At 44.3% G+C, this 54,438-nt stretch overlaps 1 protein-coding gene across 1 annotated transcript; it reads left to right on the top strand.

Moving 5' to 3' along the window:
• Positions 1-1,137: 1,137 nt before the first annotated feature.
• On the top strand, positions 1,138-54,029 carry GRHL1 (grainyhead like transcription factor 1). The gene is made up of 17 exons (XM_087863206.1): positions 1,138-1,155; positions 1,632-2,335; positions 5,400-5,586; positions 9,227-9,297; positions 11,437-11,827; positions 12,869-12,945; positions 14,370-14,526; positions 14,715-14,826; positions 15,783-15,877; positions 35,592-35,750; positions 43,005-43,092; positions 44,337-44,476; positions 45,797-45,834; positions 47,967-48,058; positions 48,397-48,482; positions 51,236-51,300; positions 52,373-54,029. Exons 1-17 carry the CDS (start codon positions 1,138-1,140, stop codon positions 52,485-52,487), a joined length of 2,595 nt encoding a protein of 864 aa, XP_087719332.1. The 3' UTR covers positions 52,488-54,029.
• The last annotated feature ends 409 nt before the right edge of the window (positions 54,030-54,438 follow it).

The raw sequence follows: 54,438 nt of genomic DNA, 5'->3' as shown, positions 1-54,438 counted from the left end.
ATCTTACGTGACCTCCAGGCAGCGTGTGCCCCAGCTGACCATGCCTTCCTCCTGTTTCACTTTCTCTACTCAGCTCCCGTGCCTCCATTCTCCTCCGACCTCAGTGGTCTTCCCTCTTCTGTCTCTTCTGGATCCTCTTCTCCCCAGCCTTCCTATGTTGGGGGCTCCAGAATCCCATGCTGGTCCCCTTCTTCCCTCCCTCACCACAGAGGAGATCAATCTTATCCCCAGGCTTTCAAGACCATCTCTGTGCTGATTGGTGACTCCCCAATGTCCATTCAGCACCTTCCTCCCTGGACTCCATATTCACATCCAACCTTCTGATGTATCTACTTGGATCTCTAATAAAAATAAAAATGAATTTACGTTCAAAATGGGACTCCAGCCGTCTTCCCCATCTCAGTGATGGCAAAAACATTCCTTCCAGCTTTTACCTTTTATAGCTGTCTTTGAATCTCTTTTTCTCATACTTTATATCTAATTTTCAGGAAATCCTGCTGGCTTTACCTTCAGAATAGATCCAACCGCATGTCACTACTCCACTCCACCACCCGAGGCCACACTACTGTTATCTTTGGTCTGGGCTCACTGCTCCCATATTTACGCCCCTACCCCCCAAATTATTTAAAGACAGGGGTGAGATCAGGTCACTGCTCCACTCCAAACCTTCCATCTTACTCAGTAAAAACCAAAGTGGACACAAAATCCTACATCTCCCCGTCCTCCCACTTTGTCCCCCTCTGGTCATACGGGTCTCCTGATGTTCACTGTTCACAACTTATGCAAAGGTGTGCCTCTGTCTGTACCCTCCACCCCCACTTCCTTGAAGGCCTTTCCTCCTCAAACCTTCCAACCGGGGCTCCACCCCATGCTCTCCGGCTGCCTGCTCTGCTTTTTCTCCTGCAGAACTTGCCACTCTCCAACACACCGTATAATTTACTCATTGTGTTTATTGCCTGTTACCCCCTAGGATGCTGAAGGCAAGCAGGGAAACTTGCTCACTATCTCCAGCATCTAGAACAATGCCTGGCATATAGGAGTTCTCTCAATATATATTTGTTGAACCAGCGAGCAGACCCCAGAGAAGAAGAGCGCTTCAGCTCAGAAGGACAATTTGGGCCACGGGTAGGGGTGGAAATGAATGACATCCGGGTGGTAAGCACAGAGACACTGCAATAGGCTGCTGGAAGGCTCAGCAGTAGGTTAGAGATGGAGCCTGAGGAAGGAGGTCTGGGGTGAGGGGAGTGAAGGATAAGGGGGTTGAAACCCCGATGGGGGTCCTGATAAAGGGGTGCCCCGGGATTAGAGGTGGGAGACGCGGGGGCCAGCAGTGAGGTGCGGCGCAGAGGAGGGGGACAGGCAGGCCCTTTGGGACCAGGCGGCTGGGGCTGGAGGTTGATGCCACCGCTCGGCAGGTCCTCACCCCGGCCGCAGGAGGGGAAACAACGGTTGCCCAGTGACTGTCACATAGCGGCCAATGTAAGATGGATGCGCAGGAGGTTCCAAAGCCGGACAGCTGCCGTGGGCTCGGCGAGGAAGGAGACATCTGAGCTTTCTCAGGTAAAAGCCAGAAGCCTCGTAAATAAGCGGACTCGGACCAAGAGGCGGCACGAGGACTGGGCGCTTCACAGACCCGGGGAGGGAAGGTACCCAAGGCAGCCGAGCGGCGGACCCCGGGCTGCGAGGCCCCGTTACTGGAGCGCGGAGGGCTTCGGTGGGCTGGCGGGGCGGGACGGACCTGCAAGGCCCGAGAAGGGGGCGCCAAGGCACGGCCTGTCCCTCAGGTGAGCCGCCAAGGGCTGCGGGCGCGCGGAGGCCCGCGAAGGGGCGGGAGGTGCGCGCAGGAGCCGCGCGGCCACGCCAGTCCCGGCGGGAGGCAGGCCGAGAGCGCGGGGCGCGCCTCACGGACGCGGCCACGCGGAGCGGCGGCCCCCGCCCCGGCGCCCCAGGTACCGGCCAATCAGGTGGCGCCGCCGGCCGCCCGGTCCCGAGGCCCCGCCCCGGGCCGGCGAGCCGCCAGCCAATGGGCGGTCGAGCCCGGGCGCCCAGAGCGCGCAGCCCGCGCGGAGCCGGCTCAGAGCGAGAAAAGCGAACCCAACCCGTCGGGGCCGCCGCTCCGGACCCGCTGCCGCCGCCGCCGCCGCCGCCTCCTCCCCCCGGATCGGGTGTACTGTCCCAACCCGAAAGTCCAGTTCTGCGGCCCGGCAGCGGCGAGCAAGCGCGATGACACAGGAGTACGACAAGTGAGTGAGGCGCCGGCGCGCGAGTCCAGCCGTGCGGCTTCAGGCCGCCGCTGCACACCGGGCTGGCCGCACCTGCCGCGAGGCCGGGAGAGGCGAGGGCGGGCGGGGGTGCGACGCCGGGCGCCGGGCGCGGGGCGAGGCCTGGCGGGCGGGGAAGCGAAGAGGGCCGGGAGGGAGGGGGGCTCGTCTCGCCGTCCACTTTCATCCCCGCCGCGGCCTCTGCCCTCGGCACCCCCTCCCCCGCGCCTTTGTTCCACCGAAGTCCCCGGGGGAGACCCTTGCCTTGGGGACTCAATTTAGGAGGGGAGACTTCCCTCCTTGACCCCCACCCCCGTCTCAGCGGCCTCTTCAGGGGGACCACCCCGCGGGTGCGCCCCCATCTCCGTTCTGCTGCTGTCAAGGATGCGGGGAGGGAGATTCGGGGCGCCGCGCGGGACCCCCGCCAGGGTCGCTTTTTGCTCAGGGTCGCTTTTTGGGACCCGGTCCCCCGCTGGGAAGGTAGACGTCTCGGGTAATCAGCCCCTGTCGTCCAGCCATCTCCTTCAGTCCGCCTGCTAGAACTTCCGAAAGGAGAAATTAGGGAAAAGTTGAAGTGCTCTGATGTCCTGGCATTTTCCCCCCTCTGGCTGGCAGTGTGAGTGAGAAAATTGTTGTAGGAGTTATTTTGCCACTTGCATCATTGATGGTAATTACAGATTACTGTAATTAAAAATCTTCGGAAAATATCAAGAGGATGAAATCTGCTTCGAAATCTGGGTGATAAACAGAACGTACTGTACTAATACACCTTTTGAAGTTCGTGATTGAAGAAATACTTTTGACAAATGCAAGGTGATAATGTAAGATATTAACATTGAGGGACACTGGGTGAGGGATATTTCTATGTTTTCTTTGCAACTTTTCTGTAATTGTAAAATTGTTGCGAAATAAAACACTTATTAGTAAAAAAGTATATTGCACCAAACCAATCTGTATACTTCAGATGGGTAAATCCCTATCAGAGCTGTTCCTTCCAGTTTTATAATTATTTGTTAAGGATCATTTTATTTAAGTGTGCTCTTTTTCCGATTGGGAAGGTTAGATACTGTGTATGGGGTATCTTCAATGGATTAATCTTGTGTTGTAGAATGTGCAGTTAAATTATCACTTGAAATATGTTTCAGAAGTCTTGAGAGATCACCGATGAAGGGTTTGAGACTTACCAAAGGCAGTGATGGGCCTTTAGGGACTAGCAACTGCCTGACTGTCATATGAGGAAGTAGACTAAGACAGGCAACTGGTTACTGTTTATTTCTTGACTTATGGTTTAGATAAGGCAAATTTCCAAAGCTACAATTTTGGCCTTAGGCACACTTTGGAAATGGAAGACACCTCCAGGGTGATCACAAACAAAACCATTTGCAAAAAATATTTTCTGTTGCCTGTACAAATTTGGGATGGGGGTGGGAGAAGAAGGTAAGCTGAAAAACTAGCATTACGGGAATTGAATGAGCCAAGCGCTGTCATAATCTCCTGGAAGTAGCTATTACACTATTAATAATAGCTTAGCCGCACACCAGTAAATCACCCCAAGATACCACTGTTATACTCTGCTCCTAATGGTGTAGGGAATGCCCTTTTGTGTGTTTATTTATTTATTGTGAATTTGAGGTTTGTACACATAGCCTTCATTTTAAATAAACTGCTTCTTTGTGTTTCTTTTGTGTTAGCACAGTACACCCCCTGAAGACCGCTTTTCCTACTAAATGTAATTAGCATTTGGATTTTATGCTTTGGATTTTATGCCTAGACATGAGTTTAAAACACCGACTTCCAACTAAGACCTGATTTTGAGGATAAATTAAGTTGTTGGTCCGCGTTCCCACCCCTTTTCAAAGATGTTCTCCTTTTTAAAAATCTGTATCTGTTTTTAAAGGGCCTGGGTGACTGCCAAAAACCTAACCTTTGTTGATTACTTGAAAAGATAGTCAATCTTTCTACATTCACTTTTAGAGTAGGTAGGTCACCTTTAGGCCATTTACATATTTCATTTGTGTGTTGCAATGAGAGCTGAGCCTTAAATTTGCTTGTTAGAATACTGATAATTCAGAGTAGTTTTGAACATTAACAATTTTTTTTCCCTTAAAAAAAACCCTGCTTCATTTTGCTGGAGTTTGTGTTTTACTTTTTCTCCTTATTGACTTATTAAATAGTACCAGCTGAACGGTTGTTGAGACTGTTGACATTTCAAGTTTTTGGAATCAGTAATGTTTGTTTTAATCCTTAAAATTAAATCTTCTGTAAGACTTTACTAAGATCTCCGTTGATTTTCTGGATTTTTCCCATCAAACTACAATGTTAAAATGAAACCGTTCTTGCCCAGTGTGAAAATCTAGTAAAGATTTTTAAAAGCAGATTTCCCACCTACTTTCTTTAAAAGCTCTTTTTGTTCAGTGGCTTTATTTATTGTTGTAGATTCTTAAGTGTTTATCTCTAAGATAAACAGTTAACTCCCATGCCAGAAAATTATGGCTCCTTATTGATTTACAGTCCCCTTTGGCCACATTCCATGCTCAATCTGCTGGTAATCAGTAGACTATTCTAACTTTCTCATATACCCCCGAGGATTAACCGAAGTCGCTCTTTTTCTTTCCGCCCCCTCCTCCTCTCTCCCTGGTTTGTGGGTAGGAAAGTTTTTAAGGCATGGTATCAACAGGAGAAAGAGGGAAGTAACATGTAGCAGCATGATGAGTGAACAGTGTACACTCTCTTTAAGAGGGTACAGTCCTAACTGTAGATGTCTGAGGAGAATGTTCTATTTTGCCTTGCATTGTCCTTGTGTTTGTTTACTGAAGTATTTGAATAGCCTGGCATTTTCTTGGAGTGTTTTGTTTTGTTTTGTTTTGCCAAATAGTATATCCTGGGTCACATGTGTAGGTTAACTGCAGGTTTCCTGGCTGCCTCAATGCCGTATATCTTACTGGGGGACCCGTCGGTGTGCGTTCCAGTGGGTTGTCTCCTGGTCTTGTCTTAATCTACTTTGCTGGGGGGGGGGTCATTAGGCTATTTTATTGGCATATCAAGGAATTGGTTGTTTGGGTCTTTAAAAGTTTGCTTATGGTTCCTTGCGGTAAAGTATGAGGTGTATCTATATGTGTGTTTTTAATTTCTCTGAAGCAAACGGCCAGTCTTGGTTCTTCAGAATGAAGCCCTTTATCCACAGCGGCGCTCCTATACTAGTGAGGATGAAGCCTGGAAATCCTTCCTGGAAAACCCTCTCACTGCGGCAACCAAAGCGATGATGAGCATCAATGGCGATGAAGACAGTGCCGCCGCGCTGGGCTTGCTCTACGACTATTACAAGGTACACGCGCCTCCGCTGCTGAAACTTCACGACAGGCCGAGATGCACTTGATTCAGCAGCATGTAAAACAGTAATTTGCTGGGAGAATGTAATGCAAGTTGCTTCTCCAGTGACTATAAATAGTTTAATGAGTGCTTTGACTTACTGCGGTTCAAAGCTGAACATCTGCAATCATAGAATCAAAGGGTTGTTTTTAAAATGGGTGAAGCAGCCAGCTGTTCTAGCTCGATCTGACAGGTGAAGCTACCATAAAAGAAGCTGGTAGATGTGTCTTACTGCGATGGAACGTTTTACCAGAGGCACTTGTGCGTGCCCCGAGGAGTAGACAGTGGTTCGTTTACCTGCGCTCTAACCTTTATTCCGATGTAGTCAGAGTGATTTGCTTTTCCTTACATGATCTCACAGATCCTTTGATTTGATTGTGGGATTCATGAAGGAAAAAAAGCTATTTTTCTAGCCTTGGACTTTCTAGTTCTAAGATCGGGATATATTTTCTTGCCTATTTCTATAGATTAGTCTTAATTAAATAGACTCTGTCCTCTGCCTGGAGTTTTATGTGACGTTCCTAACCGGAGATCTGTGTCCTCATCGCCATCCTAATAACACCGGCTGCCACTTACTGATTACCTCTATCATGCTACACATGTTGCCGGCATGCATGCTATTTCCGATTCCTCCAGAAAGCCTGCAAAATATGTGGTATGATCCCTGTTCCGCAGATGGGAAAAAATGAAGTTCTCAGGTCACGTAACTGGTATGTGTGGCGGTTAGGATCTCAGGCCTGGTGTGGATTGTGCCAGAGTTATCCTCTTCAGCCTGCCACGCTGTCTCCTGTGGAACGTCCTTTGCTTGCTCTATTCTTTGGCATTCTTCTTTCTTTTTTTTTTTTTTTTTAAAGATTTTATTTTTATTTATTTGACAGAGATAGAGACAGCCAGCGAGAGAGGGAACACAAGCAGGGGGAGTGGGAGAGGAAGAAGCAGGCCCATAGAGGAAGAGCCTGATGTGGGGCTCGATCCCAGAACGCCGGGATCACGCCCTGAGCCGAAGGCAGACGCTTAACTGCTGTGCCACCCAGGCGCCCCTGGCATTCTTCTTTCTGCTCAGTAATAGTATGTGGTGATGGCTATATATCACAGTTTGTTTTTGCCATATTTTTGTTTTTTGAAACTTCCAGACCTATAGAAAATTTTGATTTAATCGGACGATTAACTCCCAGATACTTTCACTTAGATTCACCAGTTGCTTACATTTTGTTACATTCTGGCACTGTATTCTTTCCTGAATATAAGAAATACAGAGGGTGGAGGCACCTGGGTGGCTCAGTCAGTTAAGCGGCTGCCTTCAGCTCAAGTCATGATCCCGGGATCATGGGATCAAGCCCCGCTGTTGGGCTCCCTGCTCATGGGAAGTCTGCTTCTCCCTGTCCCTCTGCCTGCAGCTCCCCCTGCTTGTGCTCTCACGCTCTAGCTCCCTTCGCGCACATGCGCTCGCTCGCGCGCGCTCTCTCTCTCTCTGTCTTAAATAAATAAATAAACTCTTAGAAAGAAAGAAAGAAAGAAAAAGAAAGAAAGAAAGAAAGAAAGAAAGAAAGAAAGAAAGAAAGAAAGAAAGAAAGAAAGAAAAATGCAGAGGGGGAAAAAACAGAGAAGATAGCTTGATTATGATTACCAAATTTGGCTGGGACCTAAAGAAAAGATTTCATTATTTTCTGGTATGAGGCCATGTATCCAGTTTGTTGTGTTTGAGAGACTGAGGTAAGTTTTGTTTTATTCTGTTTTGTTTCTTTGAATATGAAGGGAAACTTGTGTGGTAACTGATGACGCTAGAAGAAATCTTTGCCTGGGAAGTTGAGCCGAAGAATTCCTTCGAAGTGGAACTTACAATATATCGATTCTTCTTACATCTTGTTTTCTTTTTTTTTTTTTTTAAAGATTTTATTTATTTATTTGACAGAGATAGAGACAGCCAGCGAGAGAGGGAACACAAGCAGGAACACAAGCAGGGGGAGTGGGAGAGGAAGAAGCAGGCTCATAGCAGAGGAGCCTGATGTGGGGCTCGATCCCATAACACCGGGATCACGCCCTGAGCCGAAGGCAGATACTTAACCGCTGTGCCACCCAGGCGCCCCTACATCTTGTTTTCTTGACTCAATCAGTGTAAAAATCATAAGTTCCTAAGTATTGATTACGAAGTTTGAAGTTATGTATTTTTAACTGAAACTTTTGAGAATGGAAATGGGAGAAAACCAGCAAGTTTAGTACCAGAAAGACTGATGTAATAATAGTGATTGCAAGGGTTATGTGCATATGCGTTTTAAATAAAGGGTCCTAAAAGTATTTTACATCTTAGGAGGAGATAAACCATCTGTCCATTAAGGGTGACAATCTTAGTACTAATATGTTGGCTTCTTATGACAGGTGTAACATTGTTTTCTTTTTTAAATGAACTGATTTGTTTCAGTTCTTTGGATATAGTCATCTGTCGTTTTTACATAATAACTTTTTAAGTAGGCTCCATCCACGCCCAGCATGGATTCCGACCCGGGGCTTGAAGTCACCACCCTGACATCAAGACCTGAGCTGAGGGGCGCCTGGGTGGCTCAGTCGTTGAGCATCCGCCTTCGACTCCGGGCGTGATCCCAGGGTTCTGGGATCGAGCTCCGCATCAGGCTCCCTGCTCCACTGGGAAGCCTGCTTCTTCCTCTCCCACTCCCCCTGCTTGTGTTCCCTCTCTCGCTGGCTGTCTCTCTCTCTGTCAAATAAATAAATAAAAATCTTAAAAAAAAAAAAAAAAAAAGACCCGAGCTGAGATCAAGAGTGGACACTTAACCAACTGAGCCACCCAGGTGCCCCTATGTAATAACTTTGATAAAGCTTTAAAAGCACATTGTTAACACATGAAACAATTTATTTTGTGTTTAAAGGTAATTGTATTCATACATTCACATTGAAAACAGTTTCAAACATTTAGCAACTTTGGAGTACATGTTGGGAACTAGTCTCGAGTGGGTTGATGTCTGCGGTACACCTGTAATGTTAGCCTGCTTTCACCTCCTATGTAAAGAATAGCAGAATCAATCAAAAAAGGTATAGAACAAACCTAGTTCAGTTTGTCCTTCGGGTACCAGATAATGTGAATTGCACGGTATCTGAAGAAATTTATCACTTGAAGCCGGCACTGGGATCTTGGAAATGAACTGTTAGCATGGCTGATCCTTTTGATTGTGCATTTGATCTGTAAGGAGGGGTCGTGAAAAGGAGCAGCAAGAATACTGAGAGTCCAGTTGTGTTCTCAGCAGCTTCTGGTTTATTCCATAGCGTGGATAAATGGGTAAAACCAAGCCAGAGGTGTTTTTTTTTAAGAGAAGAAACCCAAACTCAATGACGAAGTAAATCTGTGATGCCCTGAGTTTATTTGGCAACTAAAGAATCGTCAGTTTTTACATATTAACCTTGTGACAAGATTTGTAAGCTCTTGAAGGCAGACACTGTCTTATTCGTTGTGTATCCCCACTGCCTGGCATTTGGTGGGCGATCAAGTGGACATGTGAGTGATTGAACTTAACTGAAAAATAAGAGGCTGTATCTATACTCCACTAAGTGAGAACTAAATTGTGTCGTGTTTGTTAATGTCTAAGGTTCCAAGAGAGAGGAGGTCATCAACAGCAAAGCCAGATGGTGAGCACCCAGAGCCAGATCACAGCAAAAGGTAACGTCTAATAGCATAAAATAGTACTGTTGTATTGTCACAGGTGTCTGTGACAATAAAGCAGGAGTTTAAATGAAAAAGCTTTAGTGGAACAGGTAAGTGATAATTATGATTCTGTTGCTCTGAGAAGTTGCCAGTTTCTTTAGACATAGTTGCCTTTTTTGCAAAACAAAGCATTAACTTTCTTTTTCTGTGGAGGGATGTTTTTAGCAATAATGTAAGCAAACTGTTCCCTTATTTGTCTTTGAGTTTCTCTTAAGAAGGGTGTGGCATTTAATGCAAAGGTGGGGTCCTTTAAAAAAAATTAAGTACCAGTGATCTTGAATAATGGCCTAAGTAAAACGTAATGAAGCAGCTGTATTCCAAACTCCTGTTGAAGTTATTTTAGGTTATTTAGGTTAAAACTTTCAGAAATTAAGGCTTGACTTTATAGCCCTGAAAAATAATTTAAGCATACCTTGTAAATTTCCCTATGTTCTATTAGTAATAGAAATAAATGGATATATTTATATTATATTATATTATATTATATTATATTATATTATATTATATTATATTATATTATATTATATTATATTATATTATTTATTTGGAGAGTGCAAGAAAGGGGGGGGCAGAGGGAGAGAGATAATCATAAGCAGGCTCCAGGCCTAGCTTGGAGCCCGACACAGGGCTCGATCTCATAATTCTGAGATCATGACCTGAACTGAAATCAAGAGTCAGATGCATCACCGACTAAGCCTCCTAGGCACCCCAGGAGTAAAATATTTTTAAAGAAAGAATGGTCACTCAGAATCCCACTATCTCAATGATTTATTTATTCATATTTGGGTGTGCCTGCACATTTTATGTGGTTGTGGTTGTATTCACAGATAGCATTTGATAGTTTGTGTTCTTCTAGTTAATCCCTTCCATGAGTGTTTTCCATGTTGCTGTTTTCATCTTCATAATTACCCTTTGGAGAAGGACTTACGGCTTTTATTATGTTACTTTTTATTATGGGTATTTTCAAACAACAAAAGTAGAGAAATAATGTAAGCCTGTGTGTATCATTACTAGCCTCAACAGTTACTAAGGTAATTCCTCCTGTTTAATCTATTCTTCCCTCTTCTCCAACTTTTAATGCTTATTTTTGCTATGGTTTTTAAGCAAAACTTAGTTATCCTAACATTAAGGCTCTAATTTTTTTCTACCACTACAGAGCCTTGACAAATAACTTTCTGGATAGCTTTTCCTTTTGTTCTTTCGTTAGGATAAATTCTTGGGAGTGAATTTATGGTGCAAGGTTTGTACATTTCATTGATCTGAAATGTACAAAACTGCCAAGTTGCTTTTTTCCTTAAAGGTATGAGCCTATATTGTTTGAGGGGGCTTTGAAAATTCACTGATTTTACCCTGGACTAGAAATCATCTTCTGTTGCCCAGGATATTTATTAAACCAAAAGCAATTTTATGCAAACATATCTACCTGTGCAATGTAACCATCGGTTTTCTTTTGGTGGTAGAGAAAGCCAAATAAGCGTAGGTAGTAGGGAAAGTCGTGGCCAAGGGATGACCGTTCATACTTCTCGAGCCCTTGTGCGCCAGGCATCATCATACACATTTCAGCACCTCGTCCCATTTCGTCCTCGTCACAACCTTGTGAGGATAGACAGATAGCATTATTACCCCCATTTTATAGATGAGCATGTGCTTACTAAGAGATGAAATAGCTCAGCAAAGGTCACAGAACTTGAGCCAAGGCAGAATGACTCTAGTCTGTGCTTGAAGCACGGTGCTGTTCCAGCCAGTTCCGTTTGTAGCTTCAGGCTTCTAGTGAAATATGACCATTGTATTAGGATTATTGAAGATAAAGTGTAGGAGGAGAGCTCTGAGTTCTCTAGATTTCAAATGAAATTTTACTTGATACTTTTGGATTTTATCACTGATTAACCATGAAGTCTTTTTTTTCTTGCTCTAATAATGGGTTGTCATTGCCATTTTCTATTTATTTGGCTTCTCTCAAGTGTATGATTATTATTATTATTACTATTGCACAGGACCCAGTGGCCCATTGCCATTAGGAAAATAAAATTGTCAAAGAACTGTATCAACACTGAGTTTGAAAACACAGTTTTCTTTTCTTATCTTTTCTTAAAGAAACAGCATACCAAATGTGACTGAGCAGTCCCTCATTTCTGCTGGAGAAAACAGAGTACAAGTACTGAAAAATGTGCCATTTAACATTGTCCTTCCCCATGGCAACCAACTGGGCATTGATAAGAGAGGCCATCTAACAACTCCTGATACAACAGTCACTGTTTCCATAGCAACAATGCCTACCCACTCCATCAAGACAGAAACCCAGCCCCATGGCTTTGCTGTGGGAATCTCTCCAGCAGTATATCATCCTGAGCCCACGGAGCGGGTGGTGGTTTTCGACCGGAATCTTAGTGCTGACCAGTTCAGCTCTGGTGCTCAACCCCCAAATGCTCAAAGGCGAACTCCAGACTCTACCTTCTCAGAGACCTTCAAGGAAGGCGTTCAGGAGGTACAGGAAATGCAAGCATCTTCCCAAGACGTTTGTGTGTTTGTATAAGTATTGGGTTCCACCTCTTCCTCGTTATGTAAGCTTGAAACTCAGCCTGAAATGAATGGATTAGGAACAAGAGATTTTTTTTTTTTTTTTTTACGAGAAAAGGCCCATGGGTATAATTTGTAAACTAAACCTACAAAACCAGAAATTATTATCAAGGGCACATGGCTAATCTTACCAGTATTTGAGTTAACAATTATGATTTCAGCTAAGTGATTTGTTGGAGAAAGAGAACCCCATACCTAATCTTCCATCAGCAACAGATATCTCCACATGAGTCTGTTTTCAGCTTTTGCCCTAGACCAAAACAAGGCTCCTACGGTTGGTCTCCGTATGACATGACTTCTCATGTACTTGCTTGGTCTCCCTCGGTTGGAAGCAGAGTCAGGGAGGCAGTAGATCGTGCTGATGAATGCGTTGTGTGAAATTTACAGGTTACCTCCAGACACTTTGGGGGGCTTATGGTGATGAACACCTCTCAGGTAAAAGTTAGGGAGTGGAGATGTTCGAAGCCATATTTAATGTCTCTCGGGGGAAAGGAACATCCCTCTGCTTATGGAGTTAGGAGCAGAAGAGTAGTCTTTTCTGAGAAAAATGCACCAATCCATCCAGCAGTGGTGCAGACTTGATATTGTATCTTCACCTAGTGTGATGATCCCCAAAAGTCATGAGATTTTGGTTGCAGATTCTAGAGTTTGAACAGAATTGAGATGTGTGGGGAAGCTGGGAAAAGGGGACAAGGCAGCAGTCTGGGGGGTACCTGCACTGATTGTTTCATCTAATTGAGTGGCATATAAAATGGTGGTTTTTCCTTCAGAATTGTTTTTGTAGAGTTAAGATTTTTTTTTTTTAGAGTTAAGATTTTTATTTTAAAACGAACATCGAGTGAGTAGTGGGTTGCCGTAAGCCACATACTTCTGTGCTGTACCATATATTGGTCTTTAGTAAGCCTGATAACCAGTTAAATAGTTGTGGCTTATTACATTGATATTTCAGGTTTTCTTCCCCTCGGATCTCAGTCTACGGATGCCTGGCATGAATTCAGAGGACTATGTTTTTGACAGTGTTTCTGGGTAATAGTTGTCTTTTAATTTGATTTTTAACTTTCAGCTTTTATGACTTTTTTGTTAATTTGATATTGGAAAATCAGAGGTGGCTTAGGTGGTATTATCTTTGCTAGAGGACATTTGCTTTAGTGCATTTAATTTTGAGCTCTGTACTGTGTTTCATGTTTCCTTAATTCTTGGTGTTGGTGCTTTTTCTTTCCTTCAGTTTCTTTATGTGATGGTAGTAGAATGGAATCTAAAAGAAGAGAAGAGGCGATTAAATTAGATCCCTGAGCTCCCTTCTGTTTCCAAAAGCATATAATTCTGTGAGAATTTAGGAAAAACATCAAGTGGATAAAGGCTTTTATTTTTTATTAGCCTCACTCGTGGTAAAGTAGATGAAGTCAGCTTTTTTCTGACCTGACAATCTCTTCTTTTAAAACCTCACAAAATTGTACCCACGCCGGGAATATGAATATCTTCCAAGTTAATTATGAAAATGTACAAACACCTTCAGATGTTTTTAAAAATCATTTAGGATTTCATTTTATACATTTGTCTTATGCATTTTTTGTATGCTGTATTTTGAAGTAAAAACAGTTTATTTTTAAAGTCAGGGATTTTATGGAAATTGAGACTTCCCTTAAAGACCCGCCTCAAGGTACAAGAGTCACCAACTCAGATGCCTTTAGGATCTAAGATAGGGGTCAGCAAACCTTTTTCTGTGAAGGATCAGATAGTACATATTTCAGCTTCGTGGGCCTTATAGCCTCTGTCGCGACTGCCCAGCTCTGCCACTGCGGCACAAAAGAGCTGTAGATGATACGTAAATAAAGGTTGTGGTTGTATTCCAATAAAACTTTATTTATAAAAATAGGTGCAATTTTCGACCTCTGGTCCAGGAAGGTTATTAAACAACTTGAGGGAGATACATGCATGTTGCTTCAAGGTGATAATAAAGGTAGAGAACTGTGCAGTGCCCATCCAAAGACATTTAAATTACAAGCAAAAACAACAAAAAGTGCCATGCACACCAAATCGAATTTAATCAGAGGCCTACCAGCCACCTGTTTACAGCCTTTGCTGGGCAAATACCACATTGGCAGCATGTCTTGTGAGATTTCCTTCCAAAATCTTTTTCAGCTGCTAGTATCTTTAGTATCCTTAGCTTCTAAACTTCTAATTTTTAACCTTATTACTTCATAGAATTTCTAGTAGACATTTTGTAGCCCCGCATATTAGAGATTTGAGAATGTCTGCGTTGCTTAAGATTATATTTACCGCGCAAGAAGTAGCCAGTGCTATTTATAACATGACACAGTCCGTTGGGTGTTGCCTGGTGGTTGGCTGTTTGCATACATCCACGCTGAAGTATTTCAAGATCGCGCTAACGCGTAAAGAAAGCTTCCAAAAGAGTGGATTAGAGAGCTGTGGCTTTTTTTGTTCTTTAGGAACAACTTTGAATATACCCTAGAAGCCTCAAAGTCTCTTCGACAGAAGCCAGGAGACAGCACCATGACATACCTGAACAAAGGCCAGTTCTACCCTGTCACCTTGAAGGAGGTGAACAGCAGCGAGGGGATCCACCGGCCCATCAGCAAAGTCCGAGTAAGTTCTGCCCTTAGTTCTGTTCCCTAGGCGAGCTAGTCAGAGCTGAGTACCCCGGGTCTGAAGATCTAAACGAAGGCTGAAAATGGCAGTTTTCAGCCTTAACTGGAAAATAGGACACCGAGTAGGATTTCCAAAAGATACTCACGCTTTAGTGCCTCCATATTATAATGCATTCTCTTCCATAGAGTGTGATCATGGTGGTTTTTGCAGAAGACAAAAGCAGAGAAGATCAATTAAGGCATTGGAAATACTGGCACTCCCGGCAGCACACAGCGAAACAAAGATGCATTGATATAGGTAAGTAGCTCTGGAGCCTGCTTTTATTCCCAGAGGTGCGAGCATCCAGTTTTCTAATTCCAGTTATTTTTGGCAGTGATCAGCTTCCTGCCGAAAGCATTTGAATTTTTATGCCAGCTACTGATCTGTTCCAAACACTGTTCTCGGCCTCCTGGAATCAGTGCTCTTAACATTACTTCCTTCATAAGGACATGTGGCCCATGCAGTGCCTCTCCAGACGACACTGGGGCCTGAAACTCAGTCGCTTGCTCTCATGAGTGCCCTGCTCTTTGGTCTGCAAAGTTTTTGAGGTGAAATGTCTTCCTTAAGAGATACTGATTATTTATAGATGATGGTAAAGTGGAGGGGAAAAAAAAAAGAAAGTTAAAGTAAATACTGCTGCCGGGCACTTACCTAACCATCTCCCCTGGTTCCGTGCTGAACTGCGCGGCTAGATTCTCTGTCCTTAGAGAGACCCAGAGGTGTATCACCTGGGGTATAACCGGGCAAATCTGTATTTAATGAAGTGGCTTTATGAGAATGGCTGTTCTTGCCGTGTATATAATTTTTGTATAAAGCCGTTGTCTGTATCACAAGGTGGCCCTTAATCTTAGTGTTATTTCTTTTGTCTTTTGTAACGTTCGTGTTCTCTTTTCAGAAAAATTAAAAGAGCTGAGTTCTAATCTTGGTTCTCTGGGCTAGTTTTGTGACCTTAGAACAGTTACTTAAACTTTGTAGTCCCAAGTATCTTAACTTTGACATAATAGGAAAAAATTAAATATGTCCAAGCTTACCTGTATTTTAAAAATCCTGTGATTCTTTTTCTTCATCTTTTGAAACTTTTTCAACCCAACAACATGTTCATTTAAGTTTTTCGGAGGCAATAATATGGAAAATGGAATCTTATTTTGAAGTGCTACAATCTCACGTTGGAACCAGAAATCATGATTTCCCTTTCTTTTTCATCACTCATGTAGCTGACTATAAAGAAAGCTTCAATACCATCAGTAACATTGAGGAGATTGCGTATAATGCCATTTCCTTCACTTGGGACATTAATGACGAAGCAAAGGTAGGTGACGGAGTCCAGGGGCTCCTCCACTTCCAGCTTTTTGAGGGAAAGTGGGAGGAGCTTAAGGATTTGCCAACTGAATTTTTTTTTTTAATGGTTTTACATGTTTTTGTTCTTTTGCTAAGGAATAGGGAGAATAAGCTTGGTAGAAGGGTGGGTTAGAGCCATGAAGTCATGAAGTGCATGAAAATGAGACAAGACTTTGGGAGGAGAAATGCTGTTGTCTCATCAGCGTGACCTTCCTTCTGACTTAGCAGAGCCAGCTGGATCCTCAACTTTCCCTCGTTTCATTATTTTATATTTTTTGAAAGTATGGCTTCTTCCAGATGTTGCAAAACTGTCCTTGTCTCCTCTCCTTCCTCCAAAAAGGACAGTTTTTGCCCACCTGCTTCAGCACGTGTGGTGCCATGCGTGAACCTGCAGAGTGGGTGGGGGGGAAGCCTGCCACTACACGCTGTATATCGGAGCACCTGACACCCCATTCCCTGTGCTCCTTTTCCTTATTTGCAGAGTGGCCTTAATAGCTGCCTCCTCCCTCCTGTGGGCACGTCGCGTAGATGATGGAAACAATGTCCATGAAGCTGTTGGAGTTTCTTCAGAAAAGCTCTTAAATACAAGTTCTTGTTAGCAATGCTCTCCTACCGTTACCTTCAAATACAGCTAGAGTAAGGCTCTCCTCTCTGGGGCTTTTCCTCATGAAGAATTGCCTCCAATTCACATGGTCATTTGGATCATTCTAATTGGAGTGTTTGGTCCTCGCGAGAAAAATTAAGCATACTCTTCTGTCATTTCTGCCCTTCCCACAGCATTCTTTTAGTATAATTCCTCTTTCACAGAATTATAGGGTTTTGGTATTTAGTTTTCTCTTTAGGTTACTTGAAAAATTGGGAGCTCAGGCATCACAGGAGAAATGCCTCCTCATTTGTGGGCAGTGGTGTGGAGCCGGCCTTGTCCACGCCTTGCAGACTTGCAGTGTGCGTCGCACTGCTCTGCGGCAGGGAGCAGGTGCAAAGCGAGGACCACCTGCCTGTCCTTCTCAACCTTTCTTATTTTTTCTTTTACTTATTCAATGGGAAGTTCAGCAGTGATGGAATAAGACAACATTAGGTGTTAATTATTCCATAATTTCATTTTTTACTGCCTGGGGTTTGCTTTTAAAAAAATCATATGACTGGATTCTTGAGAACCATGTGAACTTTGTGTTATAATTGCTTTCCTTTCTTGTTGGGGGCGTCCTGTCTAAGGCAAAAGCGTGTCTTCAGTGAGGATATAGTGAGTTGCGTCTGCCAGTCTGTAAGGAAGCGTACGTTACTGCAGTCTAATGAAGGGCTTCTTGCCAACCACCTTGATCTTACACAGGTGTCCTCGGATTGCTTAGTCCAGAGTCTGGTGCTTCATTAAACCGTAAATTCACTACCGAAGAGCTGTTAAGAGGAAAAGGAGACTTTTCATTTAATGTAATTGTTGCTACAGTTACTTTGAAATTAAATATCATAGTAGGACTCAGCAGCCTGTAAGAACAGTTGGCCCTGTGCCCTCCGGGTGCTTCTGTTCTTAGAGCAAAATAGAGATAGACTTCCTGTTTGCCATTAGGGACTAATTGTGAAATTGTGGAGGAGGTGATTGGGAACATCTAAGTCCTGAGTCCACTTTCCTGACTTACCTGTGACCTTGGGTTTAGTCCCTTAGTTCACTAGCTCAGTTTTCTCCCCTCTATCCCCCGAGGAAAATAAAAAGCCTGTGGTGGCCACCTCTCTTTTCCATTGGCACGTCCTCAAGATTAATAAGCACTTGTCAGAGTGCGTGGCGATCTGGGCGGAAAGGCCTGGCATGTGGGCAGGGAGCTCTGTCTGTCTGATGTGTCACCCTTCGGGGTGGGAGTAACGAAAGCCCAGATGATGGGGCAGGATAATGGCTGCTTTCATTCTGAAGACCTTCAGCATATTTGTATTAAAGAGAAATGTTGTTGGAGGTGTGTCTTAAGTAGCCTTAATAGCTACTTGTTCATTGATGTAGGTAAATTCAGTTTTCCCTTCCCCTTCCAGACCCCCAACGCTGACTTGCTTTTTAAGCCTTTGTCTGCTCCCGGAAGCCGTTTGCGCCATCTCTTAATGAGGGTGGTACCTTTTGATGCTGATATCAGGCATCAGCTTCAAGCGTGTGTTGGAATTCAGTATCCAGATTCTTTGCTTTCCCTGGCCAAGTTGATGTTTTCTGTTTTTACACTTAAAAGTAATTGATGCCCCAGGGCAGCTAGAGTGAACAAGTATACATGCAGAATCTTGTATAGATTTTTTAAATTTTTGATTCTTTTTCAAAAGTAACTACTTTCCTTGCCCACTTTCTTCTTCTCATTTAAAATATGTTTGTTGATTCTTAATTCCTGTTCATTCTCCCTCACAAACGTAAGAGCAGATATGTGGCATTCCCTTTCTCCCTAACACACTTCAAAAACAAATCTAATATCCCCGTTTGGCCATGCCAGGATGAGTAAAATCAGAATTCTGGCCCCGGGTGTTGACATCTGAACCTTCCTGTAGCTTCTGCGGCTCACTTTGGGGTGACTGTATTTTGAGGACATAGGAGGAATCTTGAACACCATGGCTTATGTTCTAGTTTGGGAAGAACACCGCCCAAACTAGACTCATCGTATGCTGTCCCTGTATCCACTCACATCCATCAGCGTTAGCATATACCTGCTTTGGCCATAGGAACTTGACGAAGTTGTGAAAATTGTAAAAAAAAAATCGTGAGTTTTCAAAGTGGCAAGGAGGAGGAAGCTGCTTTGAAAAGTAGAGGTAGCTTAGGAACAGTCCCCCGGGTGGCCCTAACCTCTCTGCTGTGCAGACCTATTTCAGATAATTTTCCTGTCTTCCACAGGAACTTTGATTTGTCTGGGTAGCCAGGCTTCTTTTAAAGAGGCAGAAATCTCTGGACAAGTTAAAGTCCATCAGACACTCGTATTCCCTTGTGGAATACCTTTATAATCAGATTTCCCTTCGGATGTGCAGCTGAGATCAGCTGCTCGGGGTAATTTTGGCAGGGAGAAGCATCCACCTTTGAAACCTTAACAGGTGGAGCACTGGTGAGGTGCTGAAGTTTAGAGTTTGTGAGTTCTGAGGGCATTGGCCTCATGGGAAAGAGAGGACTATGAAGTGAGAAGGGTGCATGCGGAAGGTGGGAGAAGGTGTGCACCTTCTTGGGCTGTATGAAGATTTTGTCCAGAGCCAGCTATGCACCTCCCCCATCCCAGGGATTCACAGCGCAGCAAACAGCTAGTGCCTGCCACGGCCGAGGCGCTGTGCTAGACCCAGGCTGATGACAGGGGCGCTGTACCTCAGGTGTATTGTCGGTTAAATGGGCTTTTGTGGGATAGCTTGAGATCCTAAACGTAACCTCATGAGAAGGTGGTTATACCATGTTGCGGATGCACTGTGGAGACACTAATAATTTATAAATTGGGAATATCTGTCCTATTCCAGTTACAGTATTTGCAGAACTCCATGGTTAATTCTGGACAGGCTGCATATCTTGGCCTCTTGCTTGGATTATAAATGTAAGGGTTTACAACAGTGTTGAGATTTGGTTAGTGATAGGAAGTAAGGGCCTCTCAAAGCCTGAAGATCTAAAATAAATAGAGGAAGCAGAAGTTAGGGAGAGAGAATCAACGTCCTTGAATGTCTGTTTTATGCTAGGTGCTGTGCTGAGGGGCCTTCCCTGTGTGGGCACTTGACGAGGCAGCGCCCCCTGCTCCGCACCCAGAAAAGAGGACTCAGTCCTCCGAATGAGTCCGTGCTTGCTACTTGGTCATCACAGTGAGGCTGTCTGTGGAGGCAAGAATCTAGACCTTGAAATGGACAGAAAGCATTTTTGACAGGGGGGGAGTATTTAAAAGTGTAGCAGCACCTAGGTCCCTCAGTCAGTGGAACCTATGACTCTTATCTCGGGTGGTGAGTTCAAGCCCCGATGTTGGGGGGTAGAGATTATGTTAAAAAAATAAAATCTTTAAAAGTGTAATAATTCTCATTAATAGAGTAGCATTATGGCCTCACTGTTACAAATTCCCGCAGTAGAAGAGCACTTTGCTAACAGGAAATAATTTATGTCGGTTGTCGGATAAGTGATGTTTAACTACAGAGAAGTATAAATCATAGCTGTATTGCAATTGAGTGAAAACTGGGCCAGCCAGCTCGGAGGGAGCCCTTGGATTCAGGGGAACGCTAATAGGAGGGGATCTCTGTTGATGGACTAAGAACATACCGAGTTATAGATTCCTGGACGGTGCGGCAATAGGAGCATACCTACAGTCCAAAGCGAAGCTCAGGTTTTTTTTAATCATATATACGTAGCTGTGATCTCCATAAATACTAAGCAAATCTTTTATTTTTATTTTTATTTATTTTTAAAGATTTTATTTGGAGAGTATGTTTGGGCGCCTGTGTAAGTGCATATGCGTGTGAGGGGGGGGTGAGGGGAGGGGCAGGGGGAGTGGGGCGAGAGAATCCTAAGCAGGCTCCATCCTGAGCACAGAGCCCGATGCCAGGCTGGATCTCACGACCCCAAGATCATGACCTGAGCCAAAATCAAGAGTCAGATGCTTAACTGACTGAGCCACCCAGGCGCCCCAAATATTAAGCAAACCTTTTAAAGATGTAATGGACCCTAGGGATACAAAACATCTAACAGATTTGTTCCAGTAGTGACTTGTAAAAAAACCCAGAAGGTGCGTGGCGGTGCAGCTCCCATTCACAAGTTTGATTTTTAAACCGTCAACAGCAAAGAACTTACTGCCAGCCATGCATCGAGCTCCTGCTAGAGGAAGCAATGTCAATAAAAAGATGTGGAGTCTCATTTTGTTTCATTGTCTTGCACATTCATGGCCAAAAACAACCTGGCCTTTTTCCTCCGGTGCTGCTGTGGAGCCTGGTCGCTTTTTCAGCAAGTCTTCATTGGACCTTCAGAAGGCAGCGCTCCATTTCAGTCTGTGATTAGATTTTTCGTAGATGGATGGAACGTCTTTTTCTTGGTGGTCTGATCTTATCTGGAGGTGACAGAACCAATTTCTAGGCAGGTTTTGTCTCTTTATGGTCAGTGAGAAGGGGGGGGCAGTCAGATGTGGGGCAAAAGCAGAGGAAAAAAGCCTATCAGTGAGAGCACTTCGTGCTTTTACTTTTGATTATGATCTGTCAACTCTAGGAAGGAACGCTGAGGCATTCTGAAGGATTGTCATTCTGAGCCAAATGTTTTATGTGACTTGGGAGAGGCTCATGTTACAAAAGAAAGAGGATTAAAACAGAATACACAGCCTGCCTGGGGTACTGAGCAGCTCTCCCGTGAGGGGCCCCTGTTTGGATGCAGCATTGGTATCTTTCCCTTTTGTCTTCTTGTCTCAGCAGAAAGTGCGGAGTTCCTGGTGAGGGATTATTGAGGCTTGCAGAGTTCATGCTGTCAGAGGGGTGTAACCATTCTGGTAACTTGAACTTAAGACTTTTTGTAGGTGCTTGTGGGATGCAGGTTTATGAGTTTAATAACAGTTTGTTGTTTTGTCTAAGCATAATATTTGGAATTCATTGTGAGAGTAATTTTTAATTTGTTTGGACTGAGCATATTGCATATGCATTTATAGGGATTCCATTCTAGTGAAGCATCAATTAAGTGCTCTATTAAAGTGAGGTGTTGCCATGTTTGGTTGCATTAAGCAGGGACAGGTTCGGTTTGTTTCACAACTTTAAATTTCCAGTGTGAATGGGAGGGAGGAGGGAGAGAAGTGAGTCAAATATTTTACTTGCAGTTGCAATTAAATGCCGGCAGGTGATTTAAAACAAAAGTGTATACTCCCTGGCCTAAATAGAAGTCAGGAAGCATTGCTACTTTTAAAACAAAGGGTAAGAGACTCCTAAAGTCTAGGCAGATGCAAGGCTGATGCCATTGAATGGGATTATGCCTGTTCTCTCCTTAGAGCCCCCAGGGTGGGGGGAGAAGCGGAACAAGGGGACCATAAGGTAGCCAGGCAGGCTTCTGAATTGTCATGCATCTGACTCCAGGTGCGTCCGTCTATGCAGTTTGAAAGTACATATTTATCAGAGTAAAAAATAAACTTTTTTGGTGCCAGAAACATAGTCACATTCCTTTATAGGTAACGAGTAGTTTTTAAAGTTTTCGTTTGATCAGTTTTGGAAATGACAAGAAGTTTTTCTTGATAGGAAATCGTGGAGAATGCCTTTAATTAGCTGATACGGAGTAAATTCTTAACAATTGGAAGGTTTGCTTTGAAGAAACTGTTCTGGGTCTGATTGTGAAGAAGGTTACTCTTTGAAACTTCTTACATTTCTTTTTGTTGGGCTCTGGCTTGAATGTATCTCACGTAATATACTCCAGTGTCTGAGCAAGAGGCTCGTCCAGATGGAAAATAAAATGCACTGATCCCTGGTGGGAATTCAGAATGTGCAGGCCTTGAGAGCACACGTTTACCGTAGCACACGCCTGAGGGTAGGAGCCCAGCTCGTGGTGTGTTTGATTGGACAAGGGAGACACTTGGCAGCTGAAGAAAGCTTTGGTTTGGTAGTGAAACCTGTATCTTGTGAAACAGGTTTGAAGCATCACGTCTGCTTAGCCACCCTTTGTGCTATCACTTGAATTTGTTGTTTTTTGTTTTGGTTTTTGGTTTTTTTGGTCAAATTTTGCCCCCTTCCACCACCCTGCCACTGTCAAGAAACACTGAGCTCCTCTCCAGGACTTTCTTCTTTGACAGCTTGTCACCTCAACCCTCCTTCTCCAGGTCCTTCCTGGAAATTCCATCTGAAGTGGTTTTAGAAATCTGTGGTTTGAACCCGTTTTGCTCTTTGTAAGCAAAATTGGAGAGCTGGGACTCTGGCCGGACATTAGTAGTAGTGACTGGATTACCTGAGCAGTAGGGGGCCTTGGAGTTCACGTTTCTTTCATATGGCAGCTTTTCTTCACTCACGACTCCAAATCCTTTAGTAAATATAAGTGAACTCTCTACCTTAATTACTCATTTTGGGACTTTTTTCTTTAGGTTTTTTTAAAATGGAAAATACCTATGATTAGGCCTTTTGATTGGAAGTCAGCTTGCCTGCCACATCTGCCCTTATGACCCATATGCTTACCTGTCCCATTCTGAACCTAGAGATGTTGGAATGTGGTCTGTGTTTGCCTTGTGTCACACCTGCATCCAGTTCTGCATATTTCACAACAAACATCCTACTTATTTGGGACAACAGGTGCCAAATCCCTGTATCTGCCAAGTGTCCTTAAGTTCACCAGGTCCTGCATAAAGGCTCCGACAGAGGGAAGTTAGTATGTGGGTACCTCCGAGGGTCTCTGTGTGTCTCTCTTCCCATCTCCTTCTCTGTTTCTCTGTCTCTCTTTGTCGCTCTTCTCCTTTTCTCTCTCTTGGTCTCTGTGACTTTTCCCCTGGCTCTCTGGAGTCTGTGCAGAAACTGGAGTGGCCATGTGGGCGGCGTGGGAAGCAGAACTGAGGCCGCAGAAAGGGTGAGGACTCCCAAAGCCTTGTTTTTTCTTCAGGGAAACACCCCACGCGGAGGTGAGAAGATTTTAGGTTCGTGCCCTGCTCTTCCCAGATCCCTCTCCTCCCTGCTCTCAGCCCTCCAACTCTTCTTCTTATCTCTTGATGGTCGTATGATAGTCTGAGAAACAGCACAGATCCTAGTGGCACATGTGGAAGCTTCTAGTTCAGGCTGCGATCATTCCGTAGGAGGCTGTTTTTAATTACCTCACATCATCGGAGTAGTGGGGAAGTATGACTTTCCTAGGACTACCCAATGAGTCAGTAGCAGAACTGGATTCTACTTCTGAGGTTATGACTCAGTCTTTGATACCTTCTTGGGCTTCATTAATTAGGCCTGCACATACGGGTAAGTAGGAGCCACAGGGATCATACAGAACTAAGATAATCAGGGTTTGTTTGGTTTTGTTTGTTTGGTTTTGGTTGGGGAGGAGGAATGTTGATTAGGATTAAGTGTCTGCTGTATAATGCTCAATAAATGTTCCTGTCGACTGAGCCTTTAGCCAAGAATTGGATCTTGATTTCTTGATTTAAACTGATTCCCACTCCCATTGGCTTCAGCTGGCATTTCTACCTTCATATGAACGTATTAGAAAAAGGGTGATTCTATTCTCATTAATTAGTGCTGTGGGATCTAGGGTGAGAATGAACTTTGTTTTTGACTTCATGTTGTAATTTCTTATGTCAGGAGGTTTCTAACTAAGAAGAGCTACTTTTAGAAATGTTTTAGAGTGATCTTTCTGACTGATACGTAAGAGAATTAAATTAGAATGTTTTCCAGGGTGTCTCCTTTCAATTTAGTAGATCTGTTACATTCTAGGAATAAAATCATGAACTTTATATCTGTAGCTGACTAAGGGGAATTTTAATACTGGATTGGGTTAAAATGATAACGATTCCCAGAGGCAACTGGCACTGTATCCAGGGTAGCGGCAGCTGTCTCGGAGGGGACCATGTCATCAGCTAAATCTTGTGACGCATATGAAGTCAAATAGGAACTGGGCACAGACTGCCCTTTGATTTGAAGGATAGGGACCTTTCATTTCATGCCTCGTGATCAAAAAACAACCTCTGCTCACAGCCATTTGGGAGTCCCTTTTTCCCTGTTCTTCTGCTTCCCAGGACAGTTTCTCCATGAGCTGCTGCTTCCGCTCTCTGTGCTTCATGGAGGCGTGTGGCTTCGAGAGCGCCGAGTGTGGAGCAGGAGCTACGGGGCCTGGCTTTGTCCTTGCCTCCTGCTCCCTGTGTGTCTTTTACTCTTTGTGTCGTCGAGCCTCAGGCACCGCCGAACACCGTCTCTCTTGAGTTCACAGGTGTGGAGCAGCCAGCGTCCGAACCACGTGATGCTCAGGCTGAAGGGAGATGTTTGTAGGGTGTACAACAAGTACGGAAGCACGTTTTTGGAATATAAAAACATTTTTCAGCTGTCAGTTTTTTGAAGTATCTTCCATAGATAAATCAACCCACTTTTTTCTTTTCTTCCTTCTAACGGATCTCTTTTCTTGCTTATGTTTACCAGACATTTGAAACGCGCTTGAACTCTCTGGGCATGATCGTACACAAATGACAGTGTGTAAGATTGACATAAGTAGTCAGGTGTGCTCTCCACGTGCTGACGCTTTTCCAAAAGTCTGCTGGGTATGATCTGGTTTGCAAGAGCAAAACACCTATTCTTCCTTGAAGGATTGTTTTATTTCAGTCATTATTGACCAATTTACATTATTTCTAATATCCTTCCAGGAAATTCTATGCGAGGTAATTAATCTGTTGCTACTATGTGGAAGAACTGGCTTAAGAAGTTGCAAAGGGTTGACTTTCTTAGCCATGCATTCATTCATTCAGCAGATTATTTATTGTACTTCTCTATGCAAGAACTGTGAGGGCATAAAGAAATGATTCAGGCATACAGCCTGTCCTCCAAAGAGATTATGCTCTCTCTGTAATGATACAGGTCATAAGTGAGGTTAAAAAAACTCTGAAGATGTCCAGGGAAAAGGAGGACTTTCAGCTAACGAAATCAGAGAAGGCTTTACGGGAGAGAATGTGCTTGATGTGACTCTTTGAAAGGCTGGACCTGCAGAATATTTTTGCAAAGTCTTATTTGTTTGGATCTTTTTTCTTTTCCCTTATGTTTTCCTCCCTCACAGATTATCTGTTGTGAATTTAAGTGGAAAAGAGACAACTGGAATAGCTTAGTCTACAGGGGCGCTTTGACGTATGGAGGCCCAGACACTGTGTAGTGTAGACGGCAACAGTTGGGACAGTCCCACACCCAGGAGTATGGCATGAAGCTGCAAGCGAAGGGATAACATGTTTATTTATCAAATGCAGAATTGTTAGATACCTGCGATTTCCGTAATAGATGGTCACTGTAGAGAACATCTTCAAATGTGAAAGTGGGTAAATGCAGTAGAAAATCACCTTAGGACTCGTTATGTAGCTTTATCTCTGTCCTAGAACTTACCTTCTCTCCGTCTCTCTCCCCCTCTCTCCCTCCCTCTCTCTCTCTCTGTGTATAGACAGATAGAGAGATACAGATATGTATGTCAGTGAGCCTCGAAATGCCATAATTTTTTCTAAATCAGTTGAGGGTGTATGTGTATATAGCTGATTTAATTATCCAGTCAACAAATGCTTATTTCATGTCCAGTGTATGTAAAAAGTTGCTTGGCGTTCTGCTCTCTATCAAGATGACCTAGGTGTTCAGGTCCACTTGGAGGAAAGTTGTGAACATAAATAACCTGTGAACTTGGGCAACAAGTTAGTAACCTGTAAGCCTCAGTTTCCTCATCAGTGAAATGGGGTCAGAATAGTACCGATTTCATAGGTTGTTTCAAGGGCCAGAGTCAGGTGCACTGTAAGAATGCAGTAAATATAACTCAAATATCATGGCAGTATGTAGTTTTATCTGACTGGAGTTTAGGAATTTGGGGTCATTCATGTAGTGAATACATGGTTCTTATTGACCAGGCACTGCCAGGGTGCTTTGGGAATGTAAAGATGAGTAAGACATGGCCCAGTTCTCAGAAAACAAAGAATTTAGTGGAAGAGATTGCCACTGTAGTAAGTACATCAATAGAAGTAAACACATAGGAATAGAACTTCCCTTAGAAACCGGGGATGTACTGTATGGTGACTAACATAATATAATAAAAAAAACATTAAAAAATAAAAAGAACTTCCCTTAGAATGGGGAGGATCAGAGAAGGTTCCTTGAGATGACACTATCGACAAAAAGATAGCCAAGTGTTCAGAGCCAAGAATGGGCCGATAGCCTTGGCAGGTTAGGCGTGTAGAACTGAGACTGCCGGACCTTGACAGGTCGAAGGTGAGCAGTGGTGAGGGGATGGGGGATGCTGGGACCACATCCTGAAGGTCCTGGCATGCCCTAGTAAGGACCCTGGACTCCACCCTGTAAATGAGCTTGTCTCAAAACCTCAGGGTCTTGTGGGCCAAATATATTGAGGCTGGAATTTCTGTGAGATTTTTAATATTGTGTTTTCAATTCAGTGGTAATACTTATTAAAATCACAAGTGTATTGAAGTCAAGTCAATTTCTGCTGGGAGGTTCCAGTGCAAGTGTTTGTGCTTAGGTATCAGGTTTGGTCCAGAAAAAGGCCAAAGGAGTTCTTGGGGTGCCCTGTGATCGAACATTTTGCAGCTGTTTGAATTGAGTAGTATTTTTCAAGCTAGGATCTAGGTTACATTTTTAGTGATTAAGGAACTTTTCTCTCTCTTTTTTTACAGATTTTATTTCTTTTTTTATTTAGAGAGAGTATGCAAGGGGGAGGAGGAGCAGAGGGAGAGGGAGAATCTTAAGCAAGCTCTGCACTGAGCCCAGAGGTCGAAATCAAGAGTCGGACGCTTAGCCGACCGAGCCACCCAGGCACCCCTGTTTTTTCTCTTTTAAAAAGGATACAAAGGGGCGCCTGGGTGGCTCAGTCAAACATTTGCCTTCAGCTCAGGTCATGATCCTGGGGTCCTGGGATGGAGCCCCGCTTTGGACTCCCTGCTCAGCAGGAAGTCTGCTTCTCCCTCTGCCTCTTCTCCTCCCCGTTTGCTCTCTTGCTCACTCTCTCACTCACTGTCTCTCAAATAAATAAAATCTTTTAAAAATAAATGAATAAAAAGGATACATGTATTATTCACATTTGAGAAATACTGTAGTGGGTAGTAGAAAACATGGCTGGAAGGGTAGATTGGTGTCACATATGGCATCTTGAATGCTGAGGAATTTACTTGCTATTATGCAGACAGTAGTGAGCTATAGAAAAAATTTTAGTAAGAATAAAGGACTAAGATTTGTAGTGATACCATATTTGGCGATTGCCTAATGTCAATGAAGCAGTCTCTTATTTCATTACGTGATTTGTAGCCATTTTATTATTCAGAGGACTCTTTACTAGAGGTTGGGAGAGAGAAGGGTTAATTTGTATAAATCGGTATTAGCTTTTTTCTTAATCAAGTGTTTTTATTTGGGGGGGCACTATTGTTTGTATTTAAAGTTTTGTGAGGATTTGAAAGTTAAGATTTGTAGATAATGTGTAGCTTTTTGCATCCCCGTGATTTTTCTGTCATTATTGGCATTTAATTCAGGACCATTTTGTAATAGGCATTGGAAGAAATACACAAAATGTAGTAAACCCTGGAAAACGCTTTAAAAATGTGTAACAATCTCTGCCATCAAGGGACTTAGGGCATTTATAATGACAGAGTGACAGAGTGACAGAGGGGTCGGATAGCATGTTCAGGGCACTTGTTTATTCTTTTCCTGACCTAGGCGATGAGGGTAGAGAGAGATGTGGTTCTTTACCCCAAATTGAAACAGGGTCTGGTCACAGGGAGGGTACAACTTGCTAAGTAGTAAAATGGGGCTGTAATTCTATTTGCGTCATTAGAGAATGCTTCTCACAGCAGTTCTGTAATTGATATGGGTCTTTATCGATGAGCAATGTCAGTAGAGAATGGAATAAAGGTTATTTTAAAATTAAGGGGCAGAGAAAATAAAGATCTCCGAAGTACAAATTCCTGTAAAGGATGTGTGAGACTGGAATGGGAGTTTGGAGCGAGATTTTGGACGGCCCAGATAATTTGGATTCCTTCCTTCTGAGGGAAGAGAACTTCTGAAGGTGTTGGTGATTTTTCTGGCCTCTTTCATCTTCCCAGCCATCAGGGTGATGTTACGGATAAGTCCCTGTGACCTCTCGTGAACTCTGACGAGCCTAACACTTTGTTACTCTGTTTTAGTGTAAAAATCAGATCTCTTGAGAAGAAAACTTGATCGGAGCTTCTGTAAGCTCAGTTCATATCCTTCGCAAATCTAGAGGTGCACATTCTGAAATCCTTCATTCTGCTCATTGAATAAACCAAATTATGAAAGTAAAAGAAAATTATTTTCACCATTATAGCAGCAATGTTATAAAAACATGCAAAATTCTACCCAAATCTCTCCGTGGGAAAAAAGAATTAAGACGATATTATTTGGGTGTCAAGTTCTTATGCATGAATAATAATATAGAACGAGTATTACTGTTGTGATAAATTTTTTTTAAGGAACAGCCTTTTTTTAAGATTTTATTTATTTATGGGGGCGCCTGGGTGGCTCAGTCAGTGAAGCGTCTGCCTTCAGCTCAGGTCATGATCCCAGGGTCCTAGGGTCAAGCCCCGCATCAGGCTCTTTGCTCATCAGGGAGCCTGCTTTTCCCTCTGCCTGCCGCTCCCCCTGCTTAATTTTAAAATATTAAAATATTAATATTTTATTTATTTGAGAGAGAGAGAGCACAAGCAGGGGGAGCGGCAGGCAGAGGGAGAAGCAGGCTCCCTGCTGAACAAGGGGCCCGATGCAGGGCTCCGTCCCAGGACCCTGGGATCGTGACCTGAGCCGAAGGCAGACGCCTCACCGACGGAGCCGCCTAGGCGCCCAGGAACAGTCATTTTGTTCATGAAAAATATCCTAATACCGTGTCCTTAAGTCAGCCAGTTTCATTATTTAGCTCCTGACTCAGCTTCTTATGGTTTCTGTAACTTTTGACTGATAAATTTAACACTCTTTGTGAATTAGGTGGGTGAAAAATATTTCTGTAATTTCTCCCCACGAGTGAAATTCGCTTGTTAGAGCTCACGGATCTGACGACTCTGCTCAGACCGCCCAGTCAGCACGTTTTACCAGAGTCGTGCCTTGGTTTGTTGTGTTGCTAGAGCCCAAAAAGAGTGAGTGAGTAGGGGGTTCTGTCAAATTTGTCCTCAGCTGCTCTCACTGCACTGGCTGGGAAGATGAACCTCTGACGGCAGCCTGTGCTCTGAGCTTCGTGTTTCCTGGTGTCTTTGTCCCCTCCCTTGTTCTCCTTTGAGGAACAGCAGTAGAGACAGCAGCCAGCTGTGTGAACAATAGTGTGCGGCTGCCATGATGCTTCCTGGAAAAGTCATCATAAATTAGTTCGAGATCGGATTTCTCGTTGGGTCTGCGCTTATAAGCATTCGGAATAAAAAAATCTGTACAAGTTAATCCTTCGAGAACGTAAATCTTTAATTTGTTGTTTTCCTCACATTTTCAACTGAGGTCTGAAAACAAAATTAAATCTCTTGAAAAGTTTTAAGTGTGTGAATTCTCGGCCAAGAATGAGGAACTACATTAGAAAACTGGGCTGGACATCCGAAAGGAATCTTGCAGAGCATCCTCAACCTGTTTAGCAGTGTATTTTTGTGGTTAGTTTTTTTCTTTTCCAGTGATTTTGGTTGGGGACATGCGATGCACATCTTGTGTAAGATTTAGGTTTCATTTGTTTGAATAAAAGCAAATTTTTCCTCAAAATCAGTGGCACGGAAGTGTGAAAACAGAGAAAAGGTTATTATCACGTGTATTTCGTAGAGTTGAACGTGTCGTCATCGTCATGCTGTTCACCTCTCTCCGACCCTCTGAGGAGATGTTGCAGTTTTTCTGTAACCGTGTTACGGAAGGTATTTTTCTCCGCGCGGTGACTGCGGCCTGAACTTCTGTTTCCTCCAGACTTGGGGGCCGTGGCCTGTTGTCCTGCTTCTTTGGGCGATTGCCCATTAGGTGGAAGCAATCGCAGGTGTTCCCGCCGTGAGGAACAGACCAGGCCTGTCTCGTGGCTGCCCCGGGACCCAGAGGAGAGCCCTGCCTCGTGTTGCTACCCAGAATGGCTGCTGCTGCTGAAAGATTTGTCACCTTCCTCAGTAAGGTTCCTGGACACAGCTTCTCCCTTACACCTTACCCTAGTGCCCTCCGTGAGTGTGGGTTGCACTGATAAGGAATACGGTTGCATGTGTGAATGACACGTGAGCGAGAGGGCCTTCTTAGGAAGTCACTGATGTGGAAAGTGGAAATACTGAATTACAAAAAGGGAAATAGTACTTCCTCACTCATGACTACATTGTGATGATGTAAGGGTAAATTATTGTTCGAGCACCTTAGAGAAGGGTTTGTTTTGACCAGGGCTCAGCAAACCACAGCTCTCTGCAAACCCTGGCCAGCCCGCTGCTGTTAATGTAAGTCAGGTTTTGCTGACGTACCACCACGTGCACTGTCCACGGGCTGTGGTCTTGCACTGTTGCCGTGGGCTTATCCCACGTGTCATCCGCGTGTCATCCGCGAAGGCCGAAACACTGTTAGGTCTTTCCCAGAAACCGTCAGCCCCCTCCTGGTTTAGATGAATACATGACAGCCGCGGTGCGGGTCTGCGGCGTACTTCCTCTTAGTCATGTTTATTCACTACTCCCTCTGCATTTTCCTTCTTTGGTGAAAAACATACGTGTTAAGCACGTGCTGCGCCCCAGGCGCCAGGAACCGAAAGGGCTGACCGAGTGTTCTGTCTCCAGGGGTCTGCCCCTCGGTGGGATGACACCGCAGGTCGCCCGAACCCGCGGTTCACCCACACACATCAACCCCTGTGAAAATCAAATGTTCTGTGAGGAGTAAACAGAAGCATAGTGTGGTAGATTTTTAATAGGCTTTTTTTCTGGTCACTGCCTTAAGAACTATGAGTTCCTGAGGGTTTGCCTGGGCTTACTGAATAATAAGGTTGAGCAGATGCTTTAATCTTTATCTTTCCACTGGTTAAATAAATATTATTATTTGATAGGGCTATACCTCTTAAAAATTTGTTTAATTAAAAAACTTGATGGGATACCTATAAATACATGTAAGAGTATCTGAACTCTATAAAGACGGGAAACCATAGGGTGGGGCTTGTTGTAATCACCTCAGAGTTTTGGAGCCAAAGGAGACCTTTGGTGGATCAAAGTATAAGTACATAGAAGATTAGTCACCTGACAGCAGTGGCTTTTATCCTGACCGACCGCTGGAATGACCTGGGGAGCACCTAGAAGGCCTGGTGTCTAGAGCCCACCCCAGGCCAGTGAGAGCAGAGCCTCTAGGTGTGGCTTTACTGTCTCCAGTAAGGGCTGATGCTCTCTGGTGAGGCTGACCGAGTCAGGGGTTCCCAGGCAGCGCTGAGGCTCCTGGGCCATGCTTTATGAACCTCGGGTTTATAAGATTCTTAATTCCATACGAGTAGTTCTATAATTACTCGAATTGACAACTTTACACGGTTCTTTTAAAATAATACGATTTGTAAAGAAATTGATAAATGTATTACACAAAATTATTGTCACTAATAAATACAGAGTTAGGGATAAAGGATTCATATCCTTCAGTATAAATATGATGAGAGGCCTCAAGAGTTAGAAGTGGTCTAGACATCATCTAATTCAACCTGCATTAGGCAGTGCAGGACCCCGAGCCTGATCGCAGCACTAATTAGCAATGGAGCTAAAACTCCGATGTTTCCATTTTCGGACCAAAGCCTTTCCTGTTTACCACATATGCAAGATACCTAAAGCATGTTGCACTCTTGCTAGTTGTTGGTTGAGGCTTAAACATAGCAAGTGTGTCCACATCACTGGCAGCAGCACGTACCGGACTGGCCTGCTTGTTCTTGCCGTGGGGCCTGCCGCGAGAGGCTTCCTAAGCACCACCCTCACTTCTTCCCTGTAGGTCTTCGGCCCGCTGTCCTCCTCATACCGCGTGTCCCGGGCCTGGCGTGCTTACATCACACACCTTGCTCACTGTTTACCGGTGTGTTTATGTATTTATCTAGACAAGGTGGTGTTTCTTAATGTTGAGTTGGGGATGCTGTAAACTTTCCTTGTTGCATTTAGAAACACTGCCAAGTTTGGAAAGAATTGATTTTAAAAATAGAAGAATGTGTATAAGAAAGCAACTGCAAGTCATCCTGAGTAATAGGGTAACGTCTCTCTGAAGCCTCCATGTTTATACTGATCCTGGGATTTGGTTCCTGCTTATTTCTGCTTTGAATAGAAACTTGACACTGGGAAGCAAGGGGAGGTTAGGTTTTAGGTTGGATTACCATGAAATCCTCTTGTAAATGGAATATCACTTTGGGTCAAAGACTTCCTGGAATTGTTGAGGGTGAAGTGTATCTTTCCCAGGCTGCTGTTTTTGAGTCCTAAATTGAGCCATGTAGCCTAAAATGATAGAGAAAAATTCAGATTTCCCACTTGGTTGTAAAATGGAAAATATGGTGATTTAGTTACTTGATGTGCTCAGTTGTTTGCATGGACTACTGTCTTTGTTTGTCTTTTTGTCTTTTGTCTGTTCCGTCTTTCATCTGTTCCATAACCGATGTCCCTAACTCAGATTTATAAATTGTATATGAAGTGTTTTTAACAACGTACTGTTGACCAGTGAACAATACGGGCTTGAACTACAAAGGTCCACTTATATGTCAGTTTTTTCCAATAAGTGTATTGGCAAAAATGTTCGAGATTTGCAACAATCTGAAAAAACTTGCAGATGAACTGCATAGCCTAGAGATAACCGAAAAAGTTAAGAAAAGTTATTGTAAGAATATAGTACAAAATATGTATAACATACAAAATATGTGGTAATTGTGTTATTGGGAAGGCTCTGGTCAACAGTAGGCTATTAGTAATTAAGTTTTGGAGGAGTTGAAAGTTATACGTGGATTTTTGATGCTTGGTAGGGGGGCAGGCAGTTGGCACCCCTAAATCCCATGTTGTTCTAGGGTCAACAGTATAGGAAAAGATATAAAGTCAAAGCACTAAGTTTCTGTAATGGATTTGAACTTCATACATACCACTTTTTCCTATATATCTAGATTTAGGTATTTTTAAAAACAGAAGCATTTTATTTATTTACTGAAAATGGGTTAACTGGAAAGAAAAATCATAGTGGGCTAGAAAAGGCAACCTGAGACCTGGCACTGGGCTGAAAGTAAGTCTTGAGAAAGCTGCCACATGGAGAATATGGGCCTAACCTCAAAGTATTTTCAGTCTAGCCACTGAAAGAAAGCATTCACCTGTCAAAATGGAAAACCATTCCCGGTAGTGGAGAAGAGTAATTAGGTTTGTAAAAAGTTGATTTGGGAAAGACAGGTTGCAGTATAGGTATAAAGGGGTGGGGGGAGGTTCTGGATATGAATTCCAGCCCTTTGCTTTCTACCTTGGGGACAGTTAAAAAAAAGAAAAAATCTCTGGGCCTCACCTGTAAAAGGGTTAACACGGTTTCTCCAGGTCGTGAAATGAGATCACGTGTATAAAGCAGGTGCCCAGTGCAGATCTGGAAACCTTAGGTGCTCACTGCTGTGACCTCCACTACACAAGTCAGGGTGAATGGGGACAAGTCAGGGTGAATGGGGACGCTCCCTGGAGATGGCGCTGGTGCCAGACCTCTGCAGATGTGGAGAGGCAGAGAGGAACTGTGGAGGTGACTTGGCCTGCGATGGGAGGGACACAGGAGGAGGAAGAAGGACAAAGACATGAGGCAGGAGTGAGCATTAAGGTGTGTTCTAGCGGCCATGAGGAGACTGGCCTGAGTGGGGAGCTGCTGGAGGGACAGGATGTTAACGTGGACAAGTTCTCAGTCGTTGTAGGTGTTTTGGTCTTTTCCTTCTTTGAAATAGTGTGGACTAGAGCAAGAATAAAACCCCTGTGTTTCAGCATTTGCAAACCTTGTAGAGAGCAGTCTTTGTCATTATGGTTACAATTTTCTTCTTACCTTGTCCACTCCCTTCTCTTTACATTTTTAGAGGTTCCCCCATCCCAGGTTTTCTGGCTTAAACTTCTCCCCCTGGGTCTTGGTTCATCCAGTGGCACCCCACACTACTTGTGGTAGATCTGTTCTCAGTTGTTAGAGCTAACGGGTTGTTGGCCCCTGGACTGGAAGGAATCCAGCGGAAGGGTCTTGGGTGTCTGAAAGGCACAGGTTTTTAAAACTGTAATTCCAATAGTATCCACTGTGTGGTGCTCACGCATCAGAAATAAATTCTGCAACTAAGTGAAAGGGAGCTCCATGCATTGAGACCTTGTGTGGAGAGGTTAAAATCCATAATCACACAAAAAAAGAGGGAAATGGAGCATGGCTTTTGAGAGTTTCAGTTGGGTTTCTCATAACAACCTCCAGTGCCACTTTGATACTGTCACTCACTGATGTCATAAATTCCAGAGCACTGGGATACGTGTCAGGTACTGCAGTTATCCTAAGAGGTGGGGTAGACATAAATGCAGGCAGATTCCCAGAGTTCGTATGAAGCCATAAAACATCCCTATAGCTCTGTGCTGTCGGTTGGTAAGATTGGTAAAAATGACGTCAAGGAAGACAAACAGACTCTTCCACAGTCTGATGCTAAGTAAATATTTTGGAGGAGAAAACTAACAGAGGTTCAAAGCTGCTGTCTGTTTTTTTTTTCCCTTTGACTAAAGTCTGCCATTCCTATGACCAGAAGTGGCTTTAAAATCAGCCCTTTAGGGGCGCCTGGGTGGCTCAGTTGTTAGGCGTCTGCCTTCAGCTCCGGGCATGATCCCAGGGTTCTGGGATCAAGCCCCGCGTCGGGCTCCCCGCTCCTCTGGGAGCCTGCTTCTTCCTCTCCCACTCCCCCTGCTTGTGTTCCCTCTCTCGCTGGCTGTCTCTCTGTCACATAAATAAAATCTTTAATAAAAAAAAAAAATCAACCCTTTATTTTAAAAAGAAGTTTCTTTTAAGTGAGAAGCTGAGCTCTCGTTTAGAACATATTTGAGTAATTTCGGTAACCTTGGTATTTTTACAAGCTGTACCAAGGTTCTCCGTTGATGCCTGTTGTTTATAATACCTTCTTCTTGCCTTTGCAGGTTTTCATCTCTGTGAACTGTTTAAGCACAGATTTCTCTTCTCAGAAAGGTGTGAAGGGGTTGCCTCTTAATATTCAGATTGACACCTATAGTTATAACAACCGTAGCAACAAGCCTGTGCATCGTGCATACTGCCAAATAAAGGTCTTCTGTGACAAGGTAAGATTGTCGGATTGGGGAGGGACAATTAGAGTAAAGCATGTGAGAGACATACTCTTCCTCACACAGAATGACCAGGGTCTTTTTAATATTTCAGTTTGATGTGAATGTATTGCTAATAATATGAAATAGCTTACTCGAAATTAGAAATTATTGTTTTAGCCACCCGTTACCTGGGGGAGAAAAAACAAATCTCGTTTTCACTGAAAGATTAGAGGAGCCAATGAATGCATTTCACTGGGCATGTCTGATAGAGTCAAGATGGCGCACGTGGGCTCCGTGCAGGGCTGTGCTCAGTCCCCGGCGGCCCCTCCGCTCCCTGGGACCGGTAGGCAGTGGCTGCGGAGTTGGCGCGCTGGTGCTTCGTGTCTGAGGGCTCCGTGTGGATGCCCGTAAAGGGCTGTCCTTTAACTAGCTTACCTCCCTCCGGGCCCTTGGCAAGTCGTCAGCCAGCTCACTGAAGCAGAGGATGAGATGCCGGGTCTTCTTTAGAGCAGCAGGGAGGCAAGAGGAGCAAGCGTAAGCCTAAATGAGGTCAACGTCATTTCCTTTAACTGGAGAAGAAACGGTCACTTTGGCCAGGTGCAGAGCCAGCGGCCCAGCTGGATGAACTCCAGGAAGAGCTGGTAGGCCCACTGTGTCGTGAAGATTGGAGACCGTGTTCTCCTCCAGAACTCGGCAGCGGCCATAGAGAAAGGAGTGCTCCACTGAACTAAGACTGAGGGCGACTTCGGCTTTTCCCACTCCGAAAATGTTCGACCATATTTTTTGCCAGTCCCCCCTTTTGGTCCTGTTTAACAACAACAACAACAACAACAACAACCCTCTCTGTTATTAAGACTTTTGGAAGGTACTAGAAAACTGGAAGTGTATTTGCTGTCAGAGGTGTGCTGTCCTGATTTTTACACTGGGGACCAGAACACAGCATGTGGCTTGCTTGGAGCAGCCTGAGATCTTCCACGTTCAGAGAGCTTTCTCAGACACCCAGATTCCGTGACATTTATTGAGTACCGTGTGCCTGGTGCTGTGCTAGGCTGGATTAGTTTTCTGTTGTTGCTATTAACAGATTACCACAAACTTCGCAGCTCAGACAAGACACTTCCATTATTTCGTGGTTCTATAGGTCAGAAGTCTGAGGTCTTGCTGGGCTAAAATTCCAGCTGTTAGAATCTCTTTCTAGAGTCTCCGGGGAAGAATCTGTCTGCTCTTCTACCTTCTGGAGTCACTCACATTCCTTGACTTGTGGCCCCTTCTACCTTCAAAGTCAGGAGCCTCCTATCACATCCCTCTGACAGTGCTACCATTGCCACATGTCCTTGTCTGGCTCTTTTGCTTTTAAGGACCCCTTCCGTTGTCCTGGGCTGACGCAGAGGATCTCGGACACTTGCCCTGTCGGAGTCAGCTGATTAGCCACCTCATGTCTCCTTTGCTGTGCAAGCTCACATATTCACAGGTTCTGAGGATTTGGGTGTGGACATCTCTCAGGGGCTTAGTCTCCCCAGGTACCGCAGTACTTCCCACAGAGGCTGCGTTTTACAAATGACGGGTCACATCTAGTGTGGAGCAGGGATTTCTGATCCCGAGTCAAAATTCTTTCCTTCATTCCACATTCCTTTTTTTAACCAGAGGAAAACCTAAAGAGATAACCAAAGTCATGAAAACTATAAGCCCCAATTTTGTATTATTTGATTCAACAGACATAAAATTATTCTAATTGTTACGCAAGTGCTTACTGTGTGTGCAATGTATCTTTCCTGGAACCGTAACTTTGAGGACTGCTCCTGGTCCATGATCACACTTAGAATACTGGCTGTATTGGATGACGTCAGCGTGAGTTAACGTGAACCGGAGTTCTCCGTATCCGATGGCAAAAGCTGTACACGCGGTTTTGCAGAGAAAGAACAGTATTGATTCACGATCTTAAATGAAATTTGGTTTTAATATTAAGACTTTTTGAGGGAAGCTCCTGTACTGGTAGCTGATTTAGAAAATGAAACCCAGAGAGAGCTTCATGAATTGTCCAAAGCTATTCTATTAATCAGTGGTTGTGCAAAATTCAGAAGTCGGTTTTCTTGTCGCGTGAGTGTGTGCCGATGTATACTGTGAAGCAGAAAGCCTTTTCTTCAGAGTGGCAAGACTGCGTGTGGCTTGGGACAACACATGACTTCATCCTGTGAGGTTGCTGCTTGCCTGCGGATCTGTTGGTTTAGATCACATGGGATGGGAGCGTGTTCTCCAAGGTCTTGCACATCATGTTTGCTGTGCGGGCCAGTCCCTGCTTTTCATTGCTTGTGGGTAAGCTCTGCACCGCGGTGAAAGGAGGTCACACAAAGCCATGGTTAGAAACTAGGCCTCTGCCCCTAGCAGCGCTTCGTGTGGCCTGTCTAGATGCCCACATACCCTCAGCCTTCGTCCCTATGCCTTTCTTGGTAAGGCCCCTAAAAATGTTGCTGACCTATTCTTCCCTTTTGCTGGAGCAGAGATCTCCTTGGGGATGAAAATTGTTGTTCTCCTTTCCCTTTGCAGCCCTCATGGCGCACGGCGGTGGTGTGAGCGTCGTACAGTCCCAAGGGGCCTGGGGGACCTGGGAGGTGAACTTACACCCTGTTTTCATCCTGAGGTTTTAATCTCAGAGCTGTTATGGGTTGATTTAAAACCCTGCATGGGAAGAAAATATTATGTATTGCTGTGTGTAATTAATTTTCAAAGCCCTTGAATCTCTCAACCACATGAAACTCCTCTATGACCTCACACCACTCCTGACTCTCGTGCATCTCGTTTTAACTTCTGTCGTCCCTTACGGTTGGGATTGCTTCTGCTCTTCTGGGTTGTCTGGGGCCACCGCTTCTCTGTGGAATATCCCAGCCACCTCCTTGATTCTCTCCTTTCTGAGATTTGACTCACCTGTTGTTTGGTGCCTGTCAGACTCTCACATCTTATGAATCTGGTCCACATCCACAGTAAGAAACTAGAAATGAGACATCTCTTGGTATCCTTCAGAAGTATTTACATTGTTTTTCTGTCCTAAGAAGAAGGTTTTACGAGCCCTTCATTATGAATTGCTCAACTGGTTTGGGATAAATGGAACTTTCTCTTATGGCAGAAGCAGCAGCAATTTCACTCTTTTTTAGAGAAAACGAGAACAGGAATTGGATCTCTAACCAATGGAAATTTGGCAGCTTCTCTTGCTACGAGCTTGTATATATGTATATATGTGGGGTTCTTTCTTAGGAAACTGTCATTGGCCTTGATTTCCCACAGAGCGTTTTCTTGCTCAGAGCACCACTCGCTGTGACCGTAATCGGGAGCGGGTAGGTTAACTTTGTAGGTCACTGCCTGAGGTGATTGCCCAAGATCAGCCTCTTCAGTTGTTGAAGGAGAGAGTAAAACAGCCTGAATTTAAATGGTTCTCTGTAATGTCACAGAACTTCCTTTAATATTTCTTGCTGAGTCTACTGCTGATGAATTCTTTTAGCTTCTGTATGTCTGAAAAGTATTTCACCTCTGATTTTGAAAAATATTTTTGCTGGGTATAAAGTTCTGGTTGACGGCTTTTTCCTTCAGTGCTTGAAAGACAGGACTCTGCTGTTGTCAGGCTTACATTTTTTTTGCTAAGATTTTATTTGTTTATAGAAAGAGTGCATGAGTAGGGGAAGGGGCAGAGGGAGAGGGACAGAGAGAATCTCAAGCATACTCCCCACTGAGTGTGGAGCCTGATGTGGGGCTCGATCCTGAGATCATGACCTGAGCTGAAATCAAGAGTCAGTTGCTCAACTGACTGAGCCACCCAGGTGCCCCAGGCTTACATTTCTAATGAAATATCTGCCATCATCATTATCTGTTCTTCTGTACCTAAGGTGTCTATTTTTCTATGATTCCTTTTAGATTTTCTCTTTTTACTGGTTTTGAACACTTTGATGTATCTCTACATTTCTCGTACTTAGAGTTTGTTGAGCTGCTTGGATCTGTGGATTTATAGCTTTCATCCTATTGGAACATTCTTCAGGCATTGTTTCTTTTTATTTTTTTTTTCTTTTTCTTTTTTTTAATGTTTTTTTATTATATTATGTTAGTCGCCATACAGTACATCCCTGGTTTCCGATGTAAAGTTTGATGATTCATTAGATGCGTATAACACCCAGTGCACCATGCAATACGTGCCCTCCTTACTACCCATCACCAGTCTATCCCATTCCCCCACCCCCTCCCCTCTGAAGCCCTCAGTTTGTTTCTCAGAGTCCATAGTCTCTTATGCTTCATTCCCCTTCTGATTGCCCCCCTTTCTTTATCCCTTTCTTCTCCTACCGATCTTCCTAGTTCTTATGTTCCATAGATGAGAGAAACCATATGATAATTGTCTTTCTCTGCTTGACTTATTTCACTTAGCATTATCTCCTCCAGTGCCGTCCATGTTGCAGCAAGCGTTGAGAAATCGCTCTTTCTGATAGCTGAGTAATATTCCGTTGTATATATGGACCACAACTTCTTAATCCAGTCATCTATTGAAGGGCATCTAGGTTCCTTCCACGATTTACCTATTGTGGACAATGCTGCTATGAACATTGGGGTGCATATGGCCCTTCTCTTCACTACGTCTGTATCTTTGGGGTAAATACCCAGTAGTGCAATGGCTGGGTCATAGGGTAGCTCAATTTTTAACTTTTTAAGGGAACACACTGTTTTCGAGAGTGGCTGTACCAACTTCAGGCATTGTTTCTTGAAACACGTTCTTCATTCTCCTCTGGGAATGCCAGTTGCACACGTACACACCGGGCACTTGCAGTCCCACAGCTCCCTGATGCTTTTCATTTTCTAGGATTGCTTTTTCTTTCTGTGTTTCATTTTGGATAGTTTTTGTTAATGTCTTAAAGTTCATCAGTGTTTCTGTTTGCCCTGTCTAAACTGCTGTTAATCCCACCCAGTGTATTTTCCATCTTAGACGGTGTAGTTTTTGTCTCTGGGAGATCAATCTGCATCTGTTTTACATCTTTCTTGTCTCAATATGTGGTTTTTTCACTAACTTTGTGAACATATGGAATGCAGTTACAATAACCAAGCTAATGTCCTTGCCTGAATTCTGTGTTGTTTCTGGGTTGGTTTCAGTGGTTTGATATCCTCCTCAAACAGTCATGTTTTCCTGCTTCTTTACATGCCTGGCAATCTTACGGGATACTAGACATTGTGAATTTTACAATGTCTGGTGCTGGATGGTTTTGTCATCTTATGAATCTTCTTGAGCTTTGTCCTGAGAGCCAGTGAAGAGTTACTTGGAAACGTTTGATCCTTTCTTACTTTTACAGTTTGATAGGTGAGTCTGGATTAGTGCTCAGTATCAGCTAATTATTCTCCACAACTGAGCTGAGGTTTTCCTGACTGTTCTACCAACTACTCTGTGGATTTTAAGTTTCTCCAGTCTGATTGGTGGGAAGAGGCACAATTTTCTCTGTGTGAGTTTCAGACAATATTCTCTAGTTTTTTCGGAGGCCTTTTCCCCCAACTTCGGTTAACTTCCTTATACCTGTTTCTCTCTCAGTACTGAACTGACTACTCGAGGGGACCGTCCAAAGATCTCTGGGGTTCTTTCCCGTGTAACTCTTTCCCCGATGCTACTTTGTCCTGCTTCGTTGATCTCTCTGTCTGGATTTGCAACTCTGTCTCTCAACCCAGGGAACCTGGGTGGAGCAGACCTCTGGACATCCCTCCCTGTGCCACGGCCTGGGAACTGTGAAGGCAGTCAGCCCCTGGAGGACCCATCTTGCTTGTTTCCTGTCTCTCAGGGATCCCTGTTCTTTGTTGCCTGGTAGTCCTGGCCTTAAAAATCCTTGTTTCATGCATCTGTCTTTTTTGTTGTTGTTTAAGTTGTCTCAGGGTGGAGGGTAAGTCTGGTCTGTGATAGTCCCATCTTGAGTGGAAGCACAGTCCCTTATTCTTTATGGGTGGAGCTGATAAGTAGGGAGGGAAATGTCTTATTTTTTTAAAACTACCTTTTGGGGAGTATAATTTATCATCATAGTGAAGCTATTGTTAGACTGTTGGAAAGAACTGAGAGAGATACAGACCAAGTATATGGTAATGGGTGGGAGACTGGAGATATTGACCTGTTTTTCTATGTCAAGGAGGTGATGTTTGTATCAGCATTACACAGCATTTTTTATAAAAGCAGATTATATGTTTACCAATATGTTAGTATAGTAACACCTTCTAGAAGAAGCAGAAGGTGGTTTGTATTCTGTTTTTTAAAATGTGGTTTCATTATATAATTGTGCTAGGATCTGTGGGATGATTTTCATTGCCTCTCTTTGCTAGCAGGGAATTTATTTGCAGAAAAATAAGCTACTTGTTCAGACTTAACTGGGTAATTTTATGAAGAAACCTGTACCACCCAGAAATAAATGCTAACAGGTGAAGCAAAATGATTAATTCATAGTTATGTTTTTATTCTACTTGCTTAATTTTGGGTCATGTTGGTTATTAACATGGTCGTTTTTTTATTTTCGTGGGTTCAATTGCACAGCACCGCCATTGCCCATATAGTTGATACATATTGTGTGTATGTGTTCTCTTTATAGGATTGGGGGTACGCTTTTTCCCTTTTAACTGATTATGCAGATTTCTACTTAAATCTTTGCCGGTCGTGTCTGTCCTTGGACACAATTACAGCTTTCAATGATAACGTTGCCCGTGTAGGAAAGCGCACTCAAAGCAGCGTCCACTTGTCTCCTAGACAACGGGAGCGTCACCTAGGCTCTGAAGGCAATGTGGTACATTAGCAGATTTTCTCAGCTTTTCACTGAACCTGGCCGCCGTCATTGTTGAGGGGAATTTTGCTTTATTTGTTTTTTAAGTAAATGTTATTGCCCCATGATTTCACATGAACAGTTTTAAGAACAGGCTTTTTTAGGGGCGCCTGGGTGGCTCAAATGGTTAACCATCGGACTCTTGATTTTGGCTCAGGTCATGACCTCGGGATTGTGAGATCGAGCCCTGTGTCCATGCTGGGCATGGAGCCTGCTAAGGATTCTCACTCTCCCCCTCCCTCTGTGCCTCTCCACTCCCTCTCTAAAAAGGAAATGTAAACAAAACAAAACAAAACCCCAGGCTTTTTAGAGGAAACTACTATGATAAGCTCCATAAATATAATAATTAATGGAGTTCATCTCCAGAGAGGGATACTTTTCTCCCCACCCGTCAGATAAGAATTAAATATTTTAAAGAGGATCGGTTAAGCACAATCATGCCTTGTCTCCCCTGTAGGGAGCTGAAAGGAAAATCAGGGATGAAGAACGAAAACAAAGCAAAAGAAAAGGCAAGTGTACTGACCCCAGCTCCCAGTTGAATGCCTGTAAGTAGAAATGTTTCCTCTGCATGTTTCAGATCTTTTCCATTCAGAGTGGTGACTAGAGTTTGCAAGCAAAAGATACAGTAGCGGATACTTAATGCTGTGAAGTGGTAGCATTGCTCCCTTTACTGGTTACACAGTCCGATGAATGGCTGATCTAAAGGCATTTTCTTGGGGGAGCGACAGAAAAGGATTCTTGAGTTTTTCCAGAGTTCAGATATGTGGGCTGTTAGCTTTAGTTCAAGTTACTGATTCCAGTCCTGAAAAATAACACATCTTCTCTCTGAAGAGCTGATAATAAAGCCGGGACCTGTCTAGATTTTTATAATAGTGATACTCTTGAGAATTGAGGATGTCTTACTTCTAAGTGCATAGTCGTCTTATGTATAATAGTCTAACGTTTCGGAATCTGGAAGGCTCCTGTGTGGGCATTTCACAGGCAAGCTCTATTTGTTCCCTTTTTTTTTTTTTTTTTTTTTAATGTGACCAGTGTTCATCTTCACAAAATCCTGTCTCTCTCCGCCACAAGGGGGGAAATGCTGCTCTGTGGCGGTGGTGTTTCATCTGTCGGACGTGGGCCGCGAGCAGCTGGCCTCTGAACAGTCTGTCTAGCTCAGCAGACGTTTGCCCTACAGCACAGCACGTTAGCTTCTCCAACTGGCATCAAAGTGCAGACTCCCGATGTCACTTCAGAGAGAGCTGACCAGGAGAGTTCACCACCGAGGACTTCAGGGCAGATGACAAGGGACGAGGGAGTCTATAATTTAACAAATAAAGAACCTAGTCAGTCGCACGTACTCTGAGCCTCTCTGAGGTTAAATTCTGAGGTGAAGTTCAGGCATAAAGGCGTGTGTTCTCAAGTTGTAGGTTACATTGCTGTTAGAATGTGAATTATTTCCTCATGACAGCTAAGGTGAAATGACTTCTGAATTATGTTTATACGGTTATACGTCTTAGCCGTTCAGACAAAAATTAAATATGCTTTGCCTCTGTTCCAAATTTTCTGTGTATGTTTAAAAATAGCCTTTTCTCTTCTGATTTTGCCAAGATGTTCAGTTGATTTTAGTATGAATATACACAACGTATTTCTTCACGTGAACTGTGATTTTCCTTAGTTCAGGCAACATGACCTGTACCATATACGGTGCTGCCATTTAAGTTTCTTAAAGTTGAGGAGAATGCTCTGTGGCCTGCATCCAGTATGTGTATGTAAGTGGTTGACTGTGGTGTCTTCATTCTTTTTTTAGTTTCTGATGTTAAAGTGCCACTGCTTCCCTCTCACAAACGAATGGATATCACGGTTTTCAAGCCCTTTATTGATCTCGATACTCAGCCTGTCCTCTTCATTCCTGATGTGCACTTTGCCAACCTTCAGCGGGGCGCTCACGTAGGTAACCAGGATCCCAGGGTGGCGCAAGAGAAAGTCTTTGGCATTCGTGGTAAACAGAAGCCGAAGTTTAGCGAGGTTTCACTAGTGTTATGGGTCAGCCTTCTGGAATATTCAGTTGGGGTGACGTGATGTCCTTACAGTAGAGCAGGTGTAAACACTGTTGAAGGAAACGAAGTGCCAAACCTGTCAACTTCACTCTGTATGTAGGCACGTATTTACGTCTCAGTTCATTTTAAAAATGCTAGAATAATGACGTAATTGGGAGTCTGAGTCTATGATCTTGCGGATTTAACTTACACGGTTCTGGGCATGAGGGAGAAGCCACGGGGAGACTTAAGGTAGGCAGCCTTCGTGGCAGAGAGAACATCTGAAGGCTCTTTTGCATCGTTTCCGTTACTGAATCATAGTTGGCACATAGATAGCCACATCTCGGCAATTAATATAAATTTTCACAACCAGCCACACCCTGCTTTCAGCAGAAGCTTAGTAGAGATAGCAGCGTTGGTCGAGTGGACAGAGCCTGCTTTCTGTGCAGAGCCCCAAAAATGTGAAGAAGATAGTGTGCCACCCACTTTGTGCACAGATTTATATGGTTTAATGACTTTTTAGAGTTTTGGGGGTTGGGAGGGCATTACCAATGTAACCAGTTTCTTTTTCTTTTCTTTTTTTTTTTTCTTTAAGGTTTATTTATTTATTTGAGAGAGATAAAGAACGCACAGGGTGGGGCAAGGGGCAGAGGGAGAGAGAATCTCAAGTAGACTCGTCGCTGAGTGTGGAGCCCTACATAGGGCTCAGTCTCATGACCCTGGGATCATGATCTGAGCTAGAGTCAAGGGTGGCACGCTTAACCGACTGAGCCACGCTGACGCCCCAACCATGTATCCAGTTTCTAATGAGAAGCTTTGCGGTGAGCAGGGGTAGGCAAACTTTTCCTGTAAAGGCTCAAATTGTAAATATTTCAGGCTTTTGGAGTCACACGGTGTCTGTTGAGACTCTCCTACTCTGCCATTGTAGTGCCCAAACAGCCATAAACAACATGCCAATGAGTGAGGGTGTCTGTGTGCCAGTAAATGGTTATATAAACAGGCATTGGGCCACACTTGGCTCCTGGGCCCTAGTTTGCCAACCCCTGCTTTAGAGGAGTTCAGGATGCCTATAGGAATCTGGTTATTGAAAAACAAAGCTAAAGGATTTTGTACTAGACTAGACAGATTCAAAATCATTTTCATTTTAGGAATAAGTCACTTATGGTTTGAAATATTTTGAGCATATACTAGAAAAGCAATCTTTTTTTTTTTCTTTTTCTTTTTGTCTTAGGTCCTTCCTATTGCCCCAGAAGAATTGGAGGGTGAAGGGTAAGGTTTATGTTTTGTTTTGTCTTAATAAATTCTTTTTGTTTTTAAATAATCTCAAACTGGTAGAAACATTGCAAGTACAATACAAAGAACTCGTTTTTTCCTGAGCCATTTGAGAGTGAGCTGCACGCTCAGTGACCCGTCATTCCTAAACTCCTTAGTGTATATTTCCTGCAAATGAGGACAGTCTCCCACATAACAGAGCCAGGTTTTTAACAAGACGTTCCCTTCAGTTTTTGTCGTTTGTTAATAATGCCCTTTATAGCAGAAAAGGATCCTGTCCAGACTCACACTGTGTATGTAGTTGTCTCTTTAATCTCCTTCAGTCTCAAACAGTCTCAGTGTCTCCTTGACTCTCCTGACCTAATACTTTTGAAGATTACAAGTCAGTGGCTTCATAGAATGTCCTTCAGTTTGGGTCTGTTTGTTGTTTTCTCATGATTAGATTCAGGTAATTACGCATCTTGGCAGGAATGTCATAGACATAAGCCTGCGTTCCCAGGGTGTCCTGTCAAGTAGCATAATTTTGGTTTACCCACCGCTAAGGCCGTTCACTTTGAACACTTGATCAAGGTGGTGTCTGCCAGGCTTCGCTGCCATGAGGCCACTCGTGCTCCTTTTGTAATAAGTGTTTTGCGGGGAGGTGCTTTGTCGCTTTGTAAAAATCTCATTCCTCATCAGACTTTAAATTTACTCTTTTTTTTTTCTTTATTATCGGCATGGACTCATAGTTTCCAGCTCTATTCAACAAGTTGCGAATCATTGTTATCATTCACTTAGCCCAGATTGCCCTAGAAGTTCAGTTGGTCCAGCTGCTCCTGAGCCCCTTCGACGTGCCCTCCGCCCCTGCTCCCTGAGCCTCCCCCAGGTCCAGGCACAGCGTCTTCCAGGCGCTCGTGCTTTCTCTTCCCCAGCTTGAGGACTAGCTGCTTCTCCAAGAAACCCTGCTCCCTTCTGGAGAAGGAACCCAGCCCTGGGTGTGCTCCTTGCTGTGGAGGGGTCGCTGCCCCCTGACACGTGGGTACCCTCCGTGGCCCGTTTGGGCTCTGACTGCCCACACCAGCAGACCCCCTGCTCAGCACTCCACCATCTTGAGGGCCTGGTCCCCTCTTGGGGCTCCCCTTTCAGACCCGTGTTGCGTAGGGAACCTTTTCTCTGAAGGCCATCCGTCACTGCCTCTAGAGCGCTTCGTGTGCTTAGACATATCCTGCAGGCGCTTTCATGGGGGGACTAGTATGTGCTGGACACTGAGACAGACAGACGGAGTATTTTAAGGCTCAGCCCCTATTCTTGCAGCTCTCCTTCTGCTCCAAACCAAGCACTCTCTTCGTTTTCAGTTACTGTACTGTTTTCTTGCTCACCCACACTGAACCCCCTCGCAACATAGAACTTGAACCCCATAACTTAACTTATTTCTTCAAACACACTGGTGTCTATTTCCTCTTTTTATTTGCACTGACACTACTGTATTCAAACCCTTTCAAATTTTATGCTGTGATTGTCCCCAGAGTCCTCTCGCAGGTTCTTCTGCTTATGGGTCCTGGAGTCCCCTCCAGTCTTTGCCACACACATTGATTACAGCATTCTCGTTTCACGAAACTGAAAGATTTCCTAAAGCCTGTGACATGAGTCTAGAATTCCCTTGAGCCAGACGATCCAGGTATTCCCATGAGCGTCCAGGCTGCCCTTCTGGATTCGTCTTCCTGCAGAGCGTTCTACTGTAGCCAGCCTGGCTCTGCCGATGCGCTTCCCCCGTTGCTAACACATTCGCTCCTTTGTTACCACCTGTGTGTGTGTGTGTGTGTGTGTGTGTTTATATCTCAAATCCTACTTCCTGAAAAGAAGCTCTCCGTTCCTAAGAAGCCAGCTCAATTTAGTGTAAGAGCAATGGGGAGGTGTCTGGCAGGTGACCTGAGTATAGTCCCAGCTCTGCCATCAAATAGTATGAGCTGGTTCAATCAGTGTCTTTCCTTGGGCCTCAGGTTTTCACCCACAAACTAAGGAAGCTGGACCAGATAAAGAACAAAGGTCATTTTAAATCTAAACTTCAGTGACAGACCCTAAAACTCCTTTTTGTTTCTGCAAGTGATTGAAGCTGAAGTCACTAATCTCCTCATTTGGGTTGCCTGCAGGTCTAACTTGAAAAGGGGTCCGTACGGATCGGAGGAGGATTTTGCCATGGCACCTCCCGCTAAGCTGACGCGGACGGAGGAACCAAAGAGAGGTGCGCTGGGTCACGGCTCTTGTGGGAGCTGTCAGATCGAAGTGGATTCTGAACCTGTCAGAAGCATGAATTGCTCGAACAAATCTTGTCTAGCTTGACTTTCTTGAATATTCTTCCATCAGACCAGCTCTTGGCTTGAAGCGTGGACTTAGAGCAGGGTTAAAAGAAGCTGGAAACCGTACTCTTCCAGGTGGATTCGATACTGGTTCACGGGCACTGTTCTTGATGCGGGTGTCTCTTTTTAGTTTAACCAGTATCCAGGATCTGTTCTCTCGTTTTGCTCATAGGAATAACTGTGTCCTTTGTCTTTCCCCCTCCTATTCCTGGCTGCGGATTAGTGCTGCTCTACGTACGAAAGGAGTCAGAGGAAGTCTTTGATGCCCTGATGCTCAGGACTCCGTCTTTGAAAGGCTTGATGGAGGCGGTAAGTCGTAGAAGCCTGGAAACGCTCTTCGGAAAGCTAAACACACTTAAGTAGAATTCCACTGAAACACATTGTATCAGACCACCCAGATTCCGTGTTGCACTGAAATCTCTGAAGCCCGAGCACAGCCCCCGTTTCATCCAGTCTCGCGGGGCCCTCCGTCGTCTAGAGGGCCTTCCCCACCGGGCCTCGCACCACCACACCCAGCGCGCTAGCTGGTAGACGGTAACTTCTCAGTAACGTCTAGTCAACTGAATTGAGTGCTTTTGTGATGATCTGTGACTTAGGGTTTTTTTGTTTTTTGTTTTAAGATTTAATTTATTTATTTTAGAGAGAAAGAGAGCCAGCACAAGCTGGAGTGGCAGAAGGAGAGGGAGAGAGAAAATCTCAAGCAGACTCCACGCTGAGTGTGGAGCCTGACTCGGGGCTCGATTCCAGCACCCTGAGATCATGACCTGAGCCGAAACCAAGAGTTGGATGCTTAACCGTGCCACCCAGGCGCCCCTGAAATAGTTCTAATATACTTGGTTAAAGGAAGACTGCCATTTCACAAACCATTTAGAAGCTCACAAAAATTATTTTTAATCAAATAGAAATCTTTAAAAACTTCATGCATAAAAACAGTGGCTCCTTGGTCTGCCTTTGAAACTCCCAATCCCGGGGAATGACCAAGCTTGTATCAAGTCCTTACCCAAAGCCTATTTGAGAATATTTAGACGTGTAGCCAGTGATAACCATAATCCTTCCCAGTCGGACCTCGGCACTGAGCAGACTGACCCCGGCCTGCCCTTCTAGGACGTCAGCAAGAGATGGCATGAGAAGGAGGCCAGTTTGGCTTTGCCCCGGGATACGATTCAAGGAATCAGCCCTGTATCCTGATATTTATCAACCCCCTAGAAATCATAGGCATCTTTGAGCTCACAGTGTGTGCGTCACTGGAAATGGGTTTCCCGCGGCTCTGCTACAACCGCAGTGTGCCGGATTCAGTTAACAGACGTTGGTTAAGCACCTGCCCCGTGCCACGTTCTGTTCCAGCCACTAGAGTCACGAGAGTCAGTGACACATTGCTGAGTGGAGCTGAGGGTCCAGTTAGAAAGGTATAGGGACAAGAAAGTAGGCGAAGAAGCTAAGAAGTAGTTTTCCAGGCACTGATAAATGCAGTGAAGAAAAGAAGCAGTGCGAGGGGACAATGGACTGGGGGAGCCGTGGTCTCTCGGGGTCCCTGGGCTCACAGGTGTCTGAGCACATTCCCTCCCCCACCAAAGCCAGCACCATGGGCTTTCTGTTTTCTTTCAGCTTTGTGCGATTTCTCCTAGAGTACTCTTTCTTACCTTGTCTTCGGATGACCTTTCCTCATTTCTTCAGAACAGTGCAAACTCTCAATTATGGAGAGAAAAGAAGTGAAAAAGGTTGAGACTTACTGTGCAGATACAACATGCTCACAACCCATAAAGAATTTGTCATTGTTGTGTGTCTCTCAGGCCTGTGGTTTCCTAATTGACGCTTCATAAATACGCAAGTAATTATTAGCCGGTGATACACAAAAGAAATGGATTTGTTTGGACGATGGGAGCTTAGATTTGGGTTGAACTGGGTGTTTTCGTTAGCTTGAAAGCAGTCTGCAGGTTGGCCTCCTGAGGCCCCCTTTCTCAGTGCTCCTTTGAGTTTTGCTCTTCCAGATCGAGTATCAGTGGTAACCCCGGTTTGGGGGTGGTCTGCACAGGTCCAAATGAAGCATTTGGTGTAGACTGAATCAGCTTATCCTTGGATTAATTCACCCTCTATCCTCAAAGATAGCCTCTGTGCTCTGAAAGGAAACCCGCACACTTGATACCACACTGATTTCACTGCTGTCTGGACCTTCATGGATCATGAAAGAGGGTGGAAGGGCTGAGGCTCAGGCGGGCCTGAGGGGCACACCCCAGCGGCTGCAGCCACGTTAGCCGGAGCCTTGGGCTTTTGCGAAGGTCTGTGCTGCTCTCCGAGAGGCTCTAGGCCGACCGGACAGAGGCACGGTCTTGGTTTGTGATCAGGGACTTTGATGTTTACCTGGGCTGTGGGACATCAAAGTGTTGTTTTCCTTCCCATAATTCTGTATCGGAAGTTCACTCCTGCTCTGTGCTGAGCAGGCAGCAGTCCTCGCAGCAGTCCTGTGCTGTAGGAAGTCAGAGTCTCCCTTTCCCGAGGAGGGGAGGCTGAGGCTCAGAACCGTGACTTCTGTTGAAAGCGAGTCACAGCTGATCGCGCTCCGACGTGTGGGACTCGGAGCTAGAGCAGAGTGCCGGCGACGGGCAGGTCCCTGTCACTGCTCACTGCGCACAACCCCGCCTGTACACTGGGGGTGTTAGTTCATGACGTTGTAGCGAGGGGGTCTCGTCGTGACAACAGAAGTGCCACCCGACGTGAGGTGTGAGCCCTGGGGGTGCCGTGGGGTGCCAAGCAGCTGTGTACTTCTGGCGCCAGCTTCCTGTAAATCTGAAACTGCTCTGTAGTCATTTTTTTAAAAAGATGACCGTATAATACACAGAGCGACATCAGTAAACTAGGGGGAAGAAACAGGGCCCCGACTGCAGCTCCCTCCAAAGGCAGGTAACACCCCTTCCCTCGGGACGCGTGGGTTTCGTGTACCTCTGTGCACGTGCGTGTTTGAAAGACAGAAAACTGAGTGACTGTACCACGGTATTTATAGTTCTAGTTTGTGTTTTAAAGCCTTGAGATCAGCACCTTGTAATTATTTTTCTTTGTTCTTTTAGATCTCAGACAAATATGATGTGCCCCATGATAAGATTGGGAAAATATTCAAGAAATGTAAAAAAGGGTAAGCGTTAACTGGCCTTCCTAGTACTTCTAAATAACATTAATATTCTGTGACATTAATGTGATTCACATGCTTTTGTGCCCAGTCTAGAAAAAGTTAGAGAAACATGAAAGCAGGGATGTTTTTTTTTCAAGTAAAATTTTTATTTGCACTTCCCGTGCCTGGCAGCAGAGAAGAGGCTCCAGGCTCCAGAGCCCGTTATGAAATGTACTAAGGATAACAGCAAGCCCCACCCGGCTCGTTGAGTCCCGGTCATGAGTCAGGCACTGGGTTGGGCACTTCGCGTGGTACTTAATTTCCACATCACCCTCTGAGCTGGGTGTGACCCTCATGAGTTTACAGATGAGGCAGCTGAGGCAGAGAGCCTGCCAGATCCAGGGTCAGGTAGTAGGTTAGTGCCGAGGCCATGGTTCAAGTTCAGTCTTTGCTCCCTCTGCTGTATTCTCCTGCCCTGGACCATGTTTTCAGTCACAGAACATTGCTTCCTTGCCCAGAAATTAATATTTTCAGTTCCATTTCACCTAAGTGACTGTGCATTTGACATGGATAAGCAGAGAATGGCATAAGAATCGTTTGGCTTCGGTCTAAAGCAAATACTTACTAGTAGTTCGGTTAAACTTGGAGGATAACTTGCCGGGGAAGATAATTGGTCAGGGAGCTGTGGTTTCAGATCCCATAGGTTAATTTGACTAATATGCTTTCTAAAGCTGGGTCACTGAGGTGCTTCTTCTGCAGACTTAATTTGTGCATTAGCTGAATGTGTGTAATAGCTCCTGTGAATCGAGCGACTCCTACATGCTGAAGTGATCGCGGTAAATAAGCTAGGATGCTTTGCTTCTTCCCGGGCCCGGCGCTGTTAGAAGAGCTGTACCGGAGCCCCCATGTGGTGCTCCAGCAGTCCTGTGACACAGGCGCCGCTGCTACCTCCGTTTCAGAGATGAGGGGATTGAGGCTGAGGGAGGGTTTGTAAATAACGCGTCTCCCGTGTCGCAGCTGGTACGTGGCCACGCTGCCGTGACCTGCCTCCACACGAGCAGGCGTGAGTAGACCTGTCCTGCTTCTCCTCTCCCAGGATTCTGGTGAACATGGACGACAACATCGTGAAGCATTACTCCAATGAAGACACCTTCCAGCTGCAGATTGAGGAAGCGGGGGGGTCGTACAGACTCACCCTCACTGAGATCTAAGGGCACGCCGGCCCGCCACTCGCGGCGAGTTCAAGGAAGGTTACGCGGGTCTCGCTGTTTGGCCAGCTGCAGGTACATCACAGGTATGGGTGGATGTCAACGGAAGGGGCTCCTTTCGAGCTGGAGACGGTGCTGCACTTGGCTTGTAGATAGCGTTCGACATACCGCACTGGCGTTTCCAGACGGCAGAAATCCATGCGCCATTATGTTTGAATTTTCTGATATCAGTACTTAGGATTAAAAGTGAAAACTTTGTTCTAAGATTTTGTAGACTCTCTGGGAACCTTTGGAATATCTGCTACATTATTTATAAAAATATTGGGCTATCTACCTTGTCTCTTCAGTGTCAGTGGGCCTGCTCACTAGTGCAAGTCAGAAAAGGCAATGGGCTTGGGTTTAAGGATTTCGTGCCCTTGCCCGAACTCACTGTAACTCTGACTGCCTCAGGGTAGTGGGAGTGGCATCCGAAGAGGAGAGGATGCGTCCTTTCTCCCTCAGCCCCTCATCCTCCAGAAAATGTTTACTCAAACAGGGCATGTTACTGAATCTTCCTTTGCAACTTTCTTGAACATATCAACTGCCTTTCTTAGGAAGAACTGAAGTGGGTTACAGTAGGGATCAGTTAAGCTAACGCTGTGTTGTGTGTAAGTGCAATACGTTTTTGAAGGCCTGTCTGTAAATGTGTACATACGTGTCTTATACAAATAGATAATATATAAATGTGGTGTCTGTACATAGAGTGAGGAGACGCAATAAGGTCTACCTTGAAGGCTTTCCCTAAATGAAAGGTTGAGTTATTCTTGGTAACATATATCAAGCAGATCGAGTACCGTGCTTAGTGGAACTCACCGAGTGTGTTGTCCGTGTTTTCCGCAACGGCAGTCGTCCCCGAGCATAGCAAACCCTTCTCGAGTGGCAGAGATTCTCTTTGCTCTTGAGAGTGGTGTTATTCAGATTTCTGCACTGTTTTGACAAATGAAGTATAGGAAGAACACTACCGCGCTTCCTATCTGTTGTGTAGGCTACAATCATACGTGCCGAGAGAGAGAACACACGGTCCTTCCACCACGTGTGAGATTGTTGTGTAGTGGGTGACACGACCCCAAATGGAGTCCTTCCTCGTCTTCCTTACGAGAAGTGATTTCTATTGTCTTGTGTTTCAGAGCCTTCAAGCTTTGACTGTCTTGTATGCTGACAATTCTAGAAAGCATTCATGAGTTTATGAGGCTGTATTACGATGGCAAGGGAACATTTTGTACACACGTTTAAATATACAAAAGTACTAAAAAGTGTAATTTTATAACGGAGATAAAATCACGGGTATCTAGGTTCAGGGAGCTAGAATAGGTCATTTGTATAAGTAGGATTGCCGGTTACATTTTTACATAAAAATATTCTAATGAAGTATGTGAACTAAACTGCTGGTTTTCTAAGATAAGATATCATGGGACACGGGTCATAACTATTTTATATTTTGTTTTATGAAATAAATTTTTGTCTTGCTTATTGTTTTTAATTGTATCATTGAAGATGTATTTTAAACCAAAGGGATTAAATTTTATATGTCTGTTTCATAATTGTCATTTCCTGTTACTCCGTTTGACTTTATCATTTCATTAGTCGGTAACGCAGAAGGTGAGATCTTAAATGAGTAGAGCTGAAAAGAATCTCCTTAGCATTTTCTCCTCGTATCTCAAATGGATACTTCTGTCTTTTCCTTCATCTTAATTTTTCCTTACAGGTGTCTGAAATCACCCAAGTAACTTTTAAATAAGGGAGCCCTGAATAATTTTTCAGCTTGTTACCAAAAAATTTTTATTTTATTTTATTTTATTTTATTTTATTTTATTTTATTTTATTTTATTTTATTTATTTATTTATCTATCCCTCAGAGAGAGAGAGAACAGTGGCCGGCAGAGAGAGAAGCAGGCTCCTGGCTGAGCAGGGAGCC

The sequence above is a fragment of the Ursus americanus genome, chromosome 7, assembly GCF_024610735.1.
Source record: "Ursus americanus isolate L20-20 chromosome 7, mUrsAme1.1.p, whole genome shotgun sequence".
Classification (NCBI taxonomy): domain Eukaryota; kingdom Metazoa; phylum Chordata; class Mammalia; order Carnivora; family Ursidae; genus Ursus; species Ursus americanus.
Note: the sequence above shows the minus strand (reverse complement) of the source record. Positions and strands in the feature narration are given on the sequence as shown.

What these genes read in the sequence shown, in the direction of transcription:
- GRHL1 (XM_087863206.1), top strand. An exon ending in CTGCCGCGAGGCCGGGAGAG is followed by an intron (nt 2,336 to 5,399) that starts GCGAGGGCGGGC and finishes ATTTCTCTGAAG; the next exon opens with CAAACGGCCAGTCTTGGTTC. An exon ending in GGCCCATCAGCAAAGTCCGA is followed by an intron (nt 14,527 to 14,714) that starts GTAAGTTCTGCC and finishes TCTCTTCCATAG; the next exon opens with AGTGTGATCATGGTGGTTTT.